The sequence below is a fragment of the Haliotis rubra genome, unplaced genomic scaffold (genome assembly GCF_003918875.1).
Source record: "Haliotis rubra isolate DU_JTF1 unplaced genomic scaffold, ASM391887v1 Scf974, whole genome shotgun sequence".
In the NCBI taxonomy this organism is placed as follows: Eukaryota; Metazoa; Mollusca; class Gastropoda; order Lepetellida; family Haliotidae; genus Haliotis; species Haliotis rubra.
Window position 1 is genome coordinate 232,880 of NW_025767717.1, and position 72,089 is coordinate 304,968.

Below are 72,089 nucleotides of genomic sequence, written 5' to 3' on the forward strand. Positions count from 1 at the left end.
TTTACATGACCTATGTACAGAATGATAGGATACAAAGTCTTATGGTTTGTTCATGGGGGTATTTTCGAGTGTATTTGACGTCCCACAAAATAACTTAATGTTACATGTGTGTAAAACTATAGTAGTACTAATTTTAATTGCTAAATCCTTTAACAAACTAAAGTTGATTTCAGCACAAATAAATCAAAAGAGTAATCAGATATTATATAGAATTTAACCGTTATATTGACAATTGGTGAAACTTCAAACAAGAATTTCCAAATACATTCTCCAGTTCATCTAAAGTAATATTGAATGCCTAACACTTTATATTTACAGGCAACGTCAAGGAGTTGTGCGACCTGGAAATATATTTATGTGCTCCATACTGGTTATCAAATGTATCACTGTAAGGTAATAAACATTTAATTCAACTGTAACGTAAAATACTGTCAAACATAACGGCTGCAGTTTTTGTCATTTTCAGAACACTACAAATAAACATAAAGTAATTACATACCTTTAACAGACGTTGGATTATATAGTTATTTAGCGTCAGTACAATCTAATTGTATTTTAAGTTACAGCAACTATATTTTACGTTACGAATACCATATGGTAATTTCAGTATGGTTTTCATTACCGAGCATGATTATACATGATACTTCTCATTAGAATATCTTCATTACACGCATTGATAAACGTTTAACAGTTTGACTTGTACACATATACAAGAATCATAAGGTTGAAAGTTCAGTACTTACATACTAATGATCTAATCCGTCAGAGCTTCAGATCATGAGCAGCACGTACATTGAAATCAGCATGAATGAGCAAAATGTTTTAAATTAAATTACATTTGTTAGTGGGGTATACACATTATGTGATGTTAAATAGCCATATACGGAACTGTAACGTAGAATGCATTAAAATGAGCCACGCCAGTTAAACAAATGATATAGTGCGAATATAGGAGACAGGAAAAGGGACTAGGTTGCATACTCCTCACGAGATGATCATATGGATGTGCTCAGGCTACGTATAAGGTCTTACAACGTCGTAACGTAAAATACACCCTTATCTATACTGTATGTGCATTGTATCTTCGCAACATATTTATAGTTTAACAAGTTATTACAACAAATGGATTTGATGTTCAATGTCTTCAATAAAGCACGAGGGATTATTTTCTTAAAGTTACTGGATGTATTGTTTCTATTTCGATGTTGTTTTCTTTCTTTTGGAGGATAACGTAAAATACAAAAGAATGTGGAATTTCATTAAATACCCCAATACTAATACCCCAAAATATTAGGTAAAATGACTACCTCACTGTAACATTTAGCACGATATCTACCACATGATGCATGAAAAGACTACATGCACTATCACTGTTGTTGTATATGTTGTATCTGCAACAAACATATACACAGTCGCTGGCGACATGCAACGTTTAACTAAAATGTGATGTTGTACATATCGTAAGAATATATATATCATGTATTATGGAAATGGTAATGGTAAATTAACACAGAATACCCAGTGTATTTCCAAACTAACTTTTGTGAAGAAGTTCAATATTTTTGCACTTACAATCATACGACAAGGCAATAGAGTAAATGTGAATGTTGAGTGAAAATGAGTGAGGTGTTCTATAGGGTTTAGATCTGGTGATAGGGAAAGCCATGGCAAGAGGTTGATGTAAGGTAGCAGACCCTGACGCTTGCTGTATGCGAAGTAGCGATGTCATGCTGTTACAACTCCCTCTGTCGGTCCATAATCGGAAGCATGTGACGTGCAAGGACTTCGTTGAAGTACCGAATTGCTGTCAAATTCCCCCGAGCCACCACTAAATCAGGTGTTTGTGTGCTGGACATCGCACATAACATCATGACACTGTTATGAGAGTGTGTTTTTTATGTAACTTGTAAAATCACATTGATTAAGTGATAATTATTATGGGTCACAATGTTTAAAGTTTTGAGTGTGGGTTTTGGCTCGCATCTCGCATCATATATAGTCAATGGCAATAGTATTTTTAGCGGTACGCCTTCTTGATAGCACTTCAGAGTTGCCTCCCTTGGCAATCTTATTTATTTAAAGGTCACATGCAACGTAAAACACAACTTTGCAGATTCTGATACCTTTCGGTATGGACTTACCGAAACAAAGCGTCAAAAAATGCAAATTCAACTTATAAAGTTGAAAAATAACGCGATGAAAAAAAACGCGCGAAATCGGATTTCAAACGTTTCACTAATTTTCCCCAGACTTTTCTTGGGAATACGGGTTTCAACAGCTGGGCTGCGCTCATAGCACGTGCGCAGTGAAATAGGTTCGCGCAACTTGGAAGCGGGCTGTCTGGTGAATATATAATTTCATTTGTCTATTTCACCAAGGGTTCTTCTTACCGAGTCACTTTCTCAGTTCGATACTTAAAAGCAATGTCATTATTTAGCGTTGACACAATTTCTAACTGTGATATAGATATGTCGCTGTCACAGACAAAACTCAATGTCTTGTTTTATTGACACCTGTGTGTCTGCCTGCCTGTCTGCTAATGACAATATTCAATACACAACTGCGATCACTGACCACATGCAATTTGAACTTAACACCAATCAGGCTATACACCATAAACAAAATGCATTGATTTATGGCCCGAGTTCGGTCTCTGTCACATTATGTAATTACACAGACAGGCAGGTGTGATACTTGAACACATGACATGTTATGATGTCTGTTGATTGCAAAATGTTATACACAAAAAAATGAGCATGTATTTACAAAACCCAACATCTCTATATATACACACACAATGAGCCGTGAAGGCAGCATCTGCTAATGAACCAGCCGTTACACTTGAGTGCACACCCACCCGCTCTGACTGGGTTCGGTATCCCGGCTGCTTCGTTTCGAGGGAGGTAAACCCAAGTACAAAATATTGCACTTTTGATTTGCGATTATACGCTTATAATTTTGTTTATTTGTTTTTTCATAATCAGCAATGCATATTATATGTCATGAAGAAGTGATAATTGTGTTTTAATTATGTTTGATTTTTTTGGTTGCATGTGACCTTTAAGGCTTTCATAATGCCGTGTGTTCCACTTGATTCCATAACGTTCTGAGAGCCACCACAGGTTGAAAAGGTTGAAGCGTGTGCTCATGAGTTGTTCCTGAAACAAGGTATAATGCACGTGTCCCTGCCTTGCTGGGTACAAATGTTTTGCAATGTCTTTTGGATGAATGTAGGCAACTCCATCGACCAAAATTCCTACAGAGGGCAGATTTACATACACCTTGGTACTTGGCCTACAGATGCATTGTACTCAGAGAGAAGGAGTTAGTACGCAATGGATGGCGTCTTGGTTAAGTCAGGAGCACTGAGACTCAGAATATGATCATTCATATGGTCACGGCACCATAATGGAGCCCCCAGTGAGGATCTTTGCAGACTATTGATGACAGAGCCACCACAGGTTGAAAAGGATGAAGCATTGCCTGCATCTTGCTGTTAGTTGAACCGGTCAGTGCACAGGTTTCATTTACAGGACTGATTGTAACACCAGTGCCTGGACTTGTTCTGTGATTACCTCGGACATATGAGACTTGAGCTGAGACTGGAGACTTGTGTGTCATAAGTGTGTGCTCATGAGTTGTGACTTTATTGAACTGTGCATTATGTGCGTCACGTGACTTACTTGATGTGATTTATTTACCTGACCCAAGACATCTTGGTTGGGATTTACTTAACTTTGTCCAAGTACTTGCAACAATAAAGACCTTATTGTCATTCATCATATGCCATAGAGCAATTGTACTTACATTATGAAGCAGTGGGTGTTGATTCAATTCCTTTCGTTAAGGGCCGGCCATAGTTTGTGTGTGTTCTCTTGACTCCGTTGGTACCAACCTGTTTAGTTAATTTATGGATCCACAGATTGCATTTCAACTTAGATCATTTCAGTCAGTATAATTTAGATATTTTATTTTTACAATTACTGGCTTTGCTTGATTAGTTATTTCTTAGCATCACATCATATTTCAGGTCCGCATGTAAGTGTGAGAGTGTGATCTTTGCTTTTCAGCTCTACCCTATAGATTAATTTGGTGACATCTAAACTTAGATAAACTTTAATTAGGGACTTAAACCCAGTGATACTTGTACCACAGTGACACCTTACATCTACTCTGCACTACATTGCACTGCACTGTAACCATACTGTTTACTAATTCCAATGTTTCCCCCATCTATTCGTTTATCGTGCAGGTAGACTGTTCTAATGCTGATATGCTGGTGATTGAATTCACACTCCCGCTTGTTTGTCCTGTCGAACTCTAAATTGCATAACCTGTCGATCATTACTTAGTTGTGTAGTTATTGTTCAGGTTTTGGGCTTGAATAATTGTTTCCAAGGTTTATTGTTGCTGGTAATCTTGTATGACGTTTCTTTAAAGAAACAAAACAACTTAGTTACCAACTCCAATAGGACTTTGTTCTTTTCTCATTCTTTTCAACTCATACTTTGGCCAAATCGTCTCTTAGCCAATTACCCACTCATTCTTGTATTCTGATTGTACCTGATTGAACTAGTTCAGGATTTCACTTGCCTTTGACAGTGCAGCTTGGTATCCAGTGGGGATCAATCGGTTTATTGCGAGTTAAGCATATTTAGTTACACGTTCACAGTGTCAACTTTGTGTCAACTTCTAGTTCATTTCCCCTCTATATCTCTAAAACAATGGAGCTTGATAAGGATGGATTCAAAAGTCTACTCACAGTGTTTGAGAAGATGGGAATTTCTCCCAAAGTCGACACAGGGGAGGACTTTCAGCAATGGATTCATGGAATGGCACAACAGGAAGGGTCCTTGATTAAACTGGAGGAAGGAACAGCCCACAAGATACCTACTGGGAACAATGATCCCACAGATCCTGGGACAAGCTCTACTACAAGTTACCATCACTTCCCTAGGCTTCCCATATTTAGTGGAGAGACAGACAAGGATACTACATATGATTTGTGGAGATATGAAGTTGACTGTCTTTTACAGTCAAAGACTCATACACGTGAAGTTGTCTTACAAGCTATCAGGAAATCTCTCAAAGGAGAAGCAGCTTTAATATCCATGAAACTAGGCCATAAAGCAGGCATAGAGGATATCTTAGCTAAAATCAGGAGTGCATTCGGTACACTTAGGAGGAAGGAGAGTCTTATGTCACAATTTTATGGTGCATCTCAGAAGGAAGATGAGGATGTGTCCGCATGGGGATGTCACCTTGAGAACCTTATGTATCAGATATCAGAGCAGCGCCACTTAACCTTGGACGAACAGGATGAAATGCTTCGGAGCAAAATGTGAGATGGGCTCAAACCTGGATTGAAAAGCTTGGCTGCGCACAAATATGAGGTCATTTCTAATTTTGATGAACTACGTCTTTGTCTGCGAGAAGTGGAATTTGACCTGAACAGAAACAAGCCCACGACAGAGAAGAAAAAGTCAGCTACAGCTAAAATGGCTTTCACTTCAGATAGTGCTGAGGCAGCTTCGAAGCAAGAAGTTCTTGACGTGAAGGAAATGGTGAATGAAATAAGAGCAGAGATTGCAGAGCTCAGGTTCCAGCATCAGGGTCAAGTTTGCCAACAACAGGTTTCAACTCCGCCATCCCAAGTACACTCCAGTTCCTCAAACCCCAGAGTCAATCATCCCCACAGACCTGAGAGAAAAGGATCAAGTGGAGGCAAAGGGAAATCTCCAGCATACACTGGTTCACAATCCAAGCCATTTCTTTCTACACATCCAGCTTTTGATGTCACCAATGAACAGCCATATGGAACTGACCTACAAGCATCAGGGATGCATCCTGATTCAACACAAGGAACAACTGGATATGTCTCTCCACCAGAGAGAGGGACACTGTGGAACAACGCTAATGAAGAGTTGCCTAGATGTTTTAGGTGTGGTTACCCAGGTCATATTGCTCGGGGATGCAGAGTAAGACTTGATCACCTACGTCATCCTTAAACTGGCCCAGGCCTATGGGAAGGGGCTGCCCTTAGGTCGTTCATCACGCCCTACAGTACCAGATGGATTAGTTGGCAACAGTAATGAAGTTGAGATTGTAATTGAAGGAGTGCCCGTGCAAGCATTATTGGACACAGGAGCTACTGTGTCAATTGTCTCTGAGACCTTTTACAAATCTCATTTGCAGCACATTGCGCTTGAACCCATTGGAGATATTTTGGACATCGAATGTGCTGGTGGTCAGTCACTCCCATATCAGGGATATATACAAGTTAATATTATCCTTACCGGTGGAGGTATCAGCCTTCAAAATCCTGTCTCCAGTCTGCTCTTGGTTGTTCCTGAAACAAGGTATAATGCACGTGTCCCTGCCTTGCTGGGTACAAATGTTTTGCAATGTCTTTTGGATGAATGTAGGCAACTCCATCGACCAAAATTCCTACAGAGGGCAGATTTACATACACCTTGGTACTTGGCCTACAGAAGCATTGTACTCAGAGAGAAGGAGTTAGTACGCAATGGATGGCGTCTTGGTTTAGTCAGGAACACTGAGACTCAGAATATGATCATTCCTCCAAATAGTAATGTCATCATAAAGGGTCGGATCGCGAAGGGATTGACATTGCCAGGAATTTGCGCACTTCTTCAGCCTACCCACAGGTCATCGCTACCGGCAGATATTGATGTTGCCCCAACACTCATCACTTACAATAGTTCAAGGCCAGAGATTGTAAATGTACACATCTCAAATGTGACCACGCAGACCTTATGTATACCTCCAAAGGCTCTTCTCTGTGAAGTTCAACCAGTAACCATACATGATTCACCCAAATGGCTACCTGTTGAAGCAGATGTGTTATTGGATCAGATAGATATTGATAAGGAAGGATTATCAGAGGAGGAGATTAAACATGGACTGGATATAATCATGAGATTTCAGGATATATTTTCAAAGAATGAGGAGGATATTGGACAATCTTCAATGGTTCATCATCGAATAGAACTCACGGATAATAAACCATTCAAACAGCGGCATCGGCGCATACCTCCTGCTATGTATGAGGAAGTTCGCAGTCACCTACAACAGCTCTTATCTGCTGGGGTTATTAGAAAATCGCACAGCCCTTGGGCTTCCAACATTGTACTGGGTCGCAAATGGGACGGTCGATTAAGGATGTGTGTTGATTATCGCCAGCTGAATAAGCGTACCATCAAGGACTCATATGCTTTGCCGAGGATTGTCTTGGTGGTATGAAGTACTTTTCAGTACTAGATATGAAGAGCGGGTACCACCAAGTTGAAATCGAGGAAGACCACAAGTCTCGTACAGCATTTACCGTTGGACCGCTAGGGTTCTTTGAATACAACAGAATGCCGTTCGGATTATCAAATGCACCGGCTACCTATCAGCAACTCATGGAAGAATGCCTAGAGGGTCTCCATCTCAAAATATGCCTGATCTACCTCGATGACCTTATCATATTTTCCAGGACCTATGAGGAACACCTTGAGAGGTTACAACTTGTTTTTCGTCGTCTCCAAGAATGTGGCTTAAAGCTTGCCCAAAAGAAATGTATTTTTTTTAAGCAAAAGGTTCGATATGTAGGGTATATCGTATCTGAAGCTGGGATTGAAGCTGATCCGGACAAGATTGACAAGATAAGACATTGGCCTACACTTTCTAACCCAGAGGAAGTCAGAAGATTTCTTGGATTTGGAGGTTACTATCGGAAATTCATCAAGGACTTTTCAAAGATTTCAAGGCCTCTCTCTGAGCTTATGCCCAAATCTGCTTCGAAGAAATCTAGACGACCATCCAAGGATCGAGACTGGATCTGGGGCCCAAAACAGGAAGAAGCATTCAGTGAGTTAAAGCGCCGCCTGTGTTCCCCACCTGTACTAGGCTATGCAGACTATTCACAACCCTTTGAACTCCATACTGATGCAAGTACACACGGGTTGGGTGCAGTGTTGTATCAGCTCCAGAATGGTAATCTGCGAGTCATTGCCTATGCAAGTAGAGCACTAGGACGTTCTGAGAGGAACTATTCAGCACATAAACTTGAGTTTTTGTGTTTGAAATGGTCCATCTCAGAAAAGTTCCATGACTATTTGTATTGGCATGACTTTGTTGTCCTCACTGATAACAACCCTTTAACCTATGTACTTACCAGTGCTCGACTCGATGCAACTGGGCATAGGTGGTTGGTTGCACTAGCAAACTACAACTTCAGTATCAAGTACCGTCCAGGAAAGGCTAATATTGACGCGGACGCATTATCTCACTTACCAGATCATCAGGATTATGTTGAAGATGAGCAAATATCTCAGGAGTCTGTGAGAGCCATTTGTGATACCATCCATGTCTCAAGTTTGGTTGAAAGTCTGTGCTTCTCTATGAATATAATTGAAGAGGATACGGAGCTTGAGGAGGATCAGTGCGAGCTGAATGCAAGGGAATGGAGGAGAGCTCAAGCCAAAGATTCATCTCTTCGGATAATCCTAGAACACTTGAGAAATGGCACATCTCCAAATAGGATGCAGTACATCAATGATCCTGAAGTGAAATCATTATTGAAATGCTTTAACCAATTCCAAATGAAGAGGGGAGTTCTCTATAGAATTATAGAAGACCGAGAACAGTTGGTTCTACCGATGAAATGTGGCACTGCAGCACTGCTGTTGGACATCCAGGTAGAGATAGAACTTTAGCACTTTTGAGGGATAGATTCTACTGGCCTGCGATGTCAAATGATGTTGAAGCACACTTGCAAAGATGTGAACGCTGTCTTCGAAGGAAAACACCAACAAGCCGAGCTCCAATGGTAAACATCCAGACATCAGCACCTTTGGAACTGGTATGTATGGATTTCTTGACGTTGGAACCATCAAAAGGTGGATTGGAGCATGTTCTTGTTGTAACTGACCACTTTACCAGATATGCCCAAGCATACCCAACAAGAAACATGTCAGCCAAAACAACTGCTGAAACTTTATTCACAGATTTTGTTGTTCACTATGGACTACCAAGGCGGATACATTCAGATCAAGGAGCTAATTTCATGGGTAAAGTGATGCAGGAACTGTGCCAACTGTTGAAAATTGAGAAGTCCCAAACCACGCCGTACCATCCCATGGGCAATGGTATGTGTGAGCTACTCAATCGAACACTCTGTAACATGCTAGGCACTCTGGATCCCGACCAGAAAAGGAATTGGAAAGCCCATATAGGTCTCTTGGTACATGCCTACAATTGTGCAAGACATGAGACAACATCAGCATCTCCATTCTTTCTGATGTTCGGAAGACTCCCTAGATTACCTGCCGATTTGGCTTTTGGATTGGACATAGAGCCAGGAAAATCCAGATCTATTACTGAATACACCAAGTCCCTGAGGGAACGTTTGAAGCAAGCATATGAATTGGCATCTGCATCAGCAAAGAAGGCTCAGTCCAAACAGAAATCAAATTACGATCAAAGAGCTCGTGCTGCAACACTGGAGGTCGGAGATAGAGTCCTTGTGAAAATTGTAGCCCTTGACACACGACACAAGCTGGCTAACAAATGGGAAGATGACGTGTATATTGTTGTGAATCAACCAAATCCATCTATTCCTGTTTTCACAGTTGTGCAAGAAAATTGCCAGGGAAGGAAGAAGACACTTCATCGAAATCTTCTGTTGCCTGTTGGCTACATTCCCTAACTTGGAACCACTTGTTCCGACCCCAAGACGAGTAACCCCAACGCCCAGACTAGTGATCCCAACACCCCGGAAAAGATCATCAACATCCCTGAAAGCCACATCAGAGATATCGCACCAGGATGATGAAAGTTCTTCAGATGGACAGGACTCAGATATTTACTCCTATTCATATCATGCTCCAGTGTTCACTGATTCATCAGTGGATTGGCCAGCTGAAGTACAGACAGCGAGGGTAGGAAATGATGAAGCTAGTGCTGTCCATGATGAGAGGGAGGAAGTAACGTCTGAAGATACTGGTCAGCCGGATCAGACATCAGCTGCAGGTGGCGATTTCAGCAATGAAGTATCTGATGAAGAGAATAATAAGCCAGCAGAAAGGGAAATGTCAACTCCAGTTCCACGACGTTCAGTCCGAACCCGAGTTCAACCGAGATGGATGCGGAGTGGGGAGTATGTTCTCTCTGCGGTAGCTACACCAGACTGGTTGGTGAGAGCGGATTATCTCAATTCTCTTGCCTCTGGGGCAATGTTTGCTCACCAGCCAGAGAAGCTAACTGAGGCTATTCTGGGTGTTGTCACTGGTAAATTATAATGATGGGGACATCATTTGTTGGGGAGGGGAAGTGTGTGGCAGGTATGAAGTCATGTAAGATTTGGTTCATTTGAAGTTGTCATTGTTTATAGTTTTAACCAAAGCAGTATCATTTTTAAGCGTTAGTCTATGGTTATTTTTAGATCTTGCCTAGTCCATTACGGGTATAAGGGGTGTCAAGAGATTGTGTCATCGCTTGTGTTGTGCCCTTTGACTTGCTTGGCCCTTTGTGTCGATTGGTTCTTTTAAAACACTAAACATTACTTGCACGTCAGCCATTGCACTTCACTTCAATCCGATCGCAGTTCAGAGCACAAACAACTAACAAGTCCGATCTAAAGGTAGGAACAATATTTCAAGTATTTTATATATGTTGTACTAAATAACAATGTTATTAGTGCTAATTAAATGTTCTTCATGATAATAAAATAGGTTAAAGTATATTTGTGCAATTGTAAATATTATGCCGAGGTAAGTAGACTATCTTGCAGTGATATAGTAAATAACTATCATGCTTAAAACTATGCTATTTTGTTTATTTGTAAATATTCAATGATGTTTATGCATAGGTTATTTACTGTGCATTATAACCATAACGCACTTGATTTACATTATACTTACGATGCAGAATGATTGAATGTGTGAATGATTTTAAGTATGACCTGATATAGCTTACACATAGTTACGTCAGTACTGAATCATAGCTACTGATTGTTGTGATTTGTATATATACTTATTTAGAATATTGAGACTTTGGTTTGCTTGTTCTTGTATCAGCAGTATATTTATCTTGGAGACGTGGCTCTTCTACACCCCAGTGTCACGCACAGGGTATGAACGTTATCATTGTGTCATATGTATAAAGTAATTATGTTATTCACATAGTTGATAGATTTTATGTATAATGTACTAACACGTTCATCATAATGTGTATGTTGGTACGACGTATTTGAAACGTTATTGTAATACCAAGGAGTTACCGTTCTTGGTGGTTCAGTCAACGTGTTAATGGCAATGTAACTATTACCACAACAACATTATCTAATGTGCATATGTTGACATTAATTGATATTACACTCATTTCTTATGTTAGAAATGATATCAGAGATTCAATGATTGTATATATTTCTCTATATTTATATGTTTGCCCTTAACTTGGCACTTATTGTGTAAACATGTGTTTCAGGGTGTCTGTCAATAAAGAATAGATCTCACAACCCGTAATCAGTGTCTGGTCCTCAGTATATCAATTCACGTCCCGGTTACATTAGGTAAAATGACTACCTCACTGTAACATTTAGCACGATATCTACCACATGATGCATGAAAAGACTACATGCACTATCACTGTTGTTGTATATGTTGTATCTGCAACAAACATATACACCGTCGCTGGCGACATGCAACGTTTAACTAAAATGTGATGTTGTACATATCGTAAGAATATATATATCATGTATTATGGAAATGGTAATGGTAAATTAACACAGAATACCCAGTATATTTCCAAACTTACTTTTGTGAAGAAGTTCAATATTTTTGCACTTACAATCATACGACAAGGCAATAGAGTAAATGTGAATGTTGAGTGAAAATGAGTGAGGTGTTCTATAGGGTTTAGATCTGGTGATAGGGAAAGCCATGGCAAGAGGTTGATGTAAGGTAGCAGACCCTGACGCTTGCTGTATGCGAAGTAGCGATGTCATGCTGTTACAACTCCCTCTGTCGGTCCATAATCGGAAGCATGTGACGTGCAAGGACTTCGTTGAAGTACCGAATTGCTGTCAAATTCCCCCGAGCCACCACTAAATCAGGTGTTTGTGTGCTGGACATCGCACATAACATCATGACACTGTTATGAGAGTGTGTTTTTTTATGTAACTTGTAAAATCACATTGATTAAGTGATAATTATTATGGGTCACAATGTTTAAAGTTTTGAGTGTGGGTTTTGGCTCGCATCTCGCATCATATATAGTCAATGGCAATAGTATTTTTAGCGGTACGCCTTCTTGATAGCACTTCAGAGTTGCCTCCCTTGGCAATCTTATTTATTTAAGGCTTTCATAATGCCGTGTGTTTCACATGATTCCATAACGTTCTGAGAGAATAGTGATGGAGAACTGTGTTAGAGCTATATAAAGGCCGGTTGTTGAGTAGTGCGGCACGGACTTATCACATGACTGGAATTACACACATCTGTGTGCCACCGTCAAGTTGATCAACATTCAAGACTGACTGTGCTTGCCTATTCGTCTACTGTCATTGTAAACAACGTTCAATCGGTATATATTGCTAAAAGCGGCGTAAAACCAAACTCGCTCGCGCTCAATCGGTATAACTGTTCTCACTGTAAATGTCAAGACTCTGGTGAGTTAATATTTTATATTTGTGACCCAATATTTTAGATTTGTGACTCAATTGCATTGAACTAGATATCTGTATTGTCATTCATTGTAGCTTGCTCATTGTTCGCACAATATATTATCGAATATTTTAGACTTGTCTGTGTTCTATTTTGCTGGTTCAAAGGACACTCTTAAACCTTTTGTCACGGCAAATTATTAACCGTAACAACACACACCATCGAATCTGTCGACCTGTCGAATGCAATTATGGGCAAAATCTCGCCGGTGAAGAAGAAATTGTGATTCACCAGTGAACCAGACTCATCTCCAGTTTCTAAGTTTCCAGTTACGGACATCTTCAAGTTTACGTTCCTCATGATGACAGACAATGATAGTATGTAAAGTATGTAAATATACTCTCCCAAAAAAAAGAAACGCATCATTGGGTCATCGCGTAACCCGATTCACAGTGACAAGACGACTTCGTCCTGCTATTATGTATGGGCCTACCGACCGCTGCGTGGAATGGCCTTGACCTTCCAGCATCGTAGGAACCGTCTGCAGTGGTCATCACTACATCGCTGTTTATTGTTACAATGTCATTTTGCTGATACAACACGTGTATTGCAGTGTGCTTCAACATACATTTTCCATTTCATCAAAAGTTTTTGTTATTTTTATCTTATTGGAAGAAACACAACCTGTGTACTTTCTTTTGCACATCAGTTTAGTTACAGTGGCAGTACGTGACTAAAAATAGTTATAAATTCATTATAAATACATGCATTTTAAAACCCTGTCGACAAAGGAAAGTAAAACCAGCTAGAATATCACAGTATCAAATATTAAAACTGGCATCTATCTCTAAAGTTGGATTTCAAATTAGGACAATACAATATAAAAACGGGCTGTGTATCGCTAGCAACTGGAATAAGATGACCAAACTAGGGACCAGAGGGACTTACAGTACTCTTGCTACCTGCATGGACCCTAGCTGGATTTACACCATCCCATAAGTCGCTGGCAATATTTGGGAATTCTAGCCAAATTAAAATGACAAATATTACACGTTTAAAACCTGTGGTAGATAGAATATACCTTCAATGATATGGACTTACTGTACCCCATCAGAGGGAAAGTATTCACAGTACTTCAACCCCCCTTCAAGGGTAGGGCCACGAACAATATCAGGTATCGCTTTTTTACCAATTTATAAAATCTGCTATTATATACAAAACATATGAATCAAAATTTGTGCAATGAATCAATTTCTTTAAAAAAATGAATAGTTGAAAACGAACTTACATGAAAAAGATCTTTCATTGAAACAGAAAAATCAATACAGTCAAGCAGGACATGCTTGACTATTATTCTTTCAAGGGATACACAATGGGGAATCTTCTTTTAATAGATATTCATGAGTGTATCTGCTATGACCAATACGGCATCGTCTCAAAATGGCCTCTTCACTCTTCAAATATGGACTGAAAACCCAAGTAGGTGTAACTGATAGTTGGTTTATTTCATGTAATTTATTGATACCTACTTACGTGTCCCGCTTCCTCTGCATTAGATGTTGGTGGACAGATGCATGTCAATCAGCACACGATGCTAGAAAGAGGACAAACAAAACGGTTGAAAAATCATCTTTGCCATCTGTCTTAATAGAGTTTCGGCGCGCTTCCGCTTTCCTCAAACGAACTGCTACTGAAGCTAAACGTTTGTCTTGGTCTAAGTATACACGTTCTATAAATAAAAATACACCTCTTTCTCATGTATGGAGGAAAGTGAAAAGGAATTGTGGTAGTTCATGTTCCAAACGTACTATTTCATCTATTTTACCAAAGCAACAACAATACTGACAAAAGTAATGCCCTGGCACAGTCATTTCAAAAAGTATCCATTACAGATAAGTTTACTCCAGACTCCCTACATTTCATTTAGTTTTAAGGAATTAAGGAACGCCATTTCTGGACGAAAAAATACCTCAACAGGTGATGATTCATTGAGTTATGAAATGTTCAAGCATTTGCCACTTATCAGCCTTAAAACCATGCTTATATTTTTTAATCAACTTGACAGAAAACTTCCCATTTCCTGGAAAAAGACAATTGTAGTTCCTATTCCAAAGCCTGGTAAAGATCGTAGTCACGCCACATCCTACAAGCATATTGTGTAACAAGTGTAAAATAATGAGAGAAAGATAAATAATCGCCTATTTTCTTCATGGAAAGGAACAATCTCTTTTCAGACGTTCAGTCAGTCTTTCGGAAAAACAGATCTAGTGCTGATCATTTCGTGCGACTTGAAACCCAAATTAAAAAGGCACTAGGAAGCACTGAATATCTAATGGCTGTTTTCATGGACATTGAAAAAGCCTAGGGCATGTTATGGAGTGAGTGAGTATGGTTTTACGCCGCTTTTAACAATATTCCACCAATGATAAAAGATTTCTTGAGGGATAGAACTATACAAGTTCGCATTGGAACTACTCTGTTAGAGAAATGGAACACCTCAAGGTAGTGTTATCAGTGATTCATGACTTGTTTGAGAATATCAATGTACTGGTCGTAACATCACAGTTTCAGATGATGGAGCGTTGTGGAAACGGTCCTGTGTTTGTGATTCTGTCTTCAATGACATTCAACAATCTGTCTATGTTGTAAAAAATTGGTGTGTACATTGGGGTTTTAAGATTTCAGCTTCTAAATCATCTGCAATCATTTTTACTCGGGAGTAAATTCCTCATAATTCAAAATTGGTTTTGTGTGGTTCTCATTTGGAGTTTGTGGATAATCTCAAGTTTTTGGGACTCTGGTTTGATAAAAGGCTTACCTGGAAACCTCATGTAGACTATATGAGTCAGAAGTGCATCGAAGTCCTGAACCAAAGGTGCTGCAAACAGGAAGTGTTTATTACTGTTATATCGTGCCCTCATTAGATCACGACTTGATTTCGGTTGCAAAGCCAATGGGTCTGCACGTGCTACACAAAAAAACAAGACTAGATGTTGTCCAGTCAAAAGCCCCACAATTAGGTCTTGGAGGTGTTGAGGCTTTACATGTTGAATCGGGTGACATGACTTCAGATCTAAGACGTGAACTGTTAAAAGTTAGATAAACTGAGGTACAAGAGAAACTTTACACCCGTGATTTCGAAAATCCACAAAGTAAACTTGAAATCTGTGGTCAGTATGATATACCAAACACACTACATGTGAATCATTAGCCCAAACACACCAACTTCAGTGGGTTTTTTGTTTGCTTTTGATGGATGTTTCTCGAAATTCATGTTTATTGGTTACTGCACCAAGGGTCACAACACCCCAAGAAGGCCGCCACATCCGGTTACTCCATCTCCGAAACAGGGTCGTAACAATGCTGACAACGGCAGCAACGGCACTCGGACACCACATCCACAGGAACACCGTCATGAGACGATTGCGTGCTGCAGGAATCAGGGCCTATCGACACTTTCGTGGAATGTCCTTGACACGACAACATCGACTAAACCGTCTACGCTGGGCAAGAACTGTGAGACGTTGGCCATGACGGAATTGGCTGCGGGTGCTCTTCAGTGACGAAGTCGATTGAATTTGTTCCATGACGATGTTAAAGTCAGAGTATACAGGCGTAGTGGCGAGCGACTTGCACCAGCTTGTGTCCAAGAGGTTAATCCCTTTGGTGGCGGTGGAATAATGGTCTTGGGAGGAATATGTGGCGGACAGAAGACTCCTCTGATTACAATACAAGGGAATCTGATAGCTCAGGCATACCGTGATCAAGTGCTCACTCCGGTAGTGCTGCCATTCCTGCGACAACAGGCACAGGGGACCATGTTTCAGCAAGACAACGCTACACCCCATACAGCCAGATTGAACAGAGACTTCCTTGCTCAGAATAACGTGCACGTTTTGCCATGGCCGTCACGCTCCCCGAATTTTTCACCCATTGAACATCTTTGGGATCACCTTGGACGACAGTTGAGACGTCGAAAGCAACAGCCACAGACAAGACGGCAAGTGGAACAGGCACTTCATGAGGAGTGAAGACAGATTCCCACTAACATCATCCGACGCCTTACGTTCTCTGTGAGACGTCGTGTTATGGCCTGTATCAACGCCAATGGAGTTGTGTTAAGTTTCTTTTGTTTCTTTCTTATGCTAAAATTGAAACACCCTACATCAGCTGTGTTGGGCGATTGTGTTGAGTATTTTCTAGATCCTTAGAAAGATGATAATATTATGGGGCCTTATGCGATGAATTCTCAGATAACTGTGTTCAAATATACTGTACGTGATGTTGCCATGGATGATATTACTGTTCTGTCTAAGAAGCCATCATAGTTGCTTGAACTTCCATCAGTTTATCTTCATATACCGGAACATGTAATTAAATCTGATCTAGCACCACGTGTTAAAGCCATAGCGAAGGAACATATCCGAATTTTACAGTGGATAAATGCAAAGATCTTTTAGGTCTTGAATTTTCATGGATACCCATTCATGTTGAACGACTTGGCAATGAGAAAGATGATAACTTGCCATAAGCTCCATTAGATTTGGTGAATCAGAACAGGATGAGGCAATATTGCCCTCTTCTGCAGAATTATGCACCGTCAGTCAGATCCATGCTCAAACGAAATGGCAACAAAAATGGACCTCGTCCTTAAAAGGACGCCATCTCTATGGCATAGAGCCCCTTGTGCCCTTTGTGACCAAATAAAAAATTTCTCGAAACAATCGTAGGTAAGAGGTTCTTTTAACCAGACTTCATCTTGGGCATTGTGGTCTTGGTGCTTGTCTTAATATTAATAATATATTATTTATATATATTTCTGCAAATTGCACAGTGTGTAATCAGCTATATAATAAGACTCATTATTTACTGCATTGCCAAAAATATGTAAACCAATGGTGGAATCTCTTACAGCTCTCAACATTGACATCTCATTGGCTATTATGCTCAAGGACTATTGATCACCATGAAGTTCGGAATGCCATTCTTGATTATATTAAAGGGTGTGGCAGCTTTACTACCTTATGAAAGTTTAGAAAATTAGCAAACCTTTTTGATGGGCAAGGTGTAAATGGGCCTAGTTGCCCGGACATCTATTAAACTTTTAATTTAATCAATCATCATTCAATCACAATGATGACGTTTTGTAAAGAAATAGTATTGTTTTTGCCGCAGCTACATGAATCCAATATTCTCAAAATCACCTGTACATTTCATTTTTAAAGAGTGTAGTACTTATGTTAGGTTGGTTCTAATATTGCTTGTTGAATAAGCGTGAACGACCATGAAAAGCTTCCAAATAGAGAGCCCAAGTCTGTATCATTAATTTGAACATCTGTATGGATTTAATTTTTTTTTTCTTAAGCCGCGTTTTGCCGGTGATATCACATTTGTCAGGCTGACAGAGGGTGAAGGCTCAACCCTACAGTAATAATAGATCAGTCCGATCAAAGTCTGGTGGTAACCTCCGAAAACCCCTACAGCCAATAACCCTTACAGCTAAAAACAACAAGGTCTAGTGCACTGCTAATCTCCTGTCTGTTACCTGTTTCATACAATGAACCAGCCCAAACACTTAGAAATTAAGTGAATGGTTTTAATGAGTGGTATAGGTTATGGGCTGGTGTTTTTTTTGGAGACAACCTATCTGGTCACCACTCCCATAATTAGATGATCCCATGTTCTTTAGAATCAAGTAACTAGCATAATACAGTGTTTGCTTTGAATAATAAGGACATAATCCTTTTAAATGACCTACTCGAATATAAACCTATTTGTACTGAGTGTGTATGATTTACCCTTTCTATTGAGTAAACCATACGTCTGTATAATTGCTCCTCTTTTAAAAGATTCTTGTCAATGACTTCTCACCTGACATTGCGGATGTTTGAACTAAGCAATGTATATGTATGAATGTTTCACAATGGTAGGAAATTTATGGCAGGTTTGCAGAAAGTAGATTATGTCACATCACAGAGAGGAACAACACAGGTGCTTTTTCAGATTTTGTCATAGACTCCAGTGAACATAATCAACTGCCACCAGACGAAACACGACTCGGTTTCATCAGCTCCTTTCGTAAACGAGCGCGAGAGGAACCTCCAATGCCTGTGCCATCACTCCACCAGAGGAGGGGAGTGGAGCTGGGTTTTTCAGGGCATTATCATTTGCGGAAGCCCTAGGTCTTCAGTTAACTGGCCGACGAAGGATAATGCTCTGAAAAACAGGGTTACCCCTTTTATTGCTAAAATGGATGGAATTTGTATTAAAAAAAGACAAAACAGTGTCGTAAATGTAATTGTAAGTTTACTTGAAACAACTCGCAACGGGCTGTTCACCCAACAGTGTCAGGTCATGGAACAAACTTATGACGTCAATATTGGCAACAGCCGCCCTCACTCGCACCCGCTATGGCGTCATTTGACAACAGAAGTGATAATGGCTGGGGTGACTGACAAAGTGGGGGGACAACGTTTTACCGACGTGTCATTTATATTATTTGAAACAAACAATGTCGGTTTACACAACGATTCATTAAAGGGGATATATTAAATGTAAACTTCTTAACATATGTTAGATGGATAAACAAAGCATACTTAATTACACTCAAGAAAAATGCAATTGTTTACTGTGCATTCATCTACATAACAATGGAGTTATTTTTTAGTTATTCTCGGTGTGTGGTAGACACGAGATAGTATATTATATCAGCTAAATACCAGCCACGAAGATTTATCAGTGAAGAACATGTTACAACAAATGTTTATACGGCAGTAATAACTGAACCAATCATCACTAGACACACTTGGCAACATACAATAATTCATACATAACATCTTTTTGTATAGAAAACAAAGTTAGTCTTCGTTCTAGGCTAATTGTTTTGCGTTAAGACATCACAAGTGTAGTAGTATGTAATTATGTATATACATGTATACGCAAGTGTATATTTATTTGTATTTTAATCACTAAGTCTAGCCCAAGCTTAACCACTCAATCTTACTTGCTTCATTTTCACAATAGCACGGTCACCCTTGCGGTTACGTTGTCTATTGTCTGTATTGTCTTGTCCTAGCCCCAGGCCCCTTATATTCAATAGCAGGGTGTTTTGTGGGTCAGCTTCCATTTTCACTTCAGTCTGTCTGGTCACTGGTCATAGCTCACAACAGCTTATAACAGGTTAGTTTATATTTGGATTGTGTATTTTATGTCTTCATGTTTAGTGTGTATGTATTATTTCTTAGCTTCCTTTAAAGCATGTATCATGTTATGTGTGGTAAATATAAACCAAATTAACTATATGTAATATGTAGCATAACTAGGTCTTAGCAATACTTTACATATGTAACTTGATTGCTGGTAATCCTAAATAACATTTCCCACAAGGATGTTACCTAACTTATAAATTATTGTGTAGGTAAACATAATGTGTACATCTACTTTTTATAAACTAATGCATCTAACTTTGCATGTATGAATGGATGTATGTATGATGAGATAAGTTATTGGAACAGATATGTTATGTTTAGTAGAGTGATAATATACAGATGTAGAACGTTACATAGTATTGATTTTATATATGTTTATGTTCATGTGTGGCAAACATATTTCCTGACGTTTGTGACGTCAAAGGGGCACAGTGCCATACACTCGGTGAGGGTTCTTTCGTATTATAGTGTAAATAATTATGTTATGTACTTAACATTATATACATATATACAACCATGTCTACTCTGTGACCTGATTTATCAGTAATGATTGTATTGATTATATATGATTGTAGTACTTATTGCTAAGCCTCACAAGCATTGGCCCATGAAGTATTGTAGCGTATTCTGATGCAATGTATTTATTTTTTACAGGGCCTTCTTCAGTTATTATTGCCATTAAAATGACATCTAGAGAAACTATTTGCCTTTGTGTAGAGAAACTATTTGCCTTTGTGGTATATACCAAATCACTCCGGTTACATTGGCGTCGTCGGCAGGATGTAGATGTTGAGAAGTAACAGTGAAGCAACCAGTGACAAGGGACAATGATGGACATCAACTTTCCATAGATGGAAGGGAACCGTAATGACCAAGTAATGTAACACTACGGTACACAACCAGACAGTCTGTTACGCATGAGTTTTGGCCTTTAGCTTACTACTCGGCGTATAGATATTTGAGACTCTTGTATTGTGCAAGTGATATTGACTCTGATTGAAGCACATTCCACATTCTGTATATCCCATTGTGTGTTTTGTGAATGATATATGAAGAGAAGAGGATAACTCTGCTGTGAACAAGCTAACCAAAATTTATTTTGGATTATGTTCTTGTATGTAATGCAATAATTCAGATTTGCCTGTGATGTATTTGCTTTCTGGTCTGTTTGCATAGTGCACTTCGTTTATAGTGTTGATCATACCGGCCGGTCATTAGTCACATTATGTTAGTTTTGTCAGTATATAGCCATTAGTTAGATTATTTATTAGTCTTGTCAGTTGATAGTGATAAATTAGGCACAGGCGGATCAGCCAATTAACGTGTCAGAACTTTGCTGAACAGACGCGTCCTCAGGCACTCTATCTCCGCTGTGTGTTCCGCTGATGTTTCTATATTTGTCAGCAAGTTAACTATGCTCGTGGTTTGCACTGAGTAGTAAAAGTCTGAGACCTGCATCACTTAGGGTTTCCCTCATACATCAAGCTGACATGCCGTGATATAACTGAAATAGTGTTCACACCGGCAGTACACCCAGCTCACCCAGTCATTACTGGTTAAATTAGCTTGTGAATTAGTCATTTTGAGATTAGTTATTTTGTTATATTGTAAGTATTCTATTAGTACGTTTTATTTAGTTGATATTCAACATCTGTTTGTCGGAATAATACATATGTCTGTGTGTGAAAGATGTATGCCTGATTAAAAAAAAAGCACCTACTTATCACTCAAATACCTTGAATAAACAATTAAAATATAATGTAGTTCCACAATAAAGCACTTACATCAGATTATATTCAACCCATAAAAAGGTAAGTATTATTTGTGTTTGCTGGTCATATAATTCAGTTGGTCATACAGTGTGTGTGTTTTTTTGTCTCTTCAGGGTTTAGTTCTTGGTCTCTCATCTTGGATATATTGTCCTTTTCGTCCTTTTGTGTGTGTGTTTATCTGCAGCGGTCGCAAAGCTTACACCTGCACATCATGACTAACCATTGCACACGTATTGTATACTAAGTACTTTGTTGAAAGTTATGTTTTAATTCTGGGTAGGGCATCACTATGCACATTTCGCTGCGCTGCGGTGATCCACTGCATTCACATTTCTTCTGTGCTAACTGTGCCATACTTCCTTGCTCGCTGTTAGTACGACTAGCAGACATTTTGGAACATATGTCAGAAGAGGAAGTTGCTCAGCTTGTGGCAACATTCAAGCAGCTTAAAGTAAAACCTAAGGCTGATTCCCCAGAAAGTTTGCTAAAATGGATGACTGATTATTCATCCGGCTCTGTGAAAACAGAAGGTGTTTCACATGCCTCTGAAACTCAGTATCCTGGTAACCCATCATCAGCTCAGGTGGTTACTGTATCTCACCCTCCAAGTCTACCTTGCTTTTCCGGAGATGAAACTAAAAGTAACGTGTCTTATGATCTGTGGAGATATGAAGTGGATTACATATTGAAGGATAAAGCACATACAAGGACGACAATCAAACATTCGATTAGGAAGTCTTTGAGAGGGAAGGCAGCTAGGGTTGCCATGCGACTAGGTTCCGCCGCTTCTCTTTCTGCCCTCTTGGATAAACTGAAGTGTGTTTTTGACACAAGTGATAGTCCTGTGAACGTAATGGCGGCTTTCTACACAGCACGACAGAGGGAAGATGAAGATGTTAACACTAGGTGTTGTCGTCTAGAAGATCTATTGATTAAAGCGGTAGAAGCTAGCTCTCTAGACACCAAAAAGCTCCTCCATTATATGCTTTGGACAGGACTTAAGCCATCAATCAAGGATGTCAGCGGACACAACTTTGATCTATTCTCGGATTTTGATGTTTTGCGACGAGAACTTCGACAGACTGAGCGGGAGCACACTCAATGTAGAGGGGATGGTAGAACTAAACGGAAACTGACTGCCACAACTATGTCTGCTGTTTCTGAAACACCCACTTAAACAGAGGTGAAGGAACTTCAAGGAATGATCAAGAGCCTTACTTCTGAGGTCGCATCTCTGAAGAAACAACAGCAGCAGCCTCCTCTGTATCACTATCAACAGCCTACCGGAGAACAAGATAACGTTCAATCAAGGACTTATAATCAAACTGACAAGGGCATCATTGGATATTATTCTAAACTGTTACGTGTCTTACAGACACCTACTACAATACATGTAGTATTAGTTGTCAAAATATCACTGACGATAAAGTTAACTTGACTTCGTTTAATGGCGGACATACAGTACACAACAACTGGTGACGTCACACTCTAAGAGTAGGGGAGGTGACTCCCAGCTGGTTACACAAGTTGTATACCACGTAACATCCCCCTTTCTTTAAAGGAAAGAATAGAAGTGTCATTACTTTGGCTGGATGAGAATTAGAGTTCATTTGGCTGAAGACCAATATGTGTCACATAGGGGATTTATCATTAAATGTAAGATGAAAACTTAAAAAACTATTCAGTGATTTAAAAGTCTAGTCTTAGACGGAATTTACTGCTTGAACATAATTATCATTTATGAGTCTATAAGTCAAGTCTGCGGATGGATTTCACAGCTCTCCCGGATCTGGTGTGGTATGCTGGCGGGTGGTCAGCATCAGAAGGTTGCTGTTTAGGGAGTGTATCTTGATGTGTAGACGTTGTCGACGGAGTTCTCGGAACGTTGTTCTGCTGGGTTGTTACTGCAGGCTGTGGAGGGTCAGAGACTGGCATCTCGGTGTTAGTAGGTTCTGGACGTCGGGACTTCTTCATGAGACGGAGTTGTTGACGGTTGCGTCGGTAGTTGTACCCATCATTTGTCTGCACCGTGTAAGTTCTACTTTTCAGCTTCCCCGTGTCTGTAGCTTCAGGCCATTCTGTCTTCCCACTTTGTATGGGCTGCATGTGGACTGTATCACCTGTTGACAGTGGTTTGAGGGTTTTGCCTGGATTAGACGTATCGTGTTTATCAAGGATGCACATTCTTCTGTCCTCAAGATCTTCTTTTTCATGGTTGAACTTTGATGGTCGTAATGGTTCGAGGGTACTGGGTACTTGTGTTCTAGTGCTGCGTCCCATCAAACGTTGTGCTGGGCTCGTTTGAAGACCTTCGGTTGGGGTGTTTCGGATGTTGAGAAGACCTAGGTATGGATCTTCATTTGCTGCATTGCATTTCTTCATCATTCTTTTGGCTATCTTAATGGCTGCCCCTGCTGATACCATCTTGTATTGTGAGCTCATCGCGATAGCTGAAGTAGGTTCGGAGTTCCGGTTTCAGTTGCTGTCTGTCATTGGGTAATCCATGCATTATCGTTGCTTTCAGATGTTGTAGGGTGTCATCCTTTGCTGTTGCAGCTTTAATCTCTTTCAAGCGATCATCAGATACTGACAAGTGGGCAATGTTGTTTACAAACACAGTTTCAAGTGTGGGCTTATCAGCTAGTGGTGCTCTTGACAGGGTATCAGCAACAGGTATTGTCTTGCCAGGCCTGTAGGTAAGGCTATAGTTGTACTTTTGTGTTCTCAGTGGGAGAGACTGAAGTCTGTTGGGCGCTTTCGAGAGAGGTTTCTTCACAATCGCGACTAGTGGTTTATGATCAGTGACAACATTCACTGAGTGGCCGAAGGTATAGTGGTGAAACTTCTCGAGTCCGAAGGTTACAGCCAGCATTTCCTTTTCAATTTGAGCATATCTGCTTGAGGGATCTGCTTGCAAAAGTGACTAGCTTTCCTTCTTGAAGCAGGACAATATTCGCTTGCATCGTTTTCCAGGGTTAGCTCTTTCTTAGGATCGTAGAATGAGAGTACTGGGGCTGTAGTGATCATATCTTTCACTGTGTCAAAGGCAGACTGTTGAGCTGATGACCAGTTCCATGGTAGATCTTTCTTGACAAGGTTGCGCATTGGTGCAGTGACGTCTGTCAAATTGGGAAGGAATTTGACCATGTAGTTGACCAATCCAAGATAGCATCTAAGTTCTTCAACGTTTGTTTCCTACACACTGATAACATACAGAATCGTGAGATAGTTTTCAAGGATGACTGACAGCACTCCTAAGTCATAAACACCTGTAGAACTTCTAGAAGGTCACTTTTCGACTGTCGGATAGTAGCACGTGGTCGCGAGTGCACGGCGTGTGAACTCGTTGACAAACTTGTACAAAGTTTATGTTCAACTGATACACAGCTTACGTGACACAGAGAGTGAGTTCAGAACACGCTGCCACCATGTTACGTGTCTTACAGACACCTACTACAATACGTGTAGTATTAGTTGTCAAAATATCACTGACAATAAAGTTTACTTGACTTCTTTCCAGAGACATCAGTATGATCATCCATCATACAGAGGAAGATCTAGAGGACAACCTTTTGAGAGAGATGTGCAGTGTTTTCGTTGTGGACAGTTTGGGCATATAGCCTTAGGATGTAGAGTCAGAATGGATCACAGTCGCCAGCATTTAAACTGGAGACGGCCTATGCGAAGGGGTTGTGCATAGGTCTCAACAGACGACAGATGGGTACTCTGAGATATGAAACAACAGCACTTGTAGGAAATGCCAATGAAGTTCATGTCTGTATTCAAGGAATCAAGACAAGGGCTATATTGGACACAGGAGCTACAGTCTCTACTGTGAGTCAGGCATTTTATGATCAGTATCTCTCAGGTATTCCTATCACCCCCATCACAAATGTCTTGGATATTGAGTGTGCTGATGGACAGCCCCTGCCATACTCTGGTTACATTCAGGTGGACTTAGAGGTTAATGGGATTGATGCTGACCGCCAGCCATGTCTTCTGCTTGTTGTTCCTACAAGCAACTATAATCACAAGGTACTGGTTTTACTTGGGACCAATATGTCATCGGTTTACTTAGGAACCTGTAGACAACAACACGGGGAGAAGTTTTTGCAAGATGCCAACCTTCATACACCTTGGTATTTAGCTTTTAGGTGTATGGTACTGCAGGAACGGTATGTTGTTCGACGAGAATTTAAGCTCGGATTAGTCAAGTGTGCAGGAATGAAGAAGGTTGTCATCCCACCAAATTCAGAAGTCACGATCACTGGCTGCATTGACAAGGCACTTCCTTATCGCAATACATGTGCTATATTGCAAAGTACTAGCCGTTCAGCTATTCCTGAAGACCTTAACATCTCACCCAGCTTGATAATATACAGAGAGAGAGGATTTGTAGATGTCAATATTTCAAACATTACCACAAGAACAGTAGTCATTCAACCCTGTGCCCTCCTGTGTGAGATACAGCCTGTTGTTGTTGAAAAACAGCCTTCTAGGGCAGATGTGTCACAGGACAAGGATTCACTCTTTAATAGGATGGATATCGAAACTTCACAGATCTCAGGCACTCAATGTGAAGAGGGATTAAGGGTTATCTCGGACTACTTGGACATATTCTCTCATGGTGATCTTGACCTTGGACACACTAGTGCAGTGAAACACAAGATAGATCTCATGGATGAATTGCCCTTTAAACAGCGACATAGGAGAATTCCGCCATCTATGCATGCTGAAGTAAGAGATCATCTGCACCGACTATTAGCAAGTGGAGTCATCTGTCGATCACGAGCACCTTGGTCTTCCAATGTGGTATTAGTACGCAAGAGAAATGGGACTCTAAGGATGTGCTTTGATTTTAGTCAGTTAAATCAAAGGACTATTAAGGACTTCTACGCTCTCCCCAGGACTGAGGAGATGTTTGATACACTTAGAGGATCAAATTTCTACTCCACAATGGACATGAAGAGCGGATACCACCATGTTGAATTAGAAGAACATCACAAGGTGAGAACTGCTTTCTCCGTGGGACCTTTGCTTAGTCCAACAGTCCCGCCACGTATCAACGCCTCATGAAATATTGTTTTGAAGATATGCACTTAAAGATATGCCTTATCTACGTGGATGATGTCATTGTCTTTGCTGATACCTTTGAAGAACATCTGGACACACTAAAGAAGGTGCTTAAGAGGCTCAGAGACTGTGGATTCAAGCTCGCTCCAGATAAGTGCAGCTTCTTCAAAGACAAGATCAAGTTCTTAGGACATATTGTATCAGGACAAGGCATTGAACCAGATCTGGCTAAAGTTGAAAAGATAAAGACATGGCCCCAACCAAAGAATCCAGCAGAGGTTAGACAGTGTCTTGGATTTGCAGGGTATTACTGGAGATTTGTGAAGAAATCTGCTGCAGTCACCAAGCCCCTGTCAAGTCTTATGCCTCCACCAACACAGACAAAGAGATCACGGAAGAAAGTTGTCCAACAGCCGTGGATATGGGGATCTGAACAAGAGAAGGCATTCCATCACTTAAAACAGCTTCTGGTTTCGCCTCCTATTCTAGCCTACGCAGACTACAGCCTACCATTTGAGCTCCATACATATGCTAGTACACATGGACTGGGCGCTGTTCTCTATCAAGACCATGATGGATAGAAGCGAGTTATTGCATATGCCAGAAGAGGACTAAACAAAGCTGAGAAGGACTATAAAGCATATCGTCTTGAGTTCCTGGCTTTGAAGTGGGCAATTACTGAAAAGCTCAATGATTACCTCTATGATACCAAGTTCAGAGTTTATACAGATAACAATCCGTTGACCTATAACAGGACAGACCGCCTCCGTGGTGTAGTGGTTAGAGCGTCCGCCTGGAGAGTGGAAGGTCGCGGCTTCGATCCCCGACCGCGTCATACCAAAAGACGTTAAAATATGGTACTTGTTGGTCCATGCCTGGCGCTCGGCATTATTGGGTACAACAAGGACTGGTCGGCTCGGAGTCAGTATACTGTGTCTGAGTGGGGTATTCATGCTTCACTGCGGCATGGTATCTCAGTGAGCTAGCACTATAAAACCAGCATAAGTCTGGGCTAGTACAAGCAGCTACACATACACATTCACACGCATGCACGTCGTCATATGAGCGAAATATTCTCAAGTACGACGTTAAACCCAATTTCACCTCACCTCACCTATAACAGGACATAGATGGTTAGCAGCCTTGGCAGCCTATGATTTTGACATCAAGTACTGGCCTGGAATCAACAATGCGGATGCAGATGGTATGTTACGTCTACCAGAACTGGAGACAAGTGGAGGGCATGAGTATATGCCAGGCGAGTCTGTAAAGGCTGTGTGCAACGTCATTCATACCCAACCTTATGTTGAGAGTTTATGTATGCAGGCTGACATTACTCTGGAAGAGAACCCTTTAGCCAGGATGTCAAAACGGGACTGGAGAAAGGCACAGTACCAGGATCCTATCTTGAAACAATGGACAAGATGTTTACAGTCAGGAAACAGGATTTCTGTGATTCCCCTACTCATTCGGCATTGCTCAAGATCTCCAGGAATCGTCATCTTGAACAGGGAATTATGTATAGAGAAGTGTTAATAATGGACAAACTAGACTGCAGTTAGTTTTACCAGCTGATTACATCAAAGATGCATTAGGAGGCTTTCATGACAATATGGGTCATCCAGGACGAGAACGAACTTTGTCTCTCTTGAGAGACAGATTCTCCTGACCAGTTGATGAATGGATTACAAATTGCAGGAGATGCATCTGCCAGAAGACTCCAACCAACCAGAGAGCTCCACTCACAGGAATTGAAACAACTCAGCCATTAGAATTAGTATCTATGGATTTCTTGGACCTTGAACCATGCAAAGGCAGGAAACACCGTGCGTTAGTTGTCACGGATCACTTCACCAGATATGCACAGGTATATGTCACCAACAACATCACAGCCAAAGCCAAAGCCACAGCTAAAGCTTTCTTTGACAACTTCATTGTGCATTATGGGATTCCACAGCACATACACTCTCACCAAGGTGCCAACTTTGATGGAAATCTTATAAAGGAATTGTGTTTTTTTTAACCGGCATGAAGAAATCGAGAACAACACCATATTATTCCATGGGTAACGGCATGTGCGAGAGGTTTAATCGCACATCATGCGACATGTTAGGCACTTTGTCCCCTGACAAGAAAAGCGATTGGAAATCTCACATTGGGCCTCTTGTACATGCCTATAATTGCACGCGCCATTCTTCAACTGGACAGTCACCGTTCTTCTTAATGTTCGATAGAGAACCACGTCTCCTTCTCGATCTTGCCGTTGGGTTAGAACTTGGCATGACACAGACGTCACTCACTGAGTATACCAGATCACTCAGAAAACGATTGAAGGACTCATATGAACTAGCTTTGGCTTCAGCTAAAACATCTCGTGACAGACAGAAGAAAGGATATGACATAAAGTTAGGGGAGCCACACTGCAGACTGGAGATCACGTGCTAGTAAAGATATTGACATTTGATGGTAACATAAGCTTTCGGACAAGTGGGAGGAGGATCCTTTCATTATTCTCTCCCAGCCTAAAGTACTGTCGGAAATGCTAGAAAAATGCTTTTTAGCCTTAATATCTTTATAAAGGTGATAAATATACTATGTTGTCAATATATCAACTCGCCTATAGTGTACCTAATTTTTATTTCAATCGATTTAACATTCCCATGCATTTAAAGGGCAGTTTACAGGAGAGAATTTGGTACCAAAACAGCAACTTAAGATTTTTTCAGAGTTCAACAACAGAAATCTGAAATAGTCTTTACATTTATGCTAACAATATAGGTGGTGTAAAAATATGAATTAACGTTTTTCCTAAACAACTAAATGTTGAATATTTGTGTTACTTTACTTAATTGTCGTTTCTTTATTGAAGAAATATTAATATGAATAAGTTTCCCGTCATGCATGCACTTCTTTATCACAGCGTCCACTATTTGCCAACGATTTGCAGTCGATTATTGCAAAGGTTTATAAGTTTTTTCTGCTTGAAAAAGACAGAGGTAAACCTTTCATTAGTTTAGAAAGGGTTTATTACAGAACTTGTAGAACTGTTGGTATATCTTACCAACAAATCCCCACATGGGTACAATGAGTGAAGCCCATTTCTGGTGTCCGTGATATTCGCCGTGATATTGCTGGAATATTGCTAAAAGCGGCGTAAAACCAAACTCAGTCAGTCAGTCAGTCTTAGCAACAAGTTTACAATACTGTAAACAAATCAGATAAGACAGGGACCGTCTCAAAAGCAAAACCGGGACGTAAAACCATCCTTGACAACTTTGACAAGGGAGTGCTTAGACGGGCGGTCTACAAAGAATCTACACCAGTGACTTCTTTAAATCTTTGGCCAATGTTCACAACTAGATTAAACTGACCGAATTACATCCATATTTTTTCAATGAAATATACTGTTGACATGAAAAACATTTATTAAAACGTTGCACATTTCTACAATCAATTGATAAGATAACACAAGTGATAGGGTTCTTTCCAATGTACAGTAATTCGTATGTTTATTTCAAAACAAACACACATACACAAATGATCCCTTACATAACCAATACGTATACTATACGTACACATATTCAACATTTTGCAGAAAACATCTATTGAGATGACCCCTCGCCCGAGCGTGTGCTCAGGTGTCAAATTTACCTGTCGATACCGTGCATGCTGATAACGTAACACAGGCAGTTAATGTTTGTATCAAATAACGTCCCGCTACCCCTTATTTTTTGGTATTTTCATCAGTAAAAACACATGTTAGAGCATGTCTCAATTTTTTTTCCCTCGGTCTACATTAGGTAGATGTTTCTTGAAGTGATATTTGTTATTTAAGTAACTGTAATACCTCTGAATTTTAAATATACGCCAAAAAGCATTTTTCTAGCATTTCCGACAGTACTTTAATCAAGATGTTCCCGTCTTTGTAGTGCTGAAAGAGAGTGGTGAAGGTCTACAGAAGACTTTGCATAGGAATCTCCTTTTTCCCATCGGCACTCTTCATGGCTTTGATAACGCTGAGTCATCACCTGAAGCAGAGTCTCCATCATCCAGACCCAAACCCGTAACAAGGCCAAGACGATCTAGACCACTACCAAAGTCAGATAATGTACTACCAGTTGATAACACCAGCCAGGAAAACATCATTGTAGAGATCCACAAAAATAGAGGTGCTGCAGCTTCTGGTATTCCTACAGATACCAAACAGGATACGGATACTGCTACCCAGGCGAGTGGTGACGATCATGAGGCTGAGGTAGCAGCGGAACATATCTCTGGTGATGACGGTCACATCCCAGGAGAGGGAGAAACAGGGGTGAATCCTTCTGATGATGAAGTGGATGAAGACGCTGGTGTTAATACTCCAGATCTACACAGAGATGATGTCATTCCTGAGAATGAAAAAGCAGGAGCAAATGATGATGTTCTGGACTTCCTGAAGCAGTTGAAGAAATGGACACCGCAGATGACTCTGCTCAAGATACTAATGGATTCGATTTTGTTCCACGAAGGTCAACACGTGCGAGGCAACCCCCTAGTTGGGTGCGTTCAGGACAGTATGCACTTAGCCATATCACAGCAGAACCAGATTGGATGGCTAGGGTTCGGTGCCTAGAGCATTTACCCAACGCTGGAACATTAGAAGAGAACTGCACCGGACATGACGAAGGCTTTTCTAAACATTCTCACTTTCCAGAACACAGAATGACAGAGGCGACATGTTCCTGGGGAGGGAAGAATGTAGGATTATGTAATTATGTTTATATTTGCAAGTGTATTTTAATTTGTATTTTAATCACTAAGTCTAGCCCAAGCTTAACCACTCAATCTTACTTGCTTCATTTTCACAATAGCACGGTCACCCTTGCGGTTACGTTGTCTATTGTCTCTATTGTCTTGCCCCAGCCCCAGGCCCCTTATATTCAATAGCAGGGTGTTTTGTGGGTCAGCTTCCATTTTCACTTCAGTCTGTCTGGTCACTGGTCATAGCTCACAACAGCTTATAACAGGTTAGTTTATATTTGGATTGTGTATTTTATGTCTACATGTTTAGTGTGTATGTATTATTTCTTAGCTTCCTTTAAAGCATGTATCATGTTATGTGTGGTAAATATAAACCAAATTAACTATATGTAATATGTAGCATAACTAGGTCTTAGCAATACTTTACATATGTAACTTGATTGCTGGTAATCCTAAATAACATTTCCCACAAGGATGTTACCTAACTTATAAATTATTGTGTAGGTAAACATAATGTGTACATCTACTTTTATAAACTAATGCATCTAACTTTGCATGTATGAATGGATGTATGTATGATGAGATAAGTTATTGGAACAGATATTTTATGTTTAGTAGAGTGATAATATACAGATGTAGAACGTTACATAGTATTGATTTTATATATGTTTATGTTCATGTGTGGCAAACATATTTCCTGACGTTTGTGACGTCAAAGGGGCACAGTGCCATACACTCGGTGAGGGTTCTTTCGTATTATAGTGTAAATGATTATGTTATGTACTTGTATGATGCTACACGAGTATCTTGAAATATAAACATTGTAAACATATATACAACCATGTCTACTCTGTGACCTGATTTATCAGTGAGTGAGTGAGTGAGTTCAGTTTTACGCCGCTCTCAGCAATATTCCAGCTCTATGGCGGCAGTCTGTAAATAATCGAGTCCAGACAATCCAGTGATCAACAGTATGAGCATCGATCTACGCAATAGGGAACCGATGACATGTGTCAACCAAGTCGGAGAGCCTGACCACCCGATGCCGTCAGTCGCCTCTTACGACAAGCATGGGTTACTGAAGATCAATATTCTAACCCGGACATTCACGGGTATTAATCAGTAATGAGTGTATTGATTATATATGATTGTAGTACTTATTGCTAAGCCTCACATGTATTGGCCCATGAAGTATTGTAGCGTATTTTGTTGCAATGTATTTATTTTTTACAGGGTCTTCCTCAGTTATTATTGGGATTAAACTGACATCTACAGAATCTATTTGCCTTTGTGGTATATACCAAATCACTCCGGTTACACAAGCAATATAATTTACGCCTTGCACAATTCACACAAGAATAACTGTCTTGCGAAAAACATAGATAATTATCGTCATTTTTTAAAGAGACGAGTGGGTAGCGTCTAATAGTATTATGTTTATACTTTAATACTCCTGGAACTACCATTAACTGGAATGTGTGTATGCTTATATAATAAATATATAAACATATGCTTAATCACCCTCTATGTAGGCATAGGTACACACACCCTACAGTCATACCTTAAACCTAAATACACGTGTGAAGGAAACTCCAGGGGCGGATACAGCTTTTTGAGAAAGTTGGTGGATGCACACTCTTGAGAGAGAGAGAGAGTGTGTGTGTGTGTTTGTCTGTGTGTTTTGACCCGTTTTCAAGAGCGTTTCAATGGTCATTTGATGAACTCTCAGAACAAAAGGGGTGGTGCGCACCCTAATACAGATCTGCATTAGGTAGCCCAGTAGTTCAAGCGTTAGCTCGTCACGCCGAAGACCCGGGTTCGATTATCTGCATGGGTACAATGTCTCAGGCCCATTTCTTGTGTCCCCCACCATGATATTGCTGGAATATTATTAAAAGTGGCGTAAAACCACACTCACTCACTCATTCTAGACGCTGCATATATGTAACAAAATACACGTGGTCTATTGCCTTTATTTGCAAGAAATGAATTGTACATGTAACATTATGTTTTACAGATTATTATTATATTAACATTTGTATAGCGCCAATATCCAGCTCAGTTGCTCAAAGATCTTTGATTTGCCCTCGATCATTGGATGTCAAACTCAAACGGCACATCGTATTATAAATCTCCACTCCTCGGGGATCATACAATGTAAATAAAGAGCATTAACGCTAGTGAATAACCAATCTCGATTAATTGTAGTATATTACATTACATCGATATTTGTCTGTTTTGTACTTCATTTTGCAGCAATGGATTGAAGACTTTGTGAACTAGACAAATGAAATATATTTAGAGTGCAAGAAACAATAAAAACGTTAAGTGTGCCACGGGACTAGAGTTCACCTAGATATTTAGGCAGTTTAAAATGTCCACAGAGAGAATGTCACAAGTTGCTATCAGCATTGCTATTAAAATGTTTCCAGCAGAAGTGCTCAGTAAAACAGTATAACCAATTATGACACTAAACAATATTACCAAATCTTGCAGAAAACTATTTTTAACATTTTCAAAGCAGAAGAGTTAAGTACCCTTCTCTCAAAGTTTCTCTTCCAAGGAGAATACTATTTTCAGTTTCAAAAATATTTAAAAAAAACATGATTTCACCATAAGAAGAAATATGTAGGCCAAGGTTCAGCATTCTCAGTTTCAGAGGAAACTATGTCAACAAAGTCAAACATGCAGTTTGAGAGCAGTACAGTACAATTGGTTTTCAATACAGCTGCAAGGTGGCTAAACATAAAAACAGGAATATATAAATCCCGAGCCCCACTACCAACTACACGCGACCGAATATGTTTTTACATTTGAAACAATGGCTATTAAGTATCAGCAAAGGTCACAATAATAAGTATCGCAAACTAATTATATTATATGCAATATATTATCTTTATACAAAGCCAGGCGACGGAGGATGCTCGTTCCAAGCTCATTGGCCTTTTTAGGCCAGGTGAGGTAAAATGTCAATATGGATGAAGATGTATAAAAGTTATACATCAATCATTGTTGATAGAATAATGTTATACCTAATATGTTCCTAATCTCTTTTTTGAGTGTAAAACAGTATGTTCTGTTTGATATCTTCTCTACATTGATGATTATAACATTTTATTAGTTTAGTAATCAGAAACAAAATACTCAAATCCGACTTGAGCATCGCAATCGGCACTAGAGAACTATAAATGAAATACCCCCTGCAAGAAACCACGTCACAATCCATTCATCTCATCATCTTAGCGAAGCAAAAATAATAATGAGGATAACATTGTTACGTCACACAATCTGAATAAATAATTTACAAGTCACAACTTACAACTTTACAAGTCACATCAAAATAAATGTCCCCATTCCAGGTATAGGTTGCTTGGTGTTCATAGAAATCAATCGGGGTTGGGGTTTTATCTTCCCTTAAGTGAGCTCTCACCAATGTTCACATTAATTATGGGTTTTCTAGAGGACTTCTTCACCTTCAAACCCATCATCATAACCTTGATACATCATCTCCTGCTATTATATTGTACTGACCCGACGGAAGATGTCTAATCCTTTTCTACACACGTGTGTAAGTCATTCGTGTTATTTATATGGTTGTGTATATAGACGCAAGGAGATCTTCACATGATATAAATTCTATTAAGAACCGATGAGAAAAGTGTTATGATTTTGAACAATGTCTTAAACAATTTATGAAAACGCTCAACGATAATAGAAATCTTCATAATATATATAGTACTTATGCACAAATGTCATTCCGGTAGCGTATGTCATTCAAATGTAATGACACCCCATACCATTACACAGCTATCCGACATCGACGACATTAAGAAAAGTTCTCCTGGACGTCTGGAGATCTTTGCTCGACCATCAGCTGTCTATTTGAGATCTGGACTCACTACAGTGTAGTGTCCTAGTTTTGTCTTCTGGACCTCAGATACAGTCTGTACAAAGTTAGGGGTCCTGACGGTGACCGTGAAGCAACATTAGGCGTATTGCTGGACGTTGAGACCACTCATTCACCTAAGGTTCTGCCACATATTGGTTTCAACCAAGGATTTATCTGAGCAGTTACTGTGGCAGTTTGATATCCATACCGTAGATGCATCAACTGAATGTGGTCGTCTTTTTGACGTGACGTAACGATGGGAGAACACAACAGAGAGGCTACTCCCAAAAGCCAGAAAATGAAAGTACTTAAATCTACTTCCAATTATGACAAAAGGCTAAATGTTGCTGCAAAAATACAAAGCAAGATACAGGCACTTTACCTAGAAGATTATACCGGCCACCAAGAAATCTCAAACTAAGAAGTCAACATATATTCTATGTTCCTGCCTCGGAAACTGCTACTTTTGGGGATACTTGTTTTGCTATCTTGAGCGGCTTCATTACCGTGGATTAGCCTATAAATTCCAAATTAAAATCCCCCTGTTCACCAAGGCATGCATGTTGACTCCTTATTTCTGGTCTCATGCGGGGCGGTGGGGTAGCCTAGTGGTTAAAGCGTTGGCTCGTCACGCCGAAGACCCGGGTTCGATTCCCCACATGGATACAATGTGTGAAACCCATTTCTGGTGTTCCCCGCCGTGATATTGCTGGAAAATTGCTAAAAACGGCGTTAAACCATACTCACTCACTCACTCTGGTCTCATGCAATCTCCGAAAACGCTTTTGAGCAGCTGAATTCAGGTGGAATAGTGCTCTACAAATACAATAATAATACCAGTAATAATATGTACCGTTTGCTGTTAAGATATATCTTTGTTGTCAGTGCAGCTGAGCATCACATTCATCAAATACATAATTTAGACCAAGACATGAACTCCAGAAGCTAAAGCATGTTAATTTGTTGTTTCAGCTTGTTGTGAATTAGCTGGATGGCGTGCTTCTGTGGCCTTTCCTGGTGACTCCGTCGGTCCAACTAGGGATAAGACAACTGGAAGAAGAAACACTGCATGCAGCATACCCAACAACATAACCATAAGCATGATGTTGAAGAAGGATTTGAAGATGGTGACTCGATGATTAAACCAGTATTATGACGCCAAGGAAAGAGAGGAGATGGCGCCATTTAGTACGGGACCTGAAGCATGAACAATAGCATATTTGACTTTTTTCACGACGAGTGCTGCCCTCTCCGAGCAAGAAGGCTGAGCAGACGTGACGCTGAAGTCAACAGAGAAACCTACAGACATGATGAGATGGATCATAGTGACTGAGCTGAGACTAAGATCCCAGAAATACAGGAAGCCGAATATTCCGACCAGTATGGACACAATGTTGAAAACAACTAGTGTTATCATGAGTGGGTGTGGCATGAAGATACACGTGACCACAGTCATCACGATGAGGAGGCTACCCCCAACAGTCTGGAGAGAGTGCTGGGTAGAATAGCGACGTACTGCTCCAAAGAAGATGAAAGCAGAGGGTAATAAGTGTAAACTGATGAGGAGAGCCATCTGCCAGTTCTCGCATCCGAGTCATCACCCGAGCCTGCTTATTAGAATCCTTGATGTCATCAGAGAACAGGTAACAGCGACTAGCAATAATATGCTCACCGATATCGTCAAAAGCCACGTCGCTTTTGAATGCTGGTGTTTCATTTAGAAAGTATTGCGCTCCTGATACAAACTGTGTCAAACTCGTGTCGTCAAAATAGGAAGAATTCATGTAATTCGTCAACCAACACACTGAAGACTGTGAATTTACTTCACTGTCTGATTGTGCGTCTGCAAGCAGTTTGTTAATTTGTGTTATTGTGTCTTTGTTCAAATAGTTGGTTTTGTCTTCAAATATGAAAGGAATTGGGAAAGTATTGGGAAAGTAGGTGTCTTTGATATCTGTGTATGAGTAGAAATGAGAGGATGGTGAAACCAGGTTCTTTAGATCAAGACCTTGCTTAAGGTTGACAAGACCATATATGGATACACCCAGGTATGATAAATACACAACTACGACTGTAATTTTACCAGCAACATGAAGGAGTATGACAGGGAGTATTTTTCTTGGACCACTCTCGCATATACGTTCATCTTGCCCTTTTTCTGTTGGACGTGTTCCTCCACAACTGTACACGTAGAGACAATTTTTGTCCTCTTCCCTGTAGTCCAACCGACTCTTCACTCTGAGGCAGGTCAGGCAGTGTCGGCGAGCGTCTACTCGGCTGCCGTGAAGACTCAGACAAGGTGCAAAAAAGAAGCACTGGTACAGGTAGGAGAATATGACGGCCACCCCTGGGGAAACAGATGTTGGAACATTTGCAGAACGATACACAATCTATTAAATTGCATAATTGAATACGAATCATCTTGTTAATAAAAAGTGGAATGCATGGATTCGTCTTTCATTTTAACATGTAATATCATATGTGGCACGATGAGAATAATGACAGCTCTCTTGCTATGAATGAAAATTTCCTCCCCATCGACTTAGAACGATAATATATTTATAAGGGGTAATTCGAATCAGTTTAAGATTACATTCGATTAAGATGTGACCGTCTTTGGCAGCTTGACTCCTGAGAGTTTCTAGGACTTTAGTCCTGCCCCACAAGGAAGCACTTCCGATGGGATAAGTCGTGTTATTATTACCTTCTAGCGCCTCACAGGCGGCTTAGGTTATCCGGGGCAATAATAATCAGATTAGATGTGTTAGTGCTATGAGCATTCACCTAGTGAATTCACTTATCATTATTATTATTACATTCATGAGAATCCACACCTGTATATACACAGAAGTTCCTGACGCTGATGAAGACGGAGGATGTTCCAATTATGAAGGCAAGAAGGTCTGTCAGTGATGTTATGGTGATACCAATGCCAGCTGACGCAAACGTCATCCCAATCCTGTTTTCCACAGACACGTCTTGATGACGGTAGGTGTCCGCCCAGCTTGACATCAACAGGAACATGTCGTCCACACCAATACCTGTTATAAAATAAACGGCTTTAAAACGTCACTTAACAACACTTTCATGATAAAAGAGGTCTGTTATTATATTTTACTTTATGAACGTAAGAAGAGTTCTGCGTGTATTTGAAATATGCAGATACCTAGGACAAGAAATGGCATCGTCCCAACAATGTTGACAAACTTCATTCCACACAGGCTAACAAGACCAAAGGAAGATACAATCCCCATTCCAGCCGCTAGAACTCCTGCCCAGGAAACCCACGTCCTCGATGACACCATGTCACCACCAACGATTATTGTTGCATAAGTGATCATCAACGTGAACGTTATTGAGAAGTAAGTGATGTCCCCTCCGGTGTTGGCATCCAGTTCCTTGTTCAGAGACTGTGATGTAGCATAGCTCATGGTAACGTTTTCAGGTTTCAAAGTTGACATTACTTTGATGAATTCATCTTCCCAGGCAATCGCTGCAGCACGAAGGATGACCGAGTCCTGCCTCAGGTGGAAGGTTACTTTCAGGTACCCTGCTGAAACTAATTTACCGTCCTTTGCGTTGACATTTCCTAAGACTGAAGGCAAATCTACATTGTTGAATACCGGATAAGTTACACCAACAGTAACAGAACCAATGAAAGTATCATCAGATCTGTAGCAGCTTCCATCTCGTCTAGCACATACATCAGAGTAGGAATACTGAATATTGTCGAGCGTAACAGTTATATTCTTGATGTGATCAATATAGAATCGTATTGTTGACGCTGAGTCCTCATCAACAACATTTACAGTTGAAAATATGACATCCCCGTATAGGTCGGACTTTGTCAATGAGCGAGGGAAGAAGTTGCTGCCAGTGTCGTCTTCAAATACAGCCTGAATCTTCTCTCTGTCCTTGGAAGCCTGACTATCCACTGGAGTATACAAAGTTTCTGTGTCCGACTCCGACGTCAGTTTCAACATCCCACAGCTCAGACCAACAGTCACGATTAATGACAACGCGATGAGCTTGATAGGATGGGAACCAATCAGGATTCCAAACTTTCTGAATCGATCCTTGAACCATTTCGGGACCCGCACATGGCAAGCTATGTTTTTATTTGAACCACCCTCTTGTTCGCCTGTAATTGAAAGTAAAATATGCCTTTACCATAAATAAATAATAAAAATAAATACTGAATAAAGTCAGTGAAAGCAGGATGTATTTCAACGTTTTTGAATACCTTTTGGCAAACACCTGGTGTCATATCTGATTTTTAGTGATCCATTATATTTTTTACCGCTAGTCCATCTTTTACACCAAATAACGACTGCAGATAATCGAGAGTGGTTATTCTTTTGTAATGGGTTTGTTATTTGAGTTATTTCAGGTTTTGAATCGTTCAAGTTGTATTCATAGAATAAAGTGAGTTATGGGTTTATCTGTTAGCTATATATCGAAGAGAAAGTGAGATATGGTGTGTTTCTCTTTTTTTTAGAAAAAAGTCAACAAGAATGTAACAGGGTCTTGACACATAAGAGATGACATTTTGGATTGTTTACGTACACTCATCAAGAGCACTTCGTTATTTCAATTCCCAAACTATGCAAACCATGGACCATGTTTAGAGACAGCTTCACTTACCCATATCACCGCCCTGTCTTGAAGAGGTTGATAGATTATGTCCCCTTCAATGAAAGTATATTGAGGAATTCTGAAGAAAGATATGATAAAAAGCCAATCAACATTTAACAGCCCTATCACATGATACTTATCACTCGTTAACTGAATAGTTCACTTCAATGTGAAATGGCCATTATTATATTCGTGCTTTTATGCCTTTTCTATTCATCATCTGCTAGTCAATGCAGTAGGTAGTCATATATCAACTGCAGGGAAACATATATTTGTCAACCACATACATATTTTAATTTTGCCTTTCCTTGTCAGATAACAGGATTATCATATCGAGCAAACCTGACAGGAAAATGTAAACACTATTTTCTATTATAAAGAGCCAAGTGTTCTGTTCGTCATTCCTTTTCTTACTGATCTTGGTCAGAATAACAATTCCGGCATACAATGATATTTTATAGCGAAACGCCACTTGTACATGCAAGAAGTCATATTCTGTCACACAATATTAGTTTTATTCTGATGAATCTCGATGTAATTCATTCATAATGCGTCACATTTCACACCGCCAAATCAGTCAGGGTCATGTTATTGAACAAGCATATTGTAACACTAGTTAGGGAAATGTCTTTCGACAATTCCGACATGACCATCTAATGGCAAGGCACTGTTAATATATACGCTATTGTCACTCACTTATACCCTGTCAAATGCCCCTTTAGAATCAACAGCACAACAATCTTTACAGACAATTTAACCTGCCAGGATCAACATGAGCAACACAGGTGGTTATGTGGTTATGCACATCGTATCATACAAGGTGTATACCCAGGCGAAGTACACATAAACTGATAAGGAACTGATGGATTATATACCATCAATAAGAATAAGAAAGCCAGATCTATCTCATGAAGAGCCATTTGTGGATGGAATTAAGAGACAATCTAAACGCTTATATTACACGACATAATATATACATATTAGTTTCCTCTCAAAACCGTAGAATCCATTTCAAGACCAAAACTGAAGAAAATTCTGTTACACGGGAACATGTAACGTGAAACATACATTGACGCCGATATTTGTCTTTTTGGGGGTTAATTTATACAATTCAGTTGTAATGAATACTCTAATAAGAAAACAACGCATTTACATTCAAATAAAGTACTTGATCAAATTTCTATAAAACTTACCAGTATCACATCAGACTGAGAAGTAAGTATTACAATTTGAAGTACGATATCGGCTTTTACTTGCCTGTCAGTACGTCCAAGGATAAGTCGGCAATACCCATTGGCCAATACCTTGCCTGCATTGCAAATGTGATCAAACACTGGTGATTTATGGCATTAAGTGTTGAGCAGCCCATGGAAGTTTAACACACTTCCATGTAGATGTCGACTCATTTGTGGGTGTATTATCTTAGGGGAAATGCCTATATATTCCTTCAGACCTCTAGAATATTTTCATTCTCCGTTAACAATCGATTTTAGATCGACTTAAACCCTAGTAGCTATTGTATCGGCAAGCTGTGAAGTGTTCTTGCTATGCGACAGATAACATTGACGGGGAAAAACCCAAACATTATGCTTTGTCGCAATAGAGATAATCCTTACATGGGTTGTTCGTTCAACTTCTCTTTTCAAACTAATTGATCATACACCAGTGTCAGACGGTATTATGGCAAACATAATGCGGACATTTCCGAATTTGACGCATCTGTTACAAAAACAACACAGTTAGTAGTAGACGGTTGAAAAAATTACACTTTCTGTAAGAAATTCAATATTATCATGTATATGCATATCCCATACTTAAGCTCCATATTACAAAATTGGCAATATCCGAAAAAACCCACATGAAGCTGCAAAGTCAATACTTGCTAAGTTAGTAATTACCTCCATAAATGATTATATTTTCGCTACATTTTCTGTTTTCATACGACCTGTTCGCAAATGCGCGTCTAAAGTCTGTTATAATCCGCACCTTGAAAAGATACAAATAGAAGCAGCGAAAAGGGTTATTGTATTAATAATAGTATTACACATTTCCAATTAGATTATGTTATGACACAGGATGGGAGACACTCTCAAGCAGAAGTAAAGCTGGAAAACTTTCTACTTTATTTATAAGTATTAACTCGTTATTTCCAGCTTACTTGAATGACATGTTGAAATCTTGTTAACTACTCATGCTACTATTTCTATGAAAATGTAGTACTTTGTATGCACGGTTTTTTGGTTTTTTTTGAATAATACATTTGTCCGCTGTCTTTATTAATGTTTAATCCGCTCAGTGCTGCTGTCGAACCAATTCAACAGGAGAGCAACATAATGGCATCCCCAAATAAAAGTTGCAATAGTTATTTACCAAGTAGGATTTACGTATAAGTTGAACTATGTATGGAATGCATTAATCCTCAGCTTTCTAAACACATAATCTTTAAGAATACCGAGTGCTTTATGCAGATTGTCTAATACTTTTTTCAAAATCCTGGAATAGGACTGTTGTTAATATTCTTAACAATTTAGATGTCCCGTGGTGGACCTGTCTAATATGTCTAAAATGGAATTTTATTATGTTTCACTGTGTATACGATCTTTAGATTGTCAGAATTGAAATAAAGAACTTTGGAACGGCCGAGGGAATCCTAACGGGAATAAACTCCGCAATTTAAGTTTAAGAAATTATTAACAGCGGAGCCATATGTTACTGAAATTCTGCTTAGATCCCATCGCAGTATACTTAGACAGTTACGATGTGGTACCCTACATTTGGAAATAGAGGTCAGTATAATTTACTCACCCTAAAACTAGATTGTCCGAATTGAAATAAAGAACTTTGGAACGACCGAGGGAATCCTAACGGGAATTAACTCCGCAATTTAAGTTTAAGAAATTATTAACAGCGGAGCCATATGTTACTGAAATTCTGCCTAGATCCCATCGCAGTACTTAGACAGTAACGATACAGTACCCTACCTTTGGAAATAGAGGTCAGTAGATTTACTCACCCTAAAACAACTTTAGATGATAGAATTTGTAAATGTTGTGATGGCAGTGCGATTGAGGACGAAGTTCACCTTTTGGTCAGCTGTCCACTATATTCAGATTTACGATATGTCTTGTGGGAAAATGTATTTCTTCTCCCTTGTCGCCTTATGACAAGGCCGCATTTATGTTAAGTAATGTAAAATGAATATAACCACTTAGCTACACTGGTTACTAAAATATTTAATAGACGTAAACGCACTTTATAGTACTTTAATTTAACATATCGTACTTCACTGATGCTTATAAAGCTGTGATATTTCATTCACTACTATCTGTTTTAGGTATAATGTAGTGTCTTGTGTTTCATAGGCCACATGGCCGGATGTTATATTTTAATGACTGTTTTAAAGTGTCTATGTATGTTTTATATATAACATGTGACACACAAATAAACATATTTTTCTTCTGTACCTTAAAACGAAAAGCTCACGAATTAAAAATGTATTCGCCAAATTTCTCGGCAATAGAGAAAACCCTTACATGGGTAGTTCGTTCAATTTCTCTTTTCAGTCCAACTGATAATACACCAGTGTCAGACGGTAAAGGTTATATAAATATTCCAACGTTTTGACAAAAAGCTGTGGGAAATTCAAACCATTCAGTTCATACTATCATATCCTGACAGTTATATAAAATATGTTTAGACAAAAATGGATATATATTGTTTTCTGTAATTTATCAATCGGTATTATATCTAAACCTAAAGTAACCTGTGTTAGATACCTTAAGTATTAAACATGTTCATTGCAAATTTACAGACAGTATATCTAAAAAAGTCCTGCACAATATTACATTGATTAGTAGTGTAAATGTTAAAAGTTTAGCCAAATTTGTAGTAAATTGCTAAACACAAATATTTGTCTTTAGCAAACCAAATAACTACTTATTGCTCTTCTTTGAGGGTTGGTAGAATATATTTGAACATTATGTGGTTGCATGGCCGCAGCTAACTTATTAACAGTCTTCAGTTTGTTCGAATGAATTGATAACAAACACGTTCTTTATGCAGCGATATAGTCATGTCCATCTGCTTTCGAACAAATGTTTCGGTAACGTGTGACACCGGCTTGATCACCTTTTCATGCAAATCTTGAATCATCACTATTTGATACTGATTTATTAACACATGCGCATGATTTAGTTAGTGCTTTTTGACCAACACATGGTACCTGTAATAAATTCATGCATGGGTCAAAAAAATTACACAAGATAAATTATGTAACTACTAACTGTGTCGTTTTTGTAACAGATGCGTCAAATTCGGAAATGTCCGCATTATGTCTGCCATTGAAAACCCCACTGAGGCATTGAATGGTGCAACATGATCAAATACCTTGAAACGTTCCTGAAAAACGCATGCTAGGTTGTATGTCTGTTGGTGCATCCTCAGTTAGAAATTTCCATTTGTCACAAACCTTGAATTATGACCTATCTTTCATCTCCTGGCGTGTATAATTAATCCTGACAATGCAACCAAAAGACATCCAGTCACACAAACAATATTGCCAAATCTAGTTTGTTGATAATATAAACCACTTGATTACCTCGGTGTTATTTTGTCCAAAGACATGATGTGCTCTTCCCATATTAACAGTATATGGAAGTCTGTAGGGCTACAACAAATCACTCAGACATCAGTTCGATAAAATTTTCGATATTGGACACTCGATTCGATCATTTTCGATTCGATTCTTCATACAAGTAAAAATATCAGATTTCAGTTAACTCTCCGAGTTCCAGTGAGTCGGCCTTTTTGCGTGAAATCCATCGTCAACTTGGCGATGTCTACTAACGACAATGCTCATTAGATAATTAGCCCGGCATCAACCAATTACGTTTCGCCTTATTTCAGGGCTCGAAACTGCTCGAGATGGATTAAAAATTACCTTCTCGCTGTGTGGAAACAATTGAAATAGATATTCAAATATCGAATCGAAATAGTGATTATGGCTATCGAAAATCGAAACTAAGATGTCAGATTCGATTTTCGATGAATTGAATCGAATCGTTACAGCCCTAGAACTCTCCATCTAAAATGATATTTTCAAGCCAAGTCAAGTTATACATGCTATTCCAATTCCCCGTTTAATTTGTTATCACATTTGTGAACTGAGGAACAGTTCCCATTTCGCCAATGCGCGCCATAAGGTTTTACATACATTTCTTAATAGTTGTTCATTGTTTGAATATAAAACTGTTTATAACTTATAAATATTTGAGGTATGACGATGTACAGCTGGTGTTATTTCAATCTTAAATTAGTGTAAAAGGAACAAGGAAAAATGACATACATCTTCTGCACCAAATTTACATAAAAAACTAAACCACGTGAGAAAAGCACTTTAGGAAAATTTGTTGAGTATGTTTTATTGCCACAGTTATCAAGCACATTTGCGGTTTATAATTTTTAGAGGTATATCATGTTCATGCATTTCAACAAGTTACAACCAATTCAGTAATGCCTTGTAAATGGTGTTTATATGGAGGGGTAAAAAACTTAAAAGAACAATAACATTAGGTATGGAACAAGTTTTTATGGATAACAACTTCTTTATTTCGTGAGTGCGACGTTTCGATACAGATTCTTGTACCGTTGTCAGGCAAGAGTGATACATGTACATGAAGTGGAGGAGCTGCATATTTATACTGTGTATAACAATGAAACTACATACATTGTAATTGACAAAGGAAACAACATAATTGCCATAATTGGTTAAGCAGTAAGCTGATGAAGCCAGTGAGTACACAAAGGATAGTGAATGGAAGCCAGAGATGTATAAATACAGGAGTGGTACAATGAAGGAGATGTTTATACAATAGGTGCGATGTTTATACAGTAGACTGGGCTTGGTGGAGGAGTGGTTCATAAGCTGATGGAATGAAGTATCCTTGGTCACGGTTGATGGTGGGCTTATGGCGTTTGATGTGAATGGCTTCGGTGAGCTTGCGTTTAGTGAAGTCCGTTTGGTTGTTGGCGAGAATGGTGAAGTCGGACCAATCTATTTGATGATTGGGGTTTGCTTTGATGTGGTCAGAGATAGCTGATTTGGTGTCGGAGTTAGCAAAAGAGGTGCGATGTTCTTTGACTCGGGTGTTGATGGGTCGGGATGTTTCACCTATGTAGCTTTGTCCACAATCACAGTTTATTTTATAAAAAACACATTTCGGGTTGTTGTTGTTGACGGTGGGTTGTTTTCTTCCGTTGGCATGGAGGAGTTGTTGAGGCTGGAGGACGCTGAGAAGGTTGTGTCTATGCCTGCCTGTTGTTTCAGGAGTCGGCTGATTTGATGTGATGGTTTACCTATGTAGGGAATGGATATCTTGATGGGGGCTGATTCTGGTTTACCTATGTAGGTAAACATCGCACCTATTGTATAAACATCTCCTTCATTGTACCACTCCTGTATTTATACATCTCTGGCTTCCATTCACTATCCTTTGTGTACTCACTGGCTTCATCAGCTTACTGCTTAACCAATTATGGCAATTATGTTGTTTCCTTTGTCAATTACAATGTATGTAGTTTCATTGTTATACACAGTATAAATATGCAGCTCCTCCACTTCATGTATCACTCTTGCTTGACAACGGTACAAGAATCTGTATCGAAACGTCGCACTCACGAAATAAAGAAGTTGTTATCCATAAAATCTTGTTCCATATTGTACGTCTCAACTTCTAAAATGCCACTCAAACACATAACATTAGGTGTTTGGGGAATTAACGTTCAAGAAATGAAACTTTTATAGGAAATTCAATATTATCATGTTATGTATATCCCATACTTTAGCTCCATATTACAAAATCGGCAAAACACACTCATGAGGCTGCAAAGTCAATACTTGCTAAATTAGTAATTACCTCCATTAATGATTATATTTTCGTTATATTTTCTGTTTTCATACGACCTGTTCGCGAATCCGCATCTAATGTCTAGGAAAATGCGCACCTTGAAAAGGTACAAATAGAAGTAGCGAAAAGGGTTACTGTATAAATGGTATTACGCATTTCCAATTAGATTATGTTATGACACAGGATGGGAGACACTCTCAAGCTGAAGTAAAGCTGGAAAACCTTCTACTTTATTTATAAGTATTAACTCGTTATTTCCAGCTTACTTGAATGACATGTTGGAATCTTGTTAACTACTCATGCTACTATTTCTATGAAAGGATAGTACTTTGTATGCACGTTTTTTTTCATTTCAATAATACATTTGTCCGCTGTCTTTATTAATGTTTAATCCGCTCAGTGCTGCTGTCGAACCCATTCAACAGGAGAGCAACATAATGGCATCCCCAAATAAAACTTGCAATAGTTATTTACCAAGTAGGATTTACGTATAAGTTGATTTATGAATGGAATGCATTAATCCTCAGCTTTCTAAACACATAATCTTTAAGAATACCGAGTGCTTTATGCAGATTGACTAATACATTTTCAAATCCTGGAATAGGACTGTTGTTAATATTCTTAACAATTTAGATGTCCCGTGGTGGACCTGTATTATATGTCTAAAATGAAATATTATTGTTTCACTGTGTATACGATCTTTAGATTGTCAGAATTGGAATAATGAACTTTGGAACGACCGAGGGAAACCTAGCGGGAATAAACTCCTCACTGATAGAAAGTTTAACAAATTATTAACAGCGGAGCCATATGTTACTGAAATTCTGCCTAGATCCCATCGCAGTATACTTAGTAAGTTACAATGCGGTAACCTACCTTTGGAAATAGAGGTCGGTAGATTTACTCGCCAACTTTAGATGATAGAATTTGTAAATGTTGTGATGGCAATACGATTGAGGACGAAGTTCACTTTTTTTTGGTCAGCTGTCCACTATATTCGGATTTACGATATGACTTGTGGGAAAATGTATTAAATATGAACCCTTTGTTCTCCCTTGTGGCCTTATGACCAGGCCGCATTTATACTTGGTAATATGAAATTAATATAACCACTTAGCTGCACTGGTTACTAAAATGTTTAGACCGCCTCCGTGGTTTAGTGGTTAGAGCGTCCGCCCGGAGAGCGGAAGGTCGCGGGTTCGATCCCCGACCGCGTCATACCAAAAGACGTTATAATATGGTACTTGTTGGTCCCTGCCTGGCGCTCGGCATTAATGGGTACAAGAAGGACTGGTCGGCTCGGAGTCAGTATAATGTGTCTGAGTGGGGTATTCATGCTTCACTGCGGCATGGTATCTCAGTGGGCTAGCACTATAAAACCAGCTTCAGTCTGGGCTAGTACAAGCAGCCGCACATACACATACACACGCATGCACGTCGTCATATGAGCGAAATATTCTCAAGCACTATGTAAAACCCAATTTCACCTCACCTCACCTCACTAAAATGTTTAATAGGCGTAAACGCTCTTTGTAGTACTTTAATCAAATATACCACACTACTCCGTTGCTTATAAAGCTGTGATATTTTATTCACTACTATTTGTTTTAGGTATAATGTAGTGTCTTGTGTTTCATAGGCCATATGTCCGGATGTTAATATATGTTTTAATGAGTTTTACACATCGTCTATGTATGTCTAATATATAACATGTGACATTCAAACAAAATATTTTCTTCTTCTTCTGTACCTTAAAACGAAAAGCCCGCTAATTAAAAATGTATTCGCCAATTTTTTCGGCACACAGCCACAAATAACGGCCATTGATGACGCATCACGTCGCGTGGTACCCAGTCTAATATTTTCTTCGTAATGTATTTTTTAAATTTATTATTTGAGCAATATTTTTGTTCTTTGGTGAAGAGAAAACACTTAAGTTCCTCATTTTCTAAAATTAAGCAACTTTTGGTGAAATTATTTTTAAACGAAAACAATCTCAGTGTTACAGCACCGATTATAACAGGAACGATCATGGCAACGGCTGTCAACAATGTCAATGGCGGAAGGCTTATCAGAGTAAATCATTGAAATTCTATAAATATGATATGTTTTCACAAATATATTAACAGTTACGTAATCGGACTATGTAATTTATTTCAGCGAAAATAGTTGGATAGATTAAAAGGATGGCGTAATTTTTTCTCTCAAACTTCAAGACTTCACTTGATGACATTTGCCACCAAAGATGAATATACCAAGTAACCACTGACTTTTCACCATCAAAAGTTGTTTTTATTGAAAACCTGCATTCATTTCCTCAAATAGAATTACATAAAAATGCCAGGGTGGTAATTGTCTTCACCATTATATTAAAATAACTGGGTGGCAATTTTCTCGGGTGGAAATTGTCCTGCCCCCTAAAAATACACAGGTGTAGAGACAGCAGTACCATTTAGAGATGTTGTAATTGTATGTGTCCAGTTACAACCGATACTATCAGTTCCTATTATTACTTAAACAACCATCCCTTGACTCAAGTGAAGGTCATGGTCGGCAAATTCCTGTCTAGTCTCAAGAGAAACAACCGGAAAAAGATATAAGATAGGAAGATATTGCTTACGATGTTGACAATTGGTTATCAGATTGTGACAGCGATGTGCTAAGTGAAGAGTTTAATGATGTTGATAGGCTTGTGCTGGAATCACCTATTACGGAATATGATATAATGGATGCTGTGTCTCGTCTTAAAGTTGGTAAATCTGCTGGAGTTGATGATGTTATTTCAGAAATGCTGAAATACTCATTACCTGAAATTATGCCCTTCCTGGTTAAAATGTTCAATCGAGTATTTGATACAGGTCGTTTTCCTTCCGTATGGGCGCAATCTATTATTATCCCGTTATATAAAAACGGAAATGCACAAAATCCGGACAATTATAGGGGTATTTCTCTGACTAGTATTCTAGGTAAAACTTTTACATCTATTATCAACAGTAGGTTAACACAATGGTCGAATATGAGAGATTTAATACCGGAACCTCAAGCTGGATTTAGAAAGGACTACTCAACATTTGATCATATATTTACCTTGTATGCTATTATTGAGAGATATTTATCCTTTAGCAAGCGAAAGCTGTATGTAGCTTTTGTAGATTTCAAAAAGGCGTTTGATTCTGTAGATAGAGGTAGAATGTGGAAATGCTTAAGAAATATAGGTTTGAGAGGTAAAATGTATGGTATCATAAGATCGATGTATTCCAATGTAAAGTCATGTGTCCGCTGTGGCTATGGTGTAAGTGACTTTTTCGATTGTCCTGTCGGTCCTGTTTTTCATTAACGAATTATATTTAGATATCATGAAGTCTGGTAAACATGGCATCCAACTTTCTCCCGATGTAATCGAACCTTTTTATGTTATTATTTGCTGATGATGTCATTCTTATGTCCAGCTCTGTAATTGGTCTTCAAAATCAAATAGATATACTCTCAGCGTATACAGATAAATGGTAGTTGAGTGTGAATCTAGATAAAACAAACATCGTTATATTCCGTAGAGGTGGTCCTTTATCGGCTAGAGAGAAATGGTTTTTTAAAGATAAACGTATGAATGTTGTGAATGATTATAAATACCTTGGCATATTGTTTACCCATACGCTGAATCTGAATAAGTCACTACTTAACCTGGCGAGGAGAGCAAAGAAAGCTCTTTTACAACTTCACTCTGTTGTTCCTATGCTCGGTCTTGTTCCACCGACTATTTACTTCAAATTATTTGACTCTCAGATACAACCGATTTTACTGTATGGATCTGAAATATGGGGCGTTAAAGAGTATTATACCAGAGAAAAAATTCATTTGCTTGCCTGTAAAAAGTTTCTAAATGTTGGTTTGTCAACACCAAATGTTATGGTTTATGGTGAATGTGGGAGGTTCCACACATCTTATTGTCGTTGTTTAAAATATTGGTGTAAAATAATCAATATGCCTGAACATCGTTTACCTAAAAAAGCTTTCAATATGCTTTTACATCTTGATTATCTTGGAAAGAATAACTGGACATCCCATATTCGCACCTTACTATTTAGATTTGGTTTTTGTTGTATTTGGTTATCACAGACAGTTGGCAATGCAAATATGTTTATTAAACAGTTTCGTATGCGGGCTATTGATATGTTTAAGCAGGAATGGCATTCAACTATTAATGAAAGTTCTAGATATGATTCATATCGTCAATTTAAGTCGTTGCTTAAGCCAGAGTGTTATCTTGCTCACCTTCAATACAGAAATATTCGCAATGCTTTTATACGGTTTAGATTAGGCCTTAATGATTTATTAATTAACCGTGGAAGATATGTTTCTTTGGTAAAAAACCCAAAGATTATGTCCATTCTGTTTCATTATTGAAGACGAATTCCATTTTATGTTTATTTGTCCTGTATATGAAAATCTAAGAAATAAGTATCTACCGCAACCGTCTTTATCTCAAATCAACGTTAATCTATTGTCTTCCTTACTTTCCTGCAAAGAACCTCCAAAACAACACAAAGTTGCTCTATTTATCTACAATGCATTTTTGTTAAGAAAAGAATTGATTAGTTAGAAAATTGATTATATATGCCATTGTCAAGATGTATCTCTTTTGTATATGGGCCTATGGCCTTTCATACAATAAAGAATTGAATTGAATTGAATTGATTAAGACCCCACTCCTGTAAAATGCTGTGTCAACTACTGTATCAGTTTTGTGAGTGACTGCTTTAGCAGAACAGAACAGAGCAGAACAGAACTGTATTTCGCTCAGGCTGATATGCTCGACATGTGAAGTACTAACGAACATAGCAGAAAACAATTTTCACATGATGGCGGAGGAGGGTTTGCTGGAGGACATAACCCATTTCATAATGATACTACAATATTTACTTGATTTTCTCATGAGACCAAGTTAAGTGCACTGGAAGAGAGAAACTTTTTCCATATTGGGTCGGGTAGAGTAAGCCTTTGGTAGGTAATTCATACATTCAGCATTAAAGAATGGCCTGATAAAAATATAATGGTATTCATCACCAGTAGCTATTTTTGCGGATATGGTAAGTGTATCCTGTCGATGAATTTGAAATATATAACTTCCCATGTTGAAGATTAATATCGTTAAGTTTGTGCAATAGTGCTTATTAGCCTGGGAGGATAAATGTTTTCTATATTTGCCATAAGTAGGACAGTCGGAATGATTTAAGATTTGTTGTGTACAAGACAAACCTTTATAAATGGTGGAGGTAAGGACCGTGTCTTAGTACAGAATAATAAAAATAAAGAAATATGACAGCTTAATAGGCTTTCCAGAGATAAGACTTCCCCAGTATTTTATCATTCTTGTTTTCGCTGGGATAGATGAAGCTACTGTCCCGGATTCGCCAAAAAATCATGAACAGATGGATGCTTTTGTGCAGCGGGAGCAGTTTTCTTAGAAATGATTACTGAATATTTTGTTGCTTTTAGGTTTTCAAACCCTCCAATGTCGCTGCCATGAAGTAAATTAGGTTTTACCATTTCATCGAAAAGATATACAGTTAACATTTACGAGAAAGGTTAGACAGTCGGTCTTTCCGTAAAACAAAATACATAGCTTATTGGTTTGGTCACATTGATTTTAAATGTTAATATTAAGGTTCCGTTCATAGTTTATGGCTAGGGGATGATGACGATTTAAAGGGTTGGGGGTTGGGGTGGGGTTCACCCATTTTGTTCTGGGGAGGTAGGGGGCTCATCAATTTTGTACACATGTACTAGGGGTGGGGGCTGGGTCAGCAATTTTGTACATAAGAATATTAATATAATATGTTTAAAATTATGGGAAGGAGTGGGGGAATAAATGACTTTGTCATTGACATGAGGGGGTGGGGTGTCATTTACTTTGTACATAGATTTTATGGGGGGTATTCACATTGTACAATATATGTAGAAATATAGATATATATTTAATATCTCTCCAGAAATTGTAGTGAATCTTGTCAGTGAAGTGCAGCTGCTTGTGTCACTATCATTGGATCCAGAACAATATCTTCTCGATTACCAGATAACAGCTTCATTTTCACAGATGAAGCTAATGCCATATTAACAGCTCTTAATTATATTAATAAACACCGTAAAAATAACAATACATTCTATTTTCAGACTCTCTTTCATGTCTTCAGGCTATTGAAAAAATGTCTTCTCAACATCCAACTCCGTGACAACAGCGAACTCACATGGGATGTGTGTCATTGTTTACATTACGCCCATGTATAGACGACACTCCTGTCTCGAAACTGCTTAAATAAAGTTTTACGATAAAATGTTGAGAAGAAATTCTAGCCTCCCGTTCTCTGATTCTGAATCAGATAAGAACAGCGTAAGTTAGTCAACTGTCGGTTTAACCAAAGTGGTTCAAATAAAATGTTTCATTATTCAGCTTGTTCCATTTTCGAGAGGATCTGAAACGTTTCCATGCTTCGAAGCCCTCTATCCAAAATAGGGTTACTGATAGTAGCATAATTTAGTATAATCTCTGAAATATGACCATTGTTGAGGAAGCATTATTGGTAATAAATGATATCCATTTTGCTATGTTTGGGGCAAATCCTAGCACTTTTAGAATAAGCTTTGTAAACTATTTAAGTAAAGCATCTAAAACCTTCTCAAAATCAATCAACATTACGATTCCTTCTTCATTTGTGTCTATTTTCTAACATACACTAAGCTGATTTATCGCTAATACATCGATCTGCAATGAATCTATTTTGTTTCTCTCGAATGCGTACAATTTAATCTATTTGTTACAAAATAAGATAAGAACGAGATGGTGACACTTTGTAAATTATTTACTATCTTGTCTCAACGACAACAACAACAACAATAACAGCCCTCCCTTTTGCATTGTTCATTGTCAAAACATCAGCTGATTGTTGTTAAAGAATATATCTAAATGTCCATTTACTCGTCATTCCCAAAAGACCATGGAACAATTCTATTGAAAATACGTCTGTACCAAAATTATCATTTGTTTTCAATGACCTCATGAATGTTTTATTTTAAATTTCAACTGACCATGGATAGTTTAGCCAGTAAACTTTCTATTTTCTAAGTGACAAAAACACATTTTTCCTCCTTCGTGTCATGTAATTCTATTTGTATCCTCCCTTATGTATTCTTCTCGTATTTTCTCACACGCCTCGAGCTCTTTGTGTGCTAAACGTTTTGCCGAACGCGATTCATCTATATTTTGTATATTGCAACTTATTGATCATGCCAAATTTTTGTCATTTACTACCAACGTAAGGTCAAATGTTTAAGTATTTAAGATTTTAGCATTAGAAGGGCCATTGTAAATATCTTGTGAATAAATATGAAAACTTTTAATCTTGCTTATTGTCTGGGGATTTCCCCCCAATTATTTAAATCTTTTAGATTTACCATTTGACTCTCGCCATGCGTCAACTAAATTGTAACTGTCAACATTTTCAGTCAATTACTGCAACTTTAAAATTGTTGATATATTGGTAGATAGTTATACAACAGGAGGGTTTATTATCAAATTTCAGTCGCCAGTAATACCAAAGATTCATTGTCGAATTCACCGCGTGTTTGGAAATATGCATTGTGTAAAGCCAATCTGATTCTATCAATAGTGGTGGCAACACCACAAGAAGTACCTTTTACATTCTTAAAAGTAGATATTTCCACTTCCTTATTACTGATGAACAATGGCACTACATTTGAATGTAGTCAAATGCATATGAATGTCGTCAAATAATTGAAGCTTTTCGTTTTCGTAATGTATTTATTATATCTTCTCTTGTGTTCATAGCGGCTATGAACATCTAAGTATTAGAAATAGATTTCATTTCATTTCCGCTACCAAAGCTGTACATAAAATTGTAAAAGAATATATTTGATTTCAGTAGAACGTTTAAGTGTGTGTGTACAAATTCTAGATTAGTTTTTATCAATCCTGATCTTTTTCGCATGTTTAGTTAAAAATATGTCAACTACGCAGACAGCAGAATCATATTCACAATTTAAAACTGATTCCTAACGTGCACTCCTTGCTATCTTGAAATATATACATGGAACCTAATTAAGCACCCTAATATTTCATCATAGTGGTGTAGCTATCGATGATGATATGTCAATAATGTCATTGTTTGATCATTGCAGTTTTCAGGTAATGAAAAAACAAGGTGTCAGTTTGAATGGGTTTCCAAATCGCAGCCCACGTGCATGTGAGGCATGCTGCCCACTCATATTATAAAAAGCAGTATCTCTGCTTCATGGGTGTAAAACTTGTGAATATGCCATCCGTTTCATCAATACACGTTAACATGGCAAGGAGACTGTCACTGGATCTGACATGGCATGTAATTCAAGGCCATCGGGCGTCAGCTAAGTTATTGCCAGCCTGCCATACAAATTAACATACTGCATACATACTACGTCATCCAAGTTTATGTTTAAAAGAAACCAATTCTATTTGTATACTTAGATGTGATTTGTGGCGACATCATGACTCTCTCTCTCCTCTCCCTCTCTCTCTCATTCGTTTACTTTTACGGGGACACAAGAAATGGGCCTGAGACATTTTACCCATGTGGATAATCGAACCCGGGTCTTCGGCGTGACGAGCTAACGCTTGAACTACTGGGCTACCTAATGCAGATCTGTATTAGGGTGCGCACCACCCCTTTTGTTCTGAGAGTTTATCAAATGACCATTGAAACTCTCTCTCTCTCTCTCTCTCTCCCTCTCCCTCATACAGGCCCTCCTATCTATTTGACTAAAAAGAAGCATTATTGGATTGAATGTAAACAATATCGTGTGTTTAGCCACCACATGCGAATGAATAGCATTAAATGTGCTATGAATGCAGCAACTATCGTTGTAAAAGCGGTTGGCATGGGAAGTGCTACACAGCCACTATTGGAACGTAAAGCATCGGCAACCGAAAACTTTCGGTCATCTCCGTTAAATTCCGCATTTCGCCGAACAACGCCAACACTTCCTGTCGTCACAGCGCGCGAAAAATGGCTGACAACAGAGCAGAAGTGAAAGGGGTAAGTATTTCAATCAACGCTTATCTCGAGAGAATGTAATTATGATGAAGAAGGAAGTGCGCATAGTGTGTCATAGATAACGAGGCAAAAAAACCCGACAGCATTCAACACTGTTTTACCCATCAAACATTTCACTATAGAAAGGACGTGGCATGGTATGATAAATGCCCCTGTAAATTGTAATAAAACCGTAAATTGTAATACTTGCAGTAAATTGTAATAACTCTTGACGTAAATTGTAATATAAACGTAAATTGTAATAAAATTTCACGTAAACTGTAATTATTTTAGTTGCGGTAAAATGTAATAAATATGTACGTAAATTGTAATAACAGTTTTAATCATTCGTAAATACGCGTGTGTTCGTTTTTCTTTGCATTCCATACATCATATAAGCTTGATAGAGCGATAACTCCAGAAAGAAATGATTGATTTTATTCAAATTTGGTACCAAGGTGTATTGGCAAGATTCACCGACACCAGTTGTATTTAGTGACCTTGAGGTTTTTTTAAACGTCACAACGAAGATGTAACGATTTTGCACATGCCAAGCTTGGAAGCCGAGAAAGAATTATTATATTTTGTTCCAATTTTATTGTATTGGCGGGGATTCCCCCTACACCGGTTGATTGAGGAGCTTGTGCTAATTTTAAGTTTATTGTTTTGCACATGTCTAACATTCTAGAGCGAAAACACAAGAAATAATTTATATATTTTGCTTAAAAGTAGTACCAAGAGTTGTAGGGAGTATCGTCTAACGCCAGTCGAATTCAATGACCTTCGGATAATTGACAAGGTCACAGCGAGTATTATTGCGATATCTCAAAAACTAATGGATGGAATTTGTTTGCATTTGGTATCAAGGCATCCGATGACAGTTTCGGTGACCTTTAGATATTTTTCAGGGCCTCGAAGAGGATTATTCCGATATTGAGATATCGACATGTGGCGGGGTAATAGCATGTTTGTTACAAAGACTTTTTTCATGACGGATTTTCAAATTTTGTTAGCAATTTGTACCTATAATTTCATGTTTATTCTACCAGCTGTGAAATCGTAACAATGCAAGAGATTATTTGTGTATGCTTTGAAAATTTAAGTTAATCGTTTTTTCATCATGAAGTTATTTTCAATGTTAATGCAAGGACATTACGAGCAATAGCTTTCAATAATTTCATGTTAATTCTATTGCCTTTTGAAGATCTTCATGGCATATCCAAAAATAACAGGATATTGTTTGTTACGCTTTGAAAAGTACGTTTATTCTTCTTCATTTTTGAATTATTTTCAATGTTGATGCAAGGACATATGTGAAGTTAATTTGCTGTTTTGATCATATGTGTTTTATTATGATTCATGTTTCGATCATACATTCGTTTATTGCGTTGTCACAGTTTAACCTGGTTCGCATTATTTTCTTCATCACATTACTATTTTTATGAGAGAGAATTTTATGTTATATTTGCTAAGGATATCATGAATCGCTGGCACCTGGTTATTCCTTGACACATAGCAGTCAATCTGTCTACTCATTTGTTGTATTTGATTGATGCATTTAAAGTATAATGTAGAAATGCTGTCGAATTGTATCATTTGTTTCAAGGAATCGATCATATGTGCTCGTTATCAAAGTAAAGTAAAACCTTCTACTAGGTATATAATGTAAGTCTACACCTTAATTGTTATGGGCAAAATACAAGAAACAAATTAACGGATGACATTAACCTCAAAAAGGATAATAACAATGATTATAACCTACGAGGGCAAACATATCGGGGATCACTTGTTTTCATACGAGTGAGTGAGTTAAAATTTAAATTCACATCCGCAGTATTTCAGCCATATCGTGACTGTTTTCATACTACATGCACCGGGTACATGACATTATGAACAATGTTATGACGTCACGCTGCTTCTAAGAAGACGCCTTCTAAATACGTGATGTGGAGCCTGCCTTTGTTGGAAAATAGATTACGGCGTTTTTTCCTCATTTAAAGACTTCGGTAATAACTAGAAAATTATATTCGTGCCCCTATCATACTATGTTAATAGCCTAAATATCGGCATATCCCTTGGACTGGTTCAGAAAATCCCTAAATATAGGCTGTTGTGTCGTAAGCAAGATATGACAAGGGCACTCATATCTATCTCCTATAAAGTAGGCTATATTCAAATCATGAGAAACGTCAAATAATGTCTTATAAAAGTTACCAACGTCCCAATAGTGTCCATGGAAACGAACATCACATTTTTCTTCGAAATGAAATGAAACAAAAATACACAACCTCACTGCTTGTTTGATAAATGACAAATGTTCATTCAATCATATCAAAAGGTTTTCAGGCTTGAAGGACGAAGCTCATTCAAAAACCCATAGCCTTTGAGTGACTGATAAAAGGTTCGAAAATGTGTGTCATAAACACATGATAGTTTTTATTGTTATGTGTTAGATATACCCGATAGAACACCCACCCTACCCCTTCCACCCTCCTCTACATGTTTTTAAGTTTGTTTGTTTGAACATGTTTTATTCATATTCAGTCCCGCTCCACTTCCCCGCCAACTTCATGAAAACATACACGTAATGGTCAATGAACCAGGCATATTTTACAGTAAGATTGAAATGCGTACGACGCACAATGAATTTATGGACTTGACTAAAATATTTTCATTTATACTTTGTGGCAGACTAAGGCTGACGTACAGAATGGTGTTAATATCTAACCTAACTTTTAGAATTTCAAAGTCTTGTATCAAATCAACCGGCAGCTGACATACTTTGGACAATTTTAGAAACAAATGATTGGCACCTTCCACAAGAGCCCCACATATACAAGATTTACTTTCAGATAAATTGACACGAAAAAGATCATCATTTATAGAGCTACATGAATGTCTTAACTTTGTGTGTAGAATATTGATCTTCCTTTCACCAAATAGGAAATATTTAAGAATTTTATCAATTGTTTAAAGATAATTTAATATTAATGATGGAAATGAATTTGTATATTTTATTTTGGAGGAGAGGTTATTCCATAAACAAGAACAATAATAGATATATGACTTTTGGAGAACTGTGGTTCAAAACTTTGGAATAGCCAAATTAGACTAGTAACGCAAATTGTATTGAGAAATAGTTTCAGTAGATGGATGTAAGTTTATAAGATAATCAGGAGCTTGCATGTTAACAATTTTGTAAAATGTACAAAGTTTCCTATGTGTACGACTTACTTTTAGAGGTAACCAACCAGTTTCACTGTACCAACTAGCTCTTGAAGTGAATTTTGGCAGACCGGTTACAATTGTTGCTGCTTCAAGCTAAACCATTTGAAGTTTATCACAAATATCTGGGACAATTATCCCAGACATCAGAAGCATATTCTAAGATTTGTCTAGCATACTTTTCGTACATGCTTGATGGAATAATGCTAGGTAGGGCGTACTTTAACGCCCGTAATGAGGAAACTATTTTAGAGGCCTTTTCTATTACAGCAGTTACATGATGAGACCACCTTGTATTGTCCGATAAGTTAACATCAAGACGTTTCTGTTGATGTACACACTCCAAATATTCATTGTTGAAGATCAAGTCAGGAACTTATGGACAATTACCATGGTTGAAAAGCATAAATTTTGTCTTATTAGGGTTAAAATTAACTAACCACTTTTCTGCCCATTTATTCAATTGGGCTAAATCATAGACGAGGGTATCTTCTATCGATTTTACGTCTTTTCCTGCAACACCGATTGGTGTTTCATCGGCAAACATTATTGTGATATCTTTTTTTACATTTTCAGGTAAATCATTGATATATACAAGGAACAAAAATGCACCAGGGGCAGATCCTTGAGGAACTCCTACAGTAACACTTAGTTCTTTTGATAATGTTCGATTAACAGTCACACACTGTCGTCTATCAGATAGATTGTTAGTTAACCAACTAAGTACGTTTCCACGAACACCATAATTTTCTAATTTGTGCAATAAACCTTTGTGACAAACCCTGCCAAAAGATTTGAAATGTCACAAAATACCATACAGTAAAGGATGCGATTATCTAGGGCTGAGCATATATTATGATACATTTCTATGAGTTGAGATGTAGTAGATTGATTAGCAGTAAAACCTGACTGGAATGTATTTAAAATTCTATGTTCATGGAAATGGTTATGCAGATGTTTTACCATTACTCTTTCAAGAATCTTCCTGAGGATAGATAATAAGCTAATAGGTCTGTAATAGGAGGGATTAATCTCCTTTTTTTAAAAATAGGAATAACATTACCCGTTTTCCACATTGTAGGAAATACACAGTCACTCAGTGATATATTATACAACACACAAATAGGTTCAGTTTAGATGTACAAATTCGTTTTACCATTCTCATGTTAATGCAATCAGGTCCATTAGATTTGTTTGCTGGTATGGTCTTAATCATATCAGATACCTCATAAGCTTATATGATGTATGAAATGCAACGAAACACGATGCAAAGGTGAAAATAAATATAGCCCTTGATGGTTTTGACAACATTAAATGCCCCAGAGGAAAGTTAACCGCTGCTGTCCTATTTCATAGACAAAAACAGTGATACTCAGATACTTGTACTGATCAACAAGTTCAATTTCCTTATTATCAGTCAGAACTGAAGGTAAAGATTGCTTCACACGAATTTAGGTGACACCCCAACCCACCTGTCTCGGCGGAGAGGGGCACAGGCAAGCTGGTAAGACATCTATAGACATTACGTACGCCAACCAGTCAGTACCACAAACACAGGTATACCTTACCCCTCAAGGGCAGTATCACTAACTTCCCAACCCCCATCACGGCTTTCAGTCTCAGTACACTCACGTCACCCCGGGCCCAGACATGTCGGCCATCATGGCGAAACTTGACAAGATGGACATGAATTTGACTAAACTGGATAAAATTGAGATTGATATCGCCTCTATTAAATCCAGTGTAGCTTCAATGAAGCTGAAAGTGAAAGAGTTTGAAGAGGTGAGGGGTAGAGTTGATAAACCTGAAGATAGCATTACCTTTGTTAGTGCGAGCTATGGCACTTGGGCAAGTGAAAAGCATCAAATTGATGAGGATATTAAGCAACTGAAAGATCAGATATTATCTCATGCTGAAACCCAGGTATGTGCGCAGATCGAGAACTTGAGGCTGAAAGAATCCCCCAGTATTGTTTCTCCTTTTCACCCACGACTAGGGCCGAGAGTCTTTCTAGCTTATCCACACCCATGATGAGGGGAGGTGTGCCTCCTCCTTCATTACTATTTTGTATCTTCGGATAGCATTTGCTCAGGCAGATCGTCACTCTCCATCTTGTAATACATCAATCGGGTTTTAAATCTAATATAACTAAATAAGGCATAACCCCAACGGAACAATAGGAATGACAGGTAAAACAGAACGAGAATTTCAAATATCATGGGTTGATATATATAGATGAAGTGACACGTTCAATTTGTTGTGAAAAACAGCAAAAGTCCCTCGGTAGCCACAACCCACATAGAGAGAAAGTATGGAATTTGATGTTGTGCATTTCTGCTTGATCTCCCCAGCATACATTCAACGATGTCGCAGTGTGCAATTTAAGAATCGAAGCAGAGAGGCGTATGCGAGAGGTTGAGTTATATATAGGTTCAATGCACGTTATGATTACACAATGCAGGTTAGTTTGCACAGTGAGTATTGTGGTGGGATGGTAGAGCGATGGACTCGAGGTACAGAGTTTTGGTGTTCGAATCCCGCTGGGGAGAATGTTTTTAGAATTGTTTTCGCGTGGTATCGCTCTTGTTTGGTGGGAATCACGTGGTTTTCTCGTAAACATTCCTCGGAAGAATCCCTGTTATTTGCAGTGAAATAAGGCGACCTGTCGCGTCTGTTCTCTGAGGTCTTTCAGTACCGAGTCAGGACCACAACGCTGTGTTTCATGTGACGACCTGAGAAGGCTAAATATGATAACATGTCTGTTACGACGTAAATTGTAATAAAAACGTAAATTGTAATACTTGCAGCAAATTGTAATAACCCTTGACGCAAATTGTAATAAAAACGTAAATTGTAATAAATATTGACGTAAATTGTAATAGGCAAATTGTAATAAAAATTGACGTAAATAAATATTTACGTAAATTGTAATAACTGTTTTAATCAGTCGTAAATACCCGTGGGTTCTTTTTGTTGCATTTCATACATCATATAAGCTTGCATGAGCGATAACTCAAGAAAGAAATGATGGATTTTGTTCAAATTTGGTACCAAGGTATATTGGTCAGATTCACCGACACCACTTGAATTTAGTGACATTGAGATAATTTTCAAGGTAACATCTAAAATCATAGGTTTTGCCAATATAAAGATTGTCAGCATGATAACTCAAGTAAGAATTGACAAATTTTCCTTAAAAGTGGTACCAAGGTGCGTTGGGAGGATGTGCGGACATCAGTTGATTTGGGCGACCTTTAGATTGATAAATACCGTAGTATCATAGCTTCATGACTAGAAATGATATTCGTCCTGATATACAATCGATATAAAATCGCCAAATCTACTCTGTATCAGTTGATCTAAAGTTACAAATTTACATTTTGTGAAAACTCTCTTTAGCCAATCAAAGGCATTTAAGGACTGTCAAATTAATTTTTGAATGGGAAAAAACTGTTTTAGTTGATGTTATTTTGGCAAATGTCTGTTGAGGTTTCGATATGTACATATATATATAGTGGGTGGGGGTGGCTCTAACGGGTATATCTAACATACTGAACTACATGGGGGGAGGGGGAGGGTCTAACGAGTATATCTAACACACAAGAATAAAAACTATCATGTAGTTATGACACGCATTTTCGAACCTTTTATCAGCCACTAAAAAGCAGCTGTCGATAGATTTTTGAACGAGCTTCATCCTTCAAGCCTGAAAACCGCTTGTAGTGAAGTTGTACATTTTCAGAATAGATTTCTAATAAAATGTGGTGTTCGTTTCCATGAAACTATTGGGACGTGTGTAACTGTTATAAGACATTTTTTGACGACATTTCTCATGGTTTGAATATAGAAGATAACTATTAGTGCCCTTGTTATATCATGTTTACGACACAACTGCCTTCTCTGAACCAGAGCAAGGGATATGCCCATGTTTAGGCCGTTAACATAGTATGACATGGTCACGACTATAATTTTGTATTTATTACGGGTCTTTAATTGAGGAAAATACGCCATAATCTACTTTCCAACAAATGCAGGCTCCAAAGGTAGGGCCACGTTGAACAAACATGTTGGTCTCACTATCTCCTAAGTGGGACTTAATATCTCCTTCGTAGGACATACTATCTCCTACGTAGGACATATTATCTCCTATGTACTACTTAATATCTCCTATGTAGGAGCTGATAAATAGCTGGTGCAGCATAGTTCATATTGCTCATTATTTCATGATGTATTTTGTGTTTGAACAAGTTCCTTACTGTGAGTGTTGACGATATTGTTACATCAGCGTACTATTCATACTTGAATTATTCAAATCTGGCCAGATCAGATCAAAGTTGATATTTATTTTTTGCCTATATTACTGATGTGTATTTTTCATTTCATAACAACTCCAAAGTGAGTGAGTGAGTTATTGTTTAACGACACATCGGCAATATTGCAGCCATATCGTGACGAACAACTCCAAAGCTAAATATTACCTCATTATAACTTGGAGGGATGTTCTTATTGAGCTCTGGGCCTACGCCACCAAGTTAATAGAGTGGTGTTTCTACAATGATGGTGTTTAAAAAATAGAACAATACCTTAGCTGGTCGCAGTGAAGGAAGAAGCATTATTTGTGTTTAGTGAGAAGGTATTGTTTTCATGTTTAGTAATTTTAAGAATCAAAGTTGAAACAGTAAATGGTTGTGTCATTATTTATTCTAATTCAACTTAGTATGTAACACGAGTTCTGATTGGTCCATGCTATAAATTTCCGACCGTATAATCAGCATATACGGTCGCAATTTGAAAACCGATTCACCAAAACCTTTAAATGTATCCCTACATTTTTGGGGTAACGCTGCTTTGCAGGACATTGTCATTTGCAGAAGCCATAGGTCAATTAACTGCCCTATCCAGCTAAAATGGGTGGAATTTGTGTTAAAAACGACAAAATAGTATCATAAATTTAATTTTAAGTTCAAACAACTTACTCGCAACGGGCTGTTGACCCAACACTGTTAGATCATGAAACAAGATTATGGCGTCATTATGGAGCGTGACGTCACATGCTGTGACGTCATTTGACAACAGAACTGATAATGGCCCGTAGTTAAGGAATCAGCGGGCCGCTCGTTTCTGTAACTAGAGGGCGGTTTCATCATAATTCCTTCCATTTTATCTATAATACTATGATCTATTTATCATTGTCAGATTTAGTCTGTGTGCACATAATAAACGTGTGTAGTTTGAAAAGGGAACTACTTTTTCTGGCGATGGTGTAAGTTCAAGGAGTGATATGATTAACCTTTGACCTAGAGGAACTTTGACTTGGTTTAAATAATGAATTTCTTTCAGGAAAAAACAGCGTAAAACGAGTTGAATTAGAATGGGGATAACTGGACTGTGTTTGACGAATTGGGGACGTATACCGGTGGTTATATAGCCGCAAATTTAACGTTATATCGGCTCCGCGCGTCGCCGATATAACGTTAAATTTGCGGCTATATAACCACCGGTATACGTCCCCAATTCGTCAAACACAGTACAGTTATGCCCTAACTGTTAAAGGTCACATAAACCCTAGGGGGTAAAAATACATAAATCACTAACTGGCATCGTTATAAATGAAACCCCGTCATTAAAACTACTCATTTCGACCTTTAATTGACTTAAATCGACCTTTTTGACAACAGTGCACAATTCTCACCCGCGAACGAAATTTCAACCAATCAGAGCGGCGCGACTCTGTGACGTCATATGAGGAATAGCTTTGAGGGGCCGATGCAGAATTCATCTACATTTTAGGGGTAAATTATCTTGTTTACAGGCTTGTATAAACCTGAAATCGTGACAATTGTTGTGGAAAATGAAAGCTATATGTTCTCACAATCTACTGGCATTTAATTTTGTCTCCTGCTTTGCCTAGTTTCCGAGTTACAACTTGTTTTCATGGACGCTTCTGTCACAATTGATTGGTGTCGTTAGGCCCTATTTGTATAATGACTGATCCAAATTGATCCCATTTCTGTGTTTTTTTACCTCGATATCTAATCATGTCATGTAAAAATCTGTTTGTATTCTCAAAACAGTGTCGGCCCATAAGTTTTCACATGCAATACAGCAATTAATACTCCCTTGTTGTAACCCGTGTTAGGTGGTATAAACCCACACATGTTATTTGTCATCATTCACTTGATGGTCAGTTAATGAATTTATAACAGGTATAATTAGTGGTAATACCACTTACATTACCCGACAAAGGTTCCCATTTGGCATTTCTTGTGTCTGGAGTAAATATTCAACATTATGAACATCGATCAAAGGATTAACCGATAACACGCTGATTGATTAATTACTTTTATCTTACACAGCGGAATTGTCAAAAGGTAGTGTTTATGTATGTAGATTTACTAATCTATACTGAATACACTCTGCCGTGTCGGTGTCTGCGTAAAAACAACGTCCTTCTTTCAAAGGATTAACCGGCAATACATTGAATGATTGCCCATTATTGGCTAACTAAATTACTGTTTTTAATTAAAGGCGGACATTATGCAATTAGTTGCCAGGTGTGCTATCTTGGGTGACCAATGAGACTATACACCAATACCTGAAAAGATTTATCACTTTTTCGTATATTAAACTGTTAAAAGACACATCATTTGGAACAGTTTTGTGGATATTGATGGATACATTCCTCAAACAAGGTAATGGCCTGATATTGTTCCTATAACTTTAATCTGTTTTAATTTTAATATTTGCATTTTGTTTTTTAATCATTTGTCGTAGCATTCAACAGAATCATTGTTTTCGCCGTGAAGTGTAATGAGACAGACAACATACACTAGGGTGTGTGTGCGAATTATGATTCACATTGGCAAACTATAAAATGTCTAGATATTACATTTCTGTTATAAATTCACTATAAGTATCAGCAGATCGTCAGCTTTTTATTTAGTTTCAAAATGCATAAAAGTATGATAATAAATTAATTAGGATTATAAGACCAAATATAAAGACGCACATTGACTAGTATCTACATACTGGTGAGTGGACATTAACCATGGGAATGTAGCAAGAAATTTATCGCGCAGTATTGTGACTTCGACCCCAACCTCGCTTCCGTGGAAGAAATCGTTATGTTATAAGTTGTGTCATGCAAAATCCTTTTGGTTATGATTCCAATACATATTTAACTACGAGAAGAAAGTAGTTTTGATTTTCTAACTTGATGAAAACAAACTATAATCTCATTAATTCTAACAGACTTTACGATTTTCAAAAATGGCGGCGCCCTGTCGGGAACATCCGCCAGTCTGTGGATAAATGCTATTTAGGTTTGTTTTCACCGAGTTACAAAATCAAAACTACTTTCTACTGGTAGTAAAATATGTATTTTATTGATGGCCAATAGGATTTTGCATGACATAGCGTATAACATAACAATTTCTCTCCTGGCAGCGAGGTGGGTGTCAATATAATACTACTTACAATATTATTGTTACTTCGACCACAACCTCACTTCCGAGGAAGAAATCGTTATGTTACAAGTTGTGTTATGGAAAATCTTTATGGTCATCAATCATATACATATTTTACTATAACTAGTAAGTAGTTTTGATTCTTTAACTTCCGTGAAGCGATCTGAACACAAGTAAGATATCGTTTCTGGCTTCCACAACGCTCGCTTCGCACTCACAAACATAACCCATTTAGCACGAACTGCGGGATCCTGTGGAAATCTGTGCATGGTGACACCATCACCCGACCCGTAGGAGCAATTGACGACAAAGCAACGATTCGGCATGTCGTCGTTCATGTCGAGAAATCATCAAAATGATGAGCGTGCTACACACTTTCTATACAACTCACTGAAAATCGTTCCTCATATGACGTCACTGCAGTGCTCTGGCGACAGAGTTACGTAACCTGTCTGTGGTTTCGTTGGCGGGCGAGAGGGAAGCAGGCGACTTTTTGGCCACTTTTAATCGCTCGGTATTAATTAACCACAAGTTTTTAAAGAATAAATTTGGTGTTCCGCATAAGACTAACCACAAATCTTTCATATGTAATGGTTAAAAGAGTAACAAAAAACAAAGTTTAGTGGTTCTTTAAGCTACTGCACTTTCAGTCTGTCAGTCTACACACATGGTAAAATGTTTTTAGGCAATGGCGTTGTTTTAAAATATATTTTCATGTCTTATATACTGATCATGCATCGTATCAATCAGTGAAAAGGTGTTGTGATGAGTAAAAAACCTAATTTATAAAAAATGTTTCAAAGTTGAAAGAACATTGTTCATTTATATTTCACTGTTTAGCTGCTGCTAAAGTTCTTTATACACGCACGTTACAGCAAGTTATTCATACGATTTCGTTTTTTTCTTCACTTTGGAAAATCAATTAAAAGTAAAACAATGTATAATTTAGGCTTATATATAAGATATATATGTCTTATGATGTCACAACGGTTACATGACTTCAGCCTAATATTGAAACTAATATGTTGCACTACCAACGTCAAATCAATGCGAATAAAGACTGAACGTTTATGAATTGGCATGAGATACCACTTTATAATCTTTTAAGCATAGCCCCATGAAAGGCACCGAATTTGTAAACAAGCATAAGCTTATATGAATACCGCTACAGGATACAATGGAAGGAAGAGTAAACATGTCATGATGAATGTACAATGTGAATGATAAATGTTGCAAAAACGAGAAATAACACCAGTCATTGTTAAACAGTATATGTCATATAAACAAATTATTTTGGATCAAATCTGCCTGTTAAATTTATAAACGAGTGCACTAAAATTAAATGTTCTTTGTTTACTATTGAGGAACAGTTTTGGTTTCCAAACAAAATTAAGTTTAGGTCAAATCCTTTAGTATGAAAGTACATAATTTGACGTATATCATTGTAAAGAGTACACAAAAAGAAATAATGAGCAGAGTATTCATAGTTATGGCCGCAAGAGGAAGATGATGTTGGAGATATAAACCCTATTGTTATTGTTCGAATTATTATTCTTATTGATATGTTTCACCGATTTTCGTGGCTGGTCTACAGACTTAACTATAAGTGATAGAGAAATCGGACTACCAGTTCTTATTAAAATACTTTTCCCCCTGATTGTATATTATTTTATTTACGTTAGGTCCAGTAGTTCAGGGGCATGACAAATTGAAAGACACTTCAAGTTGCAGATACTTTTATTTTGACAATTTACAAGTGACAAATTGCAGAGTAGCAGTATACGCAGATGTTCCACACACAAATCAACTTCTTAGTCTGAAACTTCACGCAGATAGTCACAGATCAGCACATGAATACATGACAACTGGTTTCCCACCTGGCGTCTGGAGGTGTTTCGATGGTGACATGATCACACCATTTGAGAGGATATTTTGACTATAACATGGGGCTCAGTGACGTGCTTATTGTCAGAGGCTTTCGCTCAACATTGGGACCAACATAGAGTTCTCACAACCCCATGTATGCACTACACACTCATGTACATGAAAACTAACCCACGTATCCACTCAGATGGTGGTGACACAAACACAGGAAAACATATACTGAGTCAAAAAAGAAACTTCACATTCTTTCGTCAGGGCACTATAAAAGAACAAGAGATGGTAAGATGGTTAAATTGTTATTATTTCATTGCTGAGATCTGTGTGATGTACTCGATACACTGACAGTGCCATAATCAGTTCCATTAGGCTACACCGCCGTTCCAAAACATGGGTATACAGAATGTCAAGTCACAAGAATAAAAATGCGAAATTTCTCAGTTCAATATCGTGTATGGCCGCCCCGCGCATTCACCACTGCCAAACACCGTCTCCTCATCGACTGCCTGATGCTTGTGAACACGTGGTTGGGCATTCTGCGCCATTGCTCTTGCAAGGCAGCGCCAAGTTCCTGCAAATTCTGAGGTTGGTTCCTAAGACCACGAAGCCTTCTCCCAAGTGCATCCCAAACGTGCTCTATTGGGATTAAGGTCAGGGGACCTCGATGGCCAGTCCATGACGTTGATTCCAGCGTTTTGAAGGAAATTTCGTGTCAACATCGCGGTATGCGGCCGAGCATTATCATGCTGGAACTGTAGACCTGGGCCATGAGCCGCCATGAAAGGAACGAGTTCAGGGGTGAACATTGGGCATACCGTTCACGACGTCGTCTCCAGACTCTATGCCTGCCGTCCGCTAATCTGAGGGTAAACCTGGATTTTGATCGCTAAAGACGACTCGATTCCAGTCTCTCTGGGTCCATCGGAGGTGACGTTGGGCCCACAGCAGACGTTGACGTTGATGAAACGGCGTCAATATTGGCCCACGATATGGACGTCGAGAATGGAGATTGGCAGCCCGCAACCGATTTCGAATGGTCTGTTAGGACAGTCGACCTCTAAACATCTCAGCCCTGGTTCGTGTAGCCGGCAAAAATCTGTCACGTAGGTGACGTAGGACGATTTGACGGTCTTCTGCTCGTGACGTCACACGTGGACGGCCCGACCTTGGGAGATCAGAAGTGGTGCCAATTTGTTGTAGACGACCTCGCAAGTCATACACAGTACGACGGCTGCATCCCATTGCTCTTGCGACGTCAATAACTGATCTTCCCGCTTGCAACATGCCAACGGCACGTTCACGTTGCACATTTGACAATCGTGGCATTTCAAGTACCGTTAGAACTGTGGTTTAAAAGTGTTTTTTCAATTCTTGAGGCCAATGCAAACACGTGCATATGAAGAAAACTTCGATGCGAAGATCACGTGATCGACTGCACGTGCAAAACCTGATTTGGCACTACGAATTTGCACGACGAATGGATGGGTTTGAGTGGGGTTTGCTCGCGTTTTTCTAGAGTCGAAAGATAGGGATCCCATTTCGGATACATAGATGTATCATCAGAGAAAAATTATTCATTATTTTTCAAATTACATTTTGTGAAGTTTCTTTTTTGACTCAGTATATATTTGCGACGAAAAGTCATTAAAGATGTCAGTCCAGCCAGTTGTAAATGGGTAATCCACAATGATGTGCTTGTGAATGTTATTTCTGAGCGCCCCAAGAGGCGGGAATTGAGATGGAAATTGGGTGAACATTAATGCAACAGTCATCATCTGTTAAGATGAATTTCAGCGCTATATAAATGCATTGCATCATGTCAAACCTTATTAACAGTTTACCTTTAGAATGAATAAGAATACGGTTTACAACGTGGTTCTCATGCTACACAACGGGTTGTCAGTACTATTACGCTTTTACATTTTGGTAACATGCTTATGACTCTCACTGGAAAAAAGTCCATGTTTACAAGACATTTCCAATTTGGGAAAGATGATGTTTCCAAAGATTTACAATTTTGGAAATGTCCACAAGGGGAGATAACTGGTGGGTGATGGTAAATCATTGTTATTTGCACGCCCCGCGACCTAATCCCTTGTTGATTGATGAGTGAGTCACAGCAGTTAATAGTCACCAATTAACAAGGCCTACTGCCTTGTTAATTAACAAGTTTTATGCCTCTTAAAGAAGCCTCTGGAAGTAAGTTAAATCTTTGATGGGCATTAAGAAGTGGAATGCATTACTGTGACCTGATTTTCACCTGATGAAGGAGCAAGCATATGCTCCGAAACTTCGTGTTATTCACAATAAAGAAGTTGACATCCATAAATCTTGCTTTTCTTATTAAAAAGGTAAGTGATTAAAATCTGCTGAGCTGTAGGCTTGTTAATCATGTCGCGGTGTGATTATCGCTCTAACACACCTGAGAGATTCTTCAACAGTGTGGTATGCACAGGCTGTGAAACTTGTATTGTATTACATTGGGTTGGTTGCATATCGTTTTGTGTTATGCTGTCAGTTTGTATGTATGTGTGAATGAGGAACCTCACATATTATGACATTGAAATCAGACTAAACTTAACATTTATTCCATGGTCAATATCGCAATGTTAGTGATATGGTAGTATACGCAAGTTTGTTTCGCAATTTTGATAATACCTTCTTTTAACCAGATAAAATTATTAAAAAATGAACGAATAATGCCATGCTTCTCTCAGAGTAAGGGAAGATAATTCATATACTGATTCTGATCAAATTAGATATTTCTTTATCGTCCGAACAGAATTCACAAATTACGGATGTTTTGTGTGGGTGTGGTGTGTGTGCATGCACGCGTATAACATCTAACTTGATAGGTATTAAAATCAGGTCTTTGTAACCATAATGACTATATTGGTTGGAAGACTTGAGGAACAAAATACTTTCACTCTTCAAAGGAACTGGAACAGTAACATTTTCATGTTTTCATATGAGCTTCAAAACATTGAATGAAATAAATGCTGTATGATGAAATGGATCAGAGAACATTATCATGGCATAAATGACGTGTTAAGGACACATGTAATGGTCAAAAATATATAATCGATATGTTAGTTAACTCATGACCAGACACGTCAAACTGGTACCGATAGATGTATATCTAATACGTAAAAATTCAGTATTTCTTAGTACTTGAAATAGAAAACACGAATTTGGAATGAGATGTTTTAATCTGAGATCAATCTGTTAGGTAGCAGTTTACTAAAGTAGAGCTTAAATCAAAATTCAAAAGATTGGTCATTCGCAAAGTGAAGCAGATCTCACTTATACTGCAGTAAACAGTATGGGGATACACAACGAAACATACCACTTACGTGATAACAACTCCCTGTTTATTGCATAGAGCGGCATTTCGATGTACAACGTTCAGGATAAACAAGCTGATTGAATGTTGATTGATTCCATCACTTGGAGAATGGAGTGGATTTAGACTTGTTGATCTTACTCTCCTGTTGGCCCCAACGACGTGCTACTTGCTGAATTACCTGTTGTTAATTTGCTG

General features: G+C 38.5%; 1 protein-coding gene and 1 long non-coding RNA gene across 2 annotated transcripts; one reads left to right on the forward strand and one right to left on the reverse strand.

Moving 5' to 3' along the window:
- Window positions 1–21,464: 21,464 nt before the first annotated feature.
- On the forward strand, window positions 21,465–24,483 carry LOC124265359. The gene is made up of 3 exons (XR_006895439.1): window positions 21,465–21,475; window positions 22,227–22,231; window positions 24,392–24,483. It is a non-coding gene; the product is annotated as an uncharacterized LOC124265359 (long non-coding RNA).
- Window positions 24,484–36,503: 12,020 nt separating this feature from the next.
- On the reverse strand, window positions 36,504–40,001 carry LOC124265366 (patched domain-containing protein 3-like). Its single transcript, XM_046700138.1, has 5 exons — window positions 39,998–40,001; window positions 38,520–39,494; window positions 38,188–38,394; window positions 37,437–37,700; window positions 36,504–36,652 (listed from the first exon to the last, which is right to left on the reverse strand). The coding sequence occupies exons 1-5, from the start codon at window positions 39,999–40,001 to the stop codon at window positions 36,504–36,506; spliced, it is 1,599 nt and encodes a 532-aa protein (XP_046556094.1).
- Window positions 40,002–72,089: the final 32,088 nt, after the last annotated feature.

Excerpts from the sequence above, each read along its gene's own strand:
- LOC124265366 (XM_046700138.1), bottom strand. Across the intron at positions 38,395-38,519 it reads GATGCCATTTCTTGTCCTAG|GTATTGGTGTGGACGACATG; the intron begins GTATCTGCATAT and ends ATTTTATAACAG. Across the intron at positions 37,701-38,187 it reads GAACTTCTGTGTATATACAG|GGGTGGCCGTCATATTCTCC; the intron begins GTGTGGATTCTC and ends CTGTTTCCCCAG.